The sequence below is a fragment of the Papaver somniferum genome, chromosome 10 (genome assembly GCF_003573695.1).
Source record: "Papaver somniferum cultivar HN1 chromosome 10, ASM357369v1, whole genome shotgun sequence".
Taxonomy (NCBI): domain Eukaryota; kingdom Viridiplantae; phylum Streptophyta; class Magnoliopsida; order Ranunculales; family Papaveraceae; genus Papaver; species Papaver somniferum.
The window spans coordinates 92417057-92488295 of record NC_039367.1 but is presented as its reverse complement, the minus strand read 5'-3'; the positions used below and the strand labels follow the sequence as shown (position 1 = coordinate 92488295).

Genomic DNA, 71239 nt, shown 5'->3' with positions numbered 1-71239 from the left:
CGACTCGGTGCACGTGAGAAAAACGTGCAAGATTTGCTAACGGTCGGAATACACGTGGGATCAATCTAAGAGAAAAAATCGACGATCCATATTTTACCTGGATTTATAACGGTCTTATTCATCATCTTGAAGCTCTATATATACTAATGAAGATCCCAAACTCTTCATTAGTCAATTTCTTCAGAAGTTCAACACATAAAAATGAGCTAAAAGGTTATAAACTCTCCAGGTAGTGACAGTCGCAGTAGTAGTAGCAAGAGCAGCAGCAACAGCAAATTTAGACAGCAAACTACCCCAGATCTATGTCCAACATGTGAACAAGGAAGTCATGAGTCTAAGGTTTGTCCCTGGATGTACTCTAGATGCAAACATATACCTTGCAATGGTATAAGACAACTACTAAGATCCAGCACAAGAGAAACAGATGGAGAAATGTTCTTGAAGTGTTCAAATCCTACCTGCACCTACTTTGAATGGTTTTATTCTGCCAATCATCCACTCAAATCCAAGAATATCAAGTTACCCAAAGAGAATTGTTGTTGTGCTTGTGGAGAAGAGACCCACTGTTACAAAGAATGCCCACTGCATAAGCAAGAATGCTACAAAGAGCAATGCAAGTCAATAATGCAGCTGAGAATATGCAAAAATGAACACAATAGAAACATTGCTTACCTGATCTGCACAGATTGTGAAGCATTTAGATGGGTTTCAGACCACCTTTTCATTGCTGCAAAAAATAGGGTTATCCATTCAAGTTTCAATCTCAATGCCATATGTAAGGAACTTCAAAAGACTATTAACATGTAATTAGTTCTTAACTAATATCATATCATTTCCATTCATAAAGTAAGATTATCCATCAAAATAAAACTGAATTCTGGTACATAAAAAAAAACAGATCTAACACAATGATATCAGTGTCTAAAGCAAAAAAAAAAAAGATCTAACACAACAAGAAGCACACACACACTTCTACTTCTTCTTAGCCTTGCTTTGCTTTCCCTTTGTGACAGGAATATGTTGACTAACAGATCCAATACCAGTAAAGTTCTGACTGAAATTCAGAACATCTTGTGTAGATCCATGGGTGCTAGGTTCTGCTGGTGCTCTTCCAAAGTTTTTAGGTCATGTTGACTCACCAACAAATGAAGATGTACCTCTGGATTTGTTCACCTTTGCTTTACCCCTTGCACTGCTACTTTCAGGATGATCTCTACTAGTGAAGGTGCAGTTTGCAGCATCATACTCGGTGCTTGGCATGAATCCAGTTGGGTTTTTACCAACATCACCACCAGCACAGGTTCTCTTATTATGACCAGCAGTAGATCCACACTTTCCACATTTCCTTTTCTTCACCACAGTTTCAGGTTCATCATAGCTCCTCTTCCTCTTCTTTGCTGGTCTTCCAGTTTTTCTTTGATAAGGAGGAGGCTTTAAGTTGATGTCCATGGATGCCTGCCAATTAAGATAAGAAGAAGAGAAAAGAAATGAGAAAGTTAAAGTAAAGAAATGAAACCCTAACCCTAAAAGAAATGAGAAAGTTAAAGTAGAGAAAAATAAGGATATAATAAAGTAGAGAAAAAAGTAGAGAAAAATAAGGATATAATAAAGTAGAGAAAATGTGAATGTATCACATTCAATAATATATTTAATGCTGAAAAAAGTACCTTATCTTCCCAGTTCCATTCACTTATGTCTTCTAGTGGATTTACAACATCTGCATATATGGTCCTATAATATTCCACAGAGTAGTAAGGAGCACAATAACTGTTCAACCAATCAAACAAATGTGTCAGTTTACAGAAACAAAAGTAATAGCATATTACAACCCAAAAGTAATAGCATATTACAAAATTTCTTACTCTTTCCAGTTTGGCCTGAGCAGTTTCAATGCACATACAGCATGTTGACAAGGGAATCCCCTTAGCTGCCATTGCAAACAAGTGCATTGTTTGTCTACAATGTTCACTGTGAAAATTTTCTTGGTAGACACATTAGTTACCAAATAAACCTGTCCAACCACACTTCCTTCTGTATCAAACTTCCCAACCAAGTCAAGCATCTTATTTATCAACTTAACAGCAGCAGGGACCAAATCATTTTTATTCCACTTAGCAGATTCTTCCCTTCTCTTAAATAACAGACCCATTACTAACTGATCATACATCATGCCTAGTTGGATTATTGGTTTATCTCTTATATTAGAACTCATAGAATTAAATGATTCTGAGAAATTGTTATTCATATGCTCACAACAGCTAAGGGGATCAAAATAAGCCCTAGACCAAGTACTTGGATCTTCTTTCCTAAGATATTCACCAGCAACCAGACTTTCTTTGCATATGTTGTCAAAGTGCTCCTACATTATAGTAACCTGAGTTATTATATAACCTACTAACTATGAATCAAAAAACATAGGGATATTTAAAAAAGAGAGGCACAAACCTGAAAATGCATCACTTTGTAAGCTTTGCATGCATTCCACAATAAGTTGTGCAAGGTTGGTGCCTTGTGGTACTTCTTGAAGTTCTTGTACAAGTGCCTGAAGCAATATCTAACTCTTGCACCAGGGAAAACCTTTGGAACAGATTCCAACAACCCTTTTTGCCTATCAGAAATAAAGGTAATTCTACCAGCATGATGTGCATTGATTGCTGGAGCCAAATCCTTGAGGAACCCAGTCCAGCTCTCCTTGGTTTCACTTTTAGCCACCTTAATGCCTAAAGGCACCAGAGAATTCTTACCATCAATTGCTGTTGCATCCATTAGAACACCACCACGCTTGCTAGTTAGATGGCATGCATCTAAACCTATGACTCCCCTGCAAGCTTTCTGAAATCCTCTCATTGGTGCAGCAAATGAAATAGTCATGCTCATGAATGTCTTATCTGCACATTTAGTAACCAACCATTAAATAACTGAGCACCACTTACAAATAAATGAATCAACCATGAATGTCTTAACATAATGTATACCTCTTTTCCCATAAGTGTATTTAGCAACAGACCCTGGATTAGTATGAGCCACCATTGCACAAAAGATGGGTACATCCTTGTAGCTGTCTTCATAATTACCAAACAGATCTTCTAAAAGAAGATTTCTAGCCTTCCATGCACAAATATAAGGTATATTGATGTTATGAGTTACAAAAAAGTCTCTTGCAATGTGTTTAGGCTTTGGAATTAAGGCCCCAGCTGTCTGCTTTAACTTCTCATGTACCACATCTTTTACGAACTCAGGATCTGTTAAAACTCTTTGGATCCGCAACACAAGTGTGTTCTAGATTAACCTTCCTAACAATAAAAGTAGGCTCATGCCTTTTTATGCTAGCATTTACAAACCAGTTACAGCCATACTCTTCCCTAAACCTACATCTCACTCTTAATATTGTTTTGTCACTCTTATAGACCGTATACTGATAATTATGTTTTACACAGTAACCCCTAAGATGTTTCTTATAAGCACTCTTGTTATTAAAAGCATACTTAACTTCCATCTTAGTAGGATCAACAGGAGTCACCTCTTCTTCTACAGGGAATAATGGTTCTTCTTCTTCATCACTGTGCATATTGAAGATTTCTTTCCACTTTTGGTAATCAAGCTTTGGTTTGGAATATTTATCATCATTTACTTCAGGACCATCATTATCCTTATCATTATTCTTGTCATCATTAGAAACTGCAATCAACATCAAAGTGTTAGTACATGTAAAAAATAAACAAAAAATTATAAACACTAAAGGGTCCATACCTTCTTCATTGTCTTCTTCACTACTGCTTGAATCACTGCTTTCATCTCCAACTTTGTATGGCTTGAAAATATCTTCATAATCAATATCATTCTCTTCATCACTGTCAAAGATTGGTGGAGCATTTGGGTCTTCAATGGGGTGACATTCATCTACAGTAGTGTTCTCTAGCACCACATTGTCCTCATCATCACCATCACTATTGTCCCCTGCATCAGTCTTATCCCCTGTATCAGTCTTATCCCCTGCATCAGCCTTATCCCCTGCATCAGTCTTATCCCCTGCATCAGTGTTATCCCCTGCAGCAGTATTGTTTACTTCATCAACCCAGTAATCATGATTAAAGTTATCAACTGGTGTACTGCTAGAACCAACAACAGTGGCTTGACTTAGGCAAGAAAAACCCTGAGATTCCACTTCATTTAACAAATCCATGAACAACATATTCCTAGATGCTCCTCCATTTGAGTTTTCATTCTTTGATTGAGCATGCAACCTTGGTGATCTCCTTGTAGGTGATATCTTTACTGACTTTTCCTTTGAAACTGGCTTCTTAGCAATCCTCTTAGGTGCCTTCTTAGGAGTCTCATCAATTGTTACTACTGGTTGTTCCATTGCAGCCTTAATGAAGTCATTATCATTCCTAAATTCTGAATTCATTACACTCATTTGTAAACATATGAAGCCTTTATCATCAGGTACATCATGCTCCCAAAACTTAAACAAGTCTTCATTTGTAACCAAATACTCAGGCAGACATGGGTCTATGGTCCAATATAAATTTGGAATTTCTGTTTCATCAAGATGCAACTTAACACGCAACATCTGCTCAAATTCCTTAAGGTCAATTCTATCTCTATCCATGTGAGGGAATAGCAAATTAAGTTTACTATTCACAACAAACACACTGATATCTCTATATGGATAATATGTATGATCACTGTAAATGAACAAACAAAATAAAATTCATCAAATTCCACACTTCACACAGAAAACCCCTAAAATAAAATTCATCAATTCATCAAACACACGAAATTAGGGTTTTAAAAATTCCACACTTCACACAGAAAACTCCTAAAATAAAATTCATCAAACACACGAAATTAGGGTTTGAAATCGTACCATATCTGCTGCTTGTCCTTCCCGTTATTCTTCTTCATCTTCAGCTCCCCAACCCTTTACTCAGACACTAAACCTAAGCAAAATCCCGCTGAAAACTGACCCAAACCCTAATTTCTTCCACTAGAGAACAGAGCGGACATAGAGCAAGAGAAAAAAAGTACAAGAAAGAGAAACAGAAACCTAAGAGAAAACCCCTAATTCAACTCAGAAAAACGAAATTAGGGTTTGCAATCATACCATATCTGCTGCTTGTCCTTCCCCTTCTTTTTCAGAATCTCAATCTTTACTAAAACCCTTTACTCAGACACTAAACCTAAGCAAAATCCCGCTGAAAACTGACCCATACCCTAATTTCTTCCACTAGAGAACAGAGCGGACAGAGAGAACGAGCAAACCCTAGAAGAAAAATGAAACGATACAAAGTTACAAACTGTTTTCAATCCCACGAAGGATAAAATAGTCATTTAGCATGTGCTACGTGTAATAATCTCGTGCACGACATCTTGAGCCGTCCACATAAGACACGTGTAAGTAATCTGGACAAAGTCAAAAAAGTTTGACCAATCATGTGGGTCCAAGACGTTAGTGCTAACGGTTGTGGCATTAAATAAACTCTGAAAAAAACGGTGGCAGTTTCTTGGATCGGGATTTGCAAGTGTGGCAGTTTGTTAAAATTGAAAACCCTGCAGCTATAGCCCCTGCGATTGCCAGACCAAGTGCAGCTGATTTCCCACGACCACGAGCAGCAAGCAGCGCGATAGTGCTCTTCAAAGTCTTATCCAGAATCGAATCAAGGAATGAAAGTACAACTTCCCCTGGTCAAGTGTCTTGCAATTATTTATTATTGGGCCAACAGGGAAATCACCATTAAGCTGTTCCTTTAGATTCTTCAAATCGTGTTGTGTTTCTGAAAGTCCCTCAGCATCCTCAGTCACTGCAACTGGTTCGATAGACCTGATGTGGGATGAAATTGGTAACACATTCAGCTCATCATCCATAACCACCCAGGCCTTGCATGAAGCTAGAGAGGGTAAGAACCGCTCGTTAAAACGAGGCGCAGTTGCTCCGAACTGAGATTCTGTGCGAAATCTTTCATGAACATCCATGACCATGGAATAGAGACTAGTGAGTGACGAAAGCGAACGAATAAGCAGCACTACCAATCCACCACCATCTACTGTTTCAATTGTTCTTGCAAGAAGATTCGGCGTCAGTGCCTCGAAATCCTGGAGAATGCTAATGCTGAATTCACGACCAAGAATCCTTTCCGAGTCTTTGTATTTGCAGTATTCCAGCTTTACACTGTTGATAAAAACTTTAAAAGAATCAGCCTTCTCTGGATCAGTTGATCCACGCCTTTTTGTCTTCGAAATCTGCTTTTGCCGTTTTCTCCTGTGACTGCTAAGTTCAAGCTTATCCTTATAGCACCATAATACTTCAGGAAGAGGCTTAATCACTGATTTAGCATACATGTAATGAAGATCAACAATCTGATCACGATATTTATCACCAACAATCACGAAAAAAGATCTGTGATTGCTTTTAACACCATTTTCTATGAGTGTTCTAATACGATTGTCCACCTTCTTCCTCACTCTGTCTCTCTCTCTTTCTCTAAGCAATCACGATCCAGAACTCACACTTTTAGGGTTCGTGGGAGGGGAAAAAAGAAAGAGATGAAGAATAACTGATAACAGAGCGGCGGTGAATGAAGAGAATTAGGGCTTTTTCAGTAGATAGGCAGTGAGGGCTGCACATTGGGTAGGATATCGCCAATTCCGCAACCCTACTCGCTAAATGGCGGGTAAAAAAACTTTACCCGACCCATTAAATGACGGGTCGGGTAATATGGGTGACGGGTATAACCGTTTTTTTTCACCCTTCTTTACATAAGAGATGATATCGAGGCCCGTTCCGTCTACGATGTGGTAGGGCCACATACAATGAGTATGTGGCCTATCTTTATTTCTTAGACACATGTATAACCTAAAAGTTTGCCTCCTCTAAATCCCCGTAAAGCATTCACTTTTTGAGAAAAAGTATGAAGTTAATTTTTTTTTAAGTTAAACAGTTGTGTAATAAAATAGTTTTTAAACTTTTTTTTCTACTATACAATATGTGTCAAAATATAAAGAGGGTGGCCCGACCACATCGTAGCCGCTCCGATCAAGGCCAGGGAAAATATTCTACAAGTAAGAAATCAAATCATATTTGAATGAATGAAACTCCAAACTATTTCCCTTACCATATCATGTCATAGTGCCATAACATGGTCTCTTTCACAGAAATGTCACCTACAACAATGCAATCTTTTTTGGTTGGTAGGAAATAATGCCTAGCACCTAAATGACCAACGATATTTACAGTAAAATTCATAGGTTCAAGATAATGGGGGTCGAACATAATCAGTTGTTCTCCATCAACCATTGACAAAACTAAATTGACTACGCAGCTACGCTCAACAAAAACATAACATGACGGTACTTAAAAACACTTATGTACACCAATTTGCAAGAACCATGAGAATCAGTTTCAATATTGCAGAGTAGACTTATGGATACGCTTCTTTTTGTTGATGTTCTTCATGTAACCTTCTTCTTCAATCGTCTACGGTGATGGAATAAGCACTAAGATCTCCAAGCAACTCTGCAGCAAGAAAAATGAGAAATTGAACAAACTCATGTGTTGTATAGATATACAGGAAAAGCCGAAAAGACAAGAAACAGGCATTTAGTTTCTTCTACTATTTATCCTGGTACAGACTACAGATGTACTCCAACCAGAATTAAATTACCCTCAACCATATCAGCATCACTCTCATTTCTTTCTGTCTGCCTCTAAAACATAAGTATCAGCAATTCTTTCTTTCTTGTTACTCTACAAGCACATATCAGTGAGTTGGATAAAACAGTGGCAGTTCAAGACAATTTTAGATACTGTCAGTATATTTTCTAAACAGTGACAAACCCAACAAACAATGATCTTGTTGCTCTACAAGAACATGTCAGTAAGATGGAACTGATTTTATGCCTTCACATTGAACTGCTGGCTAGGAACTGAATGATAATTATGATTAGTGATGGATGAATATGCTTTAGGTGGTAGTATTTTTACGCATCCAAATATGGACCTGAACTTGTATTTGCTAACAAATTCAAACATCAAATACATGCAGTAGAAAGTTTGTAAAATATGAAAGACCCAGTCATATTTTTCGTAAACTGAAACCGAAAACCACTATACAAGAACTGTTGCTAGATGAGATTCTTTGTGCAAATCACCATGAGAGGGAGTTATGCTCGGCAATCTTATCTTTTACTAAGTAGTAACTTCTACAGATGAAATATGGACTTTCGAAAAATCTGATGGTTGGGGCGGGAGCTAGACCCGAACCAACACTAGAATCAAGTCTTGGAACCAAACAAGCAGAGAGCCATTCGACTTGCGCTCATTTACAGCACCTAAAATTCATAACAAACATATACTGAAGAGCAGCATTCCAGTATATAACTGAAGAGCAGCACCTAGACAACTGAAGAGCAGCATTCCAGTGTTATATACTCAAAGTTAATCATTGAGATTTAATAAGGCCAATATGTATCCCATAAGGGGGGCACTAGATGTTAATATTGCTAGAAGAACATTAATGAATATGCATAAATATTGGTTCCGTTAAGTTTTTGTAAATGAGTTGAGCATTATGGTTTCCTTCCCTTTACCAGGGACCCGTAGGTAACATCCTAGGCACAAGTCGTACCTCTAGATCCTTGATCTCGGGATCGTAGCTTCTGTCCCTTTTGTCATTTTTTTCAAAGGTTTGGTCTCGGGATCATAACAGAGGTTGGAAAAAAATCTGAAATTGCCAACTAGTTATTCACTGCTTGACTTGCATCATTCCAAACAAGTGTACAAATACTACGGAGTAACAACAAAAATGTAATTACTGTCAATAGTCGTAGGGAAGCAGTGAACTGGTTTCATAAGAACATACATAAGATTGTATTCAAGTTTTAAAATGTTTTGATTATTGGGTAGCACTTCCACTCCAAGAGAGACAAAATAATGTTGCACATTTAATATCCCACCACTCCGTTACTTTGCTTCGGTTAGAGGACTAGAATGCAATCCTACCACACTGGTTAGGGAACTGCATCCAATTGGATATGTTGGATTCTTAAATTCAAGTTCAGATTATCCAAAATGAAAAGCAGCAATAACTTCAGGTGCATTGGTTGGATATCTGTTGCTTTACTGCCAGTTTGAGAAAAATAAAAACGCACTTGTATGCTGTGTTACTTTCGTTTTAAGGCCACACACATACCTTCCTAGAGCACACAAAGCAGAATATGCAGGACAATACCATTTTGTTCAAGTTTCAGTAAATTTTGGATCAAGGGGAAAAGGAGAAAGCAGTACATGACATGATTAGTATTCATATGACAGCAATTGCAATTCCCCCACAGAAACATAAACAATTAACTTATTGGTATAGTTCTCTCCATCAGCAGCAACACTAAAAAGCACTTTCAATTTCATATAATTTCTTCAAATACAAATGAAATCACCAAGCAATACAACATATTTCAGATACAAAAAGAAAAACCCATTCAGATTATTAAAAAACAAATGACAATTATGTGATTATGGGCTAACCTCAAGATTGGAACAATGTCTTTTCCATCAGATTTATTTTGAACGATTTTTTGGGGACCATGGTTTTTTTGGGGGACCATGATTTTATTTTGGGTAAAGGCATTAGAAGTAATTCTAAGTCACCCCATATCTAGTTATTTATTTAATACCTAATCTACCCTCTTAATTAATTTTAGGTTATGATTAGTGAATGATTAGTTAAAAACAATTATTGAGATTAAATTAAAAGATGAGTTTATTATTAGTTGAATAGAATTATTGAGAGAGTAGAATTAGAGAAGATGAAGGAGAAAAACATGGAAAATAATTTTTTTTTCCAATTCACTAAGTTTGAGTATTCAAATGATGAAAACTCATCTGATTCTTCATCTCTATCCTCTCCTAGAATATTTGTTAATCTTCAAAATGATCCGGATTTGAACTGGATTTTGAACAATTCGGTTACTTTATATGAAGAACAAGTAACCGAACTCATCTGAAGCTGTAGTTCGGTTGTCCCGTGAGATGAACAAGCAATCGAACTCATCTGAAACTGTAGTTCGGTTACTTGTTCCAAACACGCAGGTTACCGAACTCTCTAATAATTTCTAGGAGTTACAGCGTTATGTTCGGTTGGTTCTCAACTAACCGAACTTTGGTGTACAAAGTTCGGTTGGTTCGCAAACTGCATGCACTTTTGATCTAACCGAACTTTACGTAATATAAGAGTATATAAGTTTACAAAGTTCGATTCTTTCGCAAACTTGAACCTAACAACTAACCAACCAAACTCTGAGTTTGGTTTTTGCGATAAAATTGTGAAGTTACCGAACTTAATAAACAAACAAAAATGTGAAGTTCCAGCATCTATTGGCTAAGTTCGGTTACTTTGTAGTTTTAAAATTTTTTGCGAACAAACCGAACTCTATTGGCTAAGTTCGGTTATTTTGGAACTCAACATAGTGGCCACAACAACACAGTTCGGTTATACTGGATTTGTTTTTTTTCGGTTCTAAGGGTGGAGTTCGGTTACTTTGTAATTTTAAATTTTTTTGCGAAACAACCGAACAGAGAGTTCGGTGACTTAGTTTTAAATCCAATAGAACCGAACTGTTCTTCGTGTTCTTCATTTTCAAGAAGTTCGGTTAGTAAACTAGGGTGTTTTGGAAAATCGACCTAACCGAACATGGCTCTGTAACTCCTATTAAAACCCTATTTTGATGATTTCTATTCGATTGAAGCAATCAAAATCAAATTAAAGCGAAGGGTTTGTTGGAAAATACCTTCGGAGTGGTCCCATGGCAGAATCAGGTTGCGGTTGGCGTCTTTTATACTCGATAAAATTATTATGTAACCGAATTTAATTGTGATTGCATTGATGTTGTTACATTTCTTAAATAGGCGGTGGTGGTGGTGGTGGGAGGAGGTGGTGGTAATCGGTGGTTTGTGGTGGTGATAATCAGAGGTGGTGGTGGTGGTAATCGGCGGTGGTGGGCGGTGGTGGTGGTGGTGGTAATCGGTGGTTGGTGGTGGTGATAATCGTAGGTGGTGGTGGTGGTAATCGGTGGTGGTGGGTGGTGGTGATGGGAGGAGGTGGTGGTTATATATATATATATATATATATATAGGTGGTTATTAGGTTGGTTTTAAATTAAATTAGGTTAAGGGTAGGTTAGTCATTTCAATGTTTTAGGACACCCCTTATCACTATAGGGAAGGTGGCCTAATAAAATCATGGTCCCCTCAAAAAAACCATGGTCCCTAAAAAAACCTTCTTTATTTTGGTCAAGGAGGGCCTGAATTAGAGTGCCAACGAAGAACCAACCGAGCAAAGGGTTTCAACCGAGACCCTTAAAATGAAAGATGAACATGAGACTGAGAAGAGTAAGGCCGAGGGATAGAACTTAAAACTGGGAAGGAAAGGATTGGGATTTTCTGTGTTTGATCCGGAGAGAAGAAGAAACAAGATATAAAGATAATGAAGTTTGTATTTTACCCCGAAATCCCTGAAATGTTTAAAAATAACGAAAAAATGGACAGGAGTAAAAAACAATGGAAGGGGTAGTTTATTTTTTTAATATATTATAGGCGGGTAGGTGGGTAGGGTGGGATAATATCGAGCTTTACCCGTAACCTTACCCATTTGACGACGGGTAAGAAATCTTTAACCATCATCCTGCCGTGTAGAATAGAATAGGGGTAAAATATTGGAGGTAGGGTGGAAATGGCCGGTACGGGTGGATATGTGCAGTCCTAGGCCGCACTTACACGTGTGCTGGTAATTTTTTAGTGGGTCCCTCAAAACATTTGATCCTTACAACGGAAATGTAAAATTAACTATAGAATAAGTCCATGGATCGGGAGTAGTAAAAGAAAGAGGAAGATCCAAAGGTGTAAAAGTTCTGTTCCGTCATCATGACATAAGCAGTTTTTCTCATCTTTTTTTCACTAAGTTTTGAAGTTCTTCCGGGAATCAGTTTCAGTTGCAGATCGTCCTCTTGTGGATCTATATCCTGTTGAGTTTCTTAGGCAATTACATTTCAATTCGCACATCTAATTTATATCAATCCATCCATTTTTCCAAAAATTCATCCATTTTTTCAAAGATAAGAGCCAAAAGAAAGTAGCTGAAACATTTCCATTACATATTCAAAATAACAAACACCATAAAAAGAGACCCAGTTTATTGCAACCAAGTTCTACACTTGTGTAACCATTACTATTCTTACTAAACTCATTTTTACTAAACGAAGAGAACCTGAAAATTACATATAAACCTTAAACATCCAAAACACAAATAAAACAGAGTATAAACACTAACATTATCACAAAAAAACTTCCCAAGATCACTACCTAGCCATCATGCAAAAAACTTATTATACCATTCGTATGAGAAGCAAAACGATTTCAAGAAAAGCAACAAATAGAGGAATGTAAACAACTATCATCCGAGAGACCCGTTAACAAAACAAAACTTGTTACTCATCATTAGACTATATTCCAAGCTTTCAAACCTTGTTTCTCTTAATGTTCAGGGGGTGATTACCAATCATTCACTTAGCTTATCTCATCCACAACTAAGAGTTGCTACGACCCAAAGTTGAAGACTTGATAGACAAATCTGTCTCACAGAGAAAAGTCTATAGGATTGAATAAATCTGTCTCCCATAGAAATATCCAAGAGTTTTTGTTCTATCTTTTGATAAATTAAGGTGAACATGAACCAATTGATAAACCGGACTTATATTCCCGAAGAACAGCCTAGTATTATCAATCACCTGACAATAAACTTAATTGACTAGCGAAACAAGTTATTGTGGAATCACAAACGATGAGACGAATTTGTTTGTGATTACTTTTCTATCTTTCCTATCGGAGATATAAAATCTCGAGCCAATTATTTCAATTGCACTCAACACGATAGAAACAAAAAGAACAGATCACGCAACTAAAAAGATAATAGTTGGGATTGCCTTCACAATCCCAATGAAGTCTTCAAGTCATTCACCTACAGGGTCTCGAGAAGAAACCTAAGGTTAAAGGAGAATCGACTCTAGTTATGCAACTAGTGACACACATGAGGTGTAGGGATTAGTTTTCCCAGTTGCTATATTTCTCCTTTATATAGTTTTCAAATCAGGGTTTGCAATCCAAGTTACCTTGGTAACAAAGCATTCAATAATCACCGTTAGATGAAAAACCAAATTGAACCAAGCTAATATCTTTCAACCGTTAGATCGATCTTAGCTTGTTACACACAAATGAAATGTACCCTCATTTAGGTTTATGTAACCATACTTAAACGTGTACACCAGGTTGGTTCACAATAGTCAACCGAGGTTAGTCATATGATTACTCTCATATCAACCTTATTCATCTTAATCATAACTAGTTCAAATGAAACTAGTTAAAGAGTTGTTCAATTGTTTAGAAAACACAATTGAAACCAAATCGGTTTGATTCACTTGAATCAATCATAGACATTATAACCACGGTTTGCAAAGATTGCGTTCCTTATGATTTAAATGTTTAAGTCCATCAACTGACCGATTTAACTAAGTAACCAGCTTAAGTATGCGTACGGGTATGCGTACTTAAGCAACCGGATTTTGAGTTTGTTAAGTTTCCGAACTCAGCGGAAGTTTTCAAACCTAAGGTGACTAGTATAGGAGTTTGTAATTCCCAAACTCAGCAGATATTTTCGGTTCGAAAACTTCCGCCAGTATGCGTACGGGTACGCATGCTTAACCTGTCTCCTTCACCAATTTCGTATACACACATATGCATACTCTTGGCTTCCGGTTTATTGATTTATACACTAATGTGCGAACACACTATATATGCTTATATCCAAAGATGGTAATCATCAACTCTTTATTTCAATCATTGAAACATTCTTCCATAAGGACAATAGCCGTTTTCACACACTATTAGCATCAAAGCAATTTTCAAGATATTGAAATAATCATTATCGAAACATTCCAAGCCTACATCAAATGATTGTATCACACAAACCATGTAAAATGTTACTCGGCAATTTTCTCATGATATAAGATGAAATTGGTCGAAGCGAAAGTTTACCAACACATATTTCGAGAAATATGTAAGCGAGACATACTCAGCTCGAAATCTCAAATGTGTATAGAGAAAACTATATCGTAACATGATTTATGTCGCAATATAGGAGATAATAGAAATAGACTTTCCAAGTGACAGATGAGTTCAAGTCTCCACATACCTTTTGTCGAAGAAGTTCCACAAGATCCCCTTAGTAGTTCTTCGTCATCAAGAGATTAACGTCGAGAGATCTAAGCTCAACTACACTATCTATGTTCTAGTCCGAGACATCTATAAATAAGCTAGAAATCAAGACTTATAGTTTTTATCAGTAACATTGACAAACATGCTTGAGATAGCAACGCATGCGAGTTCGACCGAGAAATGCTCTAACAATCTCCCACTTTGTCAATTTTAGTCAAAAAACTATCAATACATATGGATTATAAAAAAGATAAAAAATGTAGCTTCTCATCCACATACTTGATCTCCTTGGCATCTTCAACGTGACTCAAAATCTTCGTCACTTCCAAGTACTCCATGATCCTAAAGGTTGTAAGTTCAGCATCACAGTTGTTGAAGATCTGTAGCTATAACAATGAGAAAACAAAATGCTCTCAATCATTGTTATACAATTTCATAGTATTATTACACAGCATCAAAGTTCAATTGTATCACAATTTTGACAACAATAATATGGTGATATGTATCACTCCCCCTTAGTCAATACATATCTCAACATGAAAACCACTCCCCTTTACATAATGATTTGTAAACCATATATATTTGTAGTGTGAACTACACATTAATTCCCCCCCTTTTTGTCAAAAAATTGGCAAAGGTACGGAAATTAGTGGGATCCTAATGAAATTTCCACGGAGATGCTTCATGACCAAAAGGTGTATTAACATACCACCAAATTTAAATGCAATCATAAAGCCGAAGCTAAATGCATTCATCAAGGAGTTAATAAAGATACAAGATAACCCCTAAAAATTCCACAGCCGCACCCCCACAAATATTTGGCAATTAAACACAAGTTCAAAATGAACTCTCCCCCATAAAATGTCATCCCCGAAGGAACAACAAAGGCGGCCTTACTTTCACAAGAAAAGAAGGATTTCTTTTGGACAAACAAATTACATGAAAAACATGAATTTGAATCCAAAAAAAATATTCAATTGAAATAACCACAAGAGAACCCATGGTTAGTTCAATCGAAAAATACAACCAAATTAATCACAAGAAATCCCATGATTAATTTAATTGAAATACACAACCAAATTAATCACAAAGTGATCAATTTAATTGGTCATGCTCGACATAAGAGAACTTACGGAGCAACAACTAAAATAACCAAAAAAGAACGACTAATTTAGTTGGTTATGCTCGACATAGGGAACCTTACGGAGCAACAACTAAGTTAATCATAAGAGAATGATCAACTCAGTCGGTTGTGCTCAACATAAGAAACCTTATGGAACAATCACAGTATATGCACAAAAATGTGGATCGAAGATCGACCAAATACTGCGGAATAGACAAGGATTCATCCTATTTTCCATTACTATTTGCACAATGACATACAATAGGCTTCATCCTCGTAAACAAAAGTTTTATCCTTTCTTCCATCAAAATATGACATAAAAGGCTTTAACTTTTGTCATGCCAAAAGTTCATTCTATCTTCCATCAATACATTCATATCGACATAATAGAGATAACTTTTCAACAAGTATGGGACAATCACAGGTTCACGGACGTAAACAACATATCCCATAACAATTTGCAATATATAAAATCATAAAGATTAAAAATTGCAAAAAAATCATCTTCCAAAAAACTTAGAATTTAAATAAATAAATCTAAAAACATGAAGATGAAAAATCGTTGGACATAGATATGTGTACTCACAATAATGGCTATTCCAAACCCTAGTTATTCTTCAAAAAACATAACAAAGAAGATTTACTAGACATAATAAACTCAGACGAGATTAGCAACCATGGAACGGATAAGGGGAAGTTCATCAGTTGCTTTCTTTAGCTCCTCCTTCAAAAACACTAGATTCTTTGATGCAATCTCGAGATGTTCACGCACGACCTCAAAATCTTGAAGAAGATTTCCAACCAATTGGACAAACATCTGGACTGGAAGATCTTTTTCATGATCAATTTCTTTATATCAAATAACGAGAATGGGATCATCGTCAAGTTCAAAGGTTAATTCATCAAAGTTGTCTTCCTTTTTGCTTCCTTCCATCGTGCACTTGCTCAATCAATCTCAGAAAAGCTCTTGGCATTATAAAACTAGTATATGCATATCAAGGACTTGATACATATTTAAAACAAAAAATCCCACAAGAGAAACCGGGGTTTCATGTAAACGTTTGGTAACGGGCCAGTGTGCACAGGTACAGGATTAAGACCCAAGCTGAGGTCTATTAACGGATGGACCAAAAAGGTTGAGAAGATGACATGAGTCATTGATATAAGGTGACTCGACTGTTATTCTTGGAAGATAAATTAGTGTATCTTAAGAAGGTAAAAGGTAAATAATTTTAAAAACAAACATTTTGGAGTAAACTACAGGAAAAGAGAACATGTCATCACAATACAACACATACCATTTGTCAAGAAGAAAATCTTCGTTGAGGGTTATGTGTATCTTCTCATTGGTCCATTGAGAGGATACCCATAAAAGAATAGTCAAGTTGTATATTGATGAACATGAAGTTCATCGGTGGTGTCGACACACTCTTTTTTACTCTCCTCCCCTATACTAGAATTATTAGGAGAATGACAAGAGTTACCTGGATCAGCTGCTTTCCTTGCCTTTTTGATCTTGCGCTTGAGACCGTTGATACTGGTCTTGAGTTCCGAGACACGATTATTGATGTGAATGTAGTCAGGAATATCAGCAAGATCATTATTGAGGGAAAGAGAGAAGTTTGAAAAAAATTTCTTTCTTCGGCACCTTTTTCTTCTTACAGGTCTTTCAGAATTATCAATCATCCACACAACATTGTTCCTTTTACAGTTGTAAGTAGAATAAATGTTGTGGTCATAATCAGAAAAAGCCTCTATGCAGCCCTTTTCATGATTGTGGAATGAGTTTTTAACTGAACACTGAGGAACAGGTTTAACGACTTCTTTCGACATCCATATAAGAATGTTGTGAAGTTTTTCATTCCGTATACGAAGCTGACATCTTCTTTCAACATGACCTTTCTTTCCGCAATAATAGCAGTTGACATGAGAGTTTTTATTTTTCCTCAACTGAGTCATTCTTGTAGGCTCATGAACTTTTCTATCAGATACATCTACGGTAGTAGAAGGATTTTTTGCCTTAACAAAACTTATCTTACCTGTACCTGGAGATTCTATACCTTTTATAGCCCAGACCACGTGTATCATGATGTTCTTTGCAAGTTCCAAGCATATAAGATAGTTTTGTAGAGCTAGAATTGAACTTTTTCAAATTATCTTCTAATGCCTTGATCTTTTTAAGAGTGGTACTAAGATCAGTCTCCAATTGTTTTTCCCATGTGAGAGAAGACTTTTCTCTGAAGTTGAAACATTCTTGTTGAGAGACATACATTGCATCAATTTCTGCAAGTCTTTCTTTCAGCACAACGAGATTCTGACGAAGATCATCACATTCATACATTTTTGAACATATATTTTCGTTACGATCTTTAAGAATGGCTTGTAATAGGCTATCATAACTCTTAAAGAGTTTTCTCAATTTTTTGTTTTCAACACAGAGAGGAGTTAGAAATTCATCCAAGCAGGATGTTGACTTCTTTTTCTTTAGAAGACAATCAAAGAGGAGGATGTACTGTGACACTTCTTCTTCAACAACTTGTCCTTCTTCTAAATGGCTCCCATCAGAGAGATTATCTAATTGTTCTTCAAGACGATATTCCCAGTCAAGAGTGGGTTTAGACGATGAAGAAGATGTGACCGATTTCTCAGGCGTATCAAGATTTTTAGCTAAGCTCTCCTGAACTGGTGATGCGTGTTTAGAGGCAATATTTTCCATCATCAGATCGCTACAAACACAGACTTGTAAGGTCTTGAACGTGTTTGCCTGCTCTGATACCAATTCAAAATGCGGGGGGTCTAACAACCACACCCAACAATTCGTTTGGCACTCTGAGAGGACTTACTCCAATGCACTTCTAGAGAATCAACTAGACAGTCAGACTCAATCTAGAATAAAGTATATCAAAGAGTTTAATATCTCCAACTCTTAACTCAATCCGCAATCAGCAAATAGAAATTTGCGAGCCTGATTGAATATAAGAGGAGTTACTTGAACGGTACCAAAGACCAATGTTCATGTATCAATCAATGTAAATCAACAACCAAAGGTTGGATATTATAATTGATTGATCTTAACGCACAACCTGTGATATTTCAATTATATAACAAAATATAATGCGGAAAATAAATAACACAGACACCAGAATTTTGTTAACGAGGAAACCGCAGATGCAGAAAAACCCCGGGACATAGTCCAGATTGAACACCACACTGTATTAAGCCTCTACAGACACTAGCCTACTACCAATTACCTTCGTATTGGACTGTAGTTGAATCCTAATCAATCTCACACTAATTCAAGGTACAGTTGCGCTCCTTACGTCTCTGATCCCAGCAGGATACTACGCACTTGATTCCCTTAGCTGATCTCACCCACAACTAAGAGTTGCTACGACCCAAAGTCGAAGACTTGATAGACAAATATGTCTCACAAAGAAAAGTCTATAGGATTGAATAAATCTGTCTCCTACAGAATTACCAAGATTTTTTGTCCCGTCTTTTGATAAATCAAGGTGAACAGGAACCAATTGATAAATCAGACTTATATTCCTGAAGAACAACCTAGTATTATCAATCACCTCACAATAAAATTAATCGACTAGCGAAACAAGTTATTGTGGAATCACAAACGATGAGACGAAGTTTGTTTGTGATTACTTTTCTATCTTTCCTATCGGAGATATAAAATCTCGAGCCAATTATTTCAATTGCACTCAACACGATAGAAACAACAAGATCAGATCACATAACTACAAAGATAATAGTTGGGTCTGGCTTCACAATCCCAATGAAGTCTTCAATTCGTTAACCTATAGGGCCTCGAGAAGAAAACTAAGGTTAAAGGAGAATCGACTCTAGTTATGAAACTAGTAACACATAGGAGGTGTGGGGATTAGTTTTCCCAGTTGCTATAGTTCTCCTTTATATAGTTTTCAAATCAGGGTTTGCAATCCAAGTTATCTTGGTAAAAAAGCATTCAATAATCACCGTTAGATGAAAAACCAAATTCAACCAAGCTAATATCTTTCAACCGTTAGATCGAACTTAGCTTGTTACACACAAATGAAATGAACCCTCATTTTGGTTTATGTAACCGTAACTAGACGTGTACACCAGGTTGGTTCACAAGTAGTCAACCGAGGTTAGCCATATGATTACTCTCATATCAACCTTATTCATCTTAACCATAAGTAGTTCAAATGAAACTAGTTAAAGAGTTGTTCAATTGTTTAAAAAACACAATTGAAACCAAATCGTTTTGATTCACTTGAATCAATCATGGACATTATAGCCAGGATTTCAAAGATTGCATTCCTTATGATTTAAATGTTTAAGTCCTTGAACTGACCGATTTAACAAAGTAACCAGCTTAAGTATGCGTAAGGGTATGCGTACTTAAGCAACCAGATTTTGAGTTTGTTAAGTTTCCAAACTCAGCAGAAATTTTCGGTTCGAAAACTTCCGCCAGTATGCGTACAGGTACACATACTTAAGGTGACTAGTTTAGGAGTTTGTAATTCCCAAACTCAGCAGATATTTTCGGTTCGAAAACTTCCGCCAGTATGCGTACGGGTACGCATACTTAACCTGTCTCCTTCACCAATTTCGTATACACACATATGCATACTCTTGGCTTCCAGTTTATGGATTTATACACTAATGTGCGAACACACTATATATGCTTATATCCAAAGATGGTTACATCATCAACTCTTTATTTCAATCATTGAAACATTCTTCTATAATGACAATAGGCGTTTTCACACACTATTAGCATCAAAGCAATTTTCAAGATATTGAAATAATCATTATCGAAACATTCCATGGCTACATAAAATGATTGTATCACACAAACCATGTAAGATGTTACTCGGCAATTTTCTCATGATATAAGATGAACTTGGTCGAAGCGAAAGCTTACCAACACATATTTCGAGAAATATGTAAGCGAGATATACTCAGCTCGAAATCTCAAATGTGTATAGAGAAAACTATATTGTAACATGACTTATGTCTCAATATAGGAGATAGTAGAAATAGACTTTCCAAGTGATAGATGAGTTCAAGTCTCCACATACCTTTTGTCGAAAAAGTTCCACAAGCTCCCCTTAGTAGTTCTTTGTCTTCAAGAGATGAACGTCGAGAGATCTAAGCTCAACTACACTATCTATGTCCTAGTCCGAGACATCTATAAATAGGCTAGAAATCAAGACTTATAGTTTTGATCACTAACATTGACAAACATGCTTGAGATAGCAACACATGCGAGTTCGACCGAGCAATGCTCTAACAAAAAAGTTACCTCAAAACCTAGTTACCTTAATGTTTAACTACCCAAGATAAATATCACTTCACCAAATTTTACCACTATAACCCATAATATTTGATGACCTTTGGAAGATCGTATTTCCTACTCATTCCACTTGGACTAAACTACAAGAGTTATTATGGTTCAACAACCATCTCAGCTAAACCTAAGAAGTACTTGATATACGTCAGGTGGCTCTCATGCAATGTCAACATCATCCAAAATTTCCGGCATTATTTAATCACTTGGATTCTTCTTTACCATCTTATTTTCTTTCTAAGATACTCTTACAAATGTCACTCTCACTTCAGTCCTAAATATAACAAAAGAATCTTGGATCACATCGTCTGGCGAGAATCAGAAAATATTTCATCAAACTACCTTACCATCTTGTTCAACAAAACCATTCAACCTGCTCATACTACCCTTTTGACTTGTTCGAATATTCATGGACCATGAAGTACTGACATTCCTAGAAGCAGATTTGCTTGAATGTGATTTCACCTCGAGAGGTTTAGACATCTGAATATCAATTACACCCTTGAGAATAAAATTCAAGGTGTCTTAAAGATGGTCAAATTGATAGTTATTAAACCTCAATTTACACTTTTTTTGAACATGTCCTTCAGTGTTGCGGTAATGACACACTTTATAAGTTTCAAACGAAATCAAAATAGGTAGTTTTATCATACTCGTCTTGTAAAGATCTTTTCCTCCTTGGAGACACAATTTTTTTTTTCCAGAGAATTTTAACTGATCATCTCGTATCAAAGTAATAGTACTTTTTTTTATCAGTTTCTGACTTCGATTTTGTTGGCATATCATGAAAAAAAAGTGTTCTTACTTTTACCAACTCATCGCTTTGTGCAGATACTATATTTACGACATTTTTTTAGATTCGCCATCGCAACGTGGAGTAGTGCTCTTACTCGACCATCGTTCGATCTCTAAGACATTATCATCCTCAAGTGAAAGAATTTTCGATTTCACTTTGGCATGTTCTTCAAGAAAAATTCTTGTTTTGGAATAATGTTGACGAATAATACTGATAAGAGTATTGACTTTGTGTTTCAGCCGAATGACCTCAGAAGACTGAAATACCATACGTTTGAAAATTTCAGAACTTTCTTTGGCTGCTTCCCGTTCTACTTCTGAGTCAAACTCATCAGTAAGATAATAGGATGCCATTTATCGATATCCCACTTTTTTACGGAAACACAATGTTCATCTCTAAGAGAGTTTGAAAAATATGCTCTTCTATAAAATCCCTAAAAACAATTTCTTTTAAACTGGTGTAACTTTTATCAGATATTTTACTCATGTTCATATAGTCAGACTGCTTCAAACACAGACTTGTTAGGTCTTAACGTGTATTCCTGCCCTGATACCAATTGAAAATGCTTGGGTACCACAATACACCACCAACTTTTTCTTAGGAAATTTGTATGGACAAACTCAATACGACTCCGAGAGTTAAACTCAAACAAGGAATATTATCTAGAGTTATATATATATATATATCTTGCAATTAGAACATTTATAGAATTAAATCCGTGAACCTAATCACAAAGAGATTACTTGGACGGTACCAAAGACCAATGTCCAAGAATCAATCAAGTCTTATCCAACAAACTAGGTCGAATGTATCTGATTAACGCACAACCTGTGATATTTTAATTATGAATATAAATAATATAATACGAAAAAAAGAAGTAACAAAGACACCATAAGTTTTGTTAACGAGGAAACCGCAAATGCAAAAAAACCACAGGACCTAGTCCAAATTGAACACCAAACTGTATTAAGCCACTACAGACACTAGCCTACTACCAATTAACTTCAGACTGGAATTTGGTTGAGTCCTAAAAGGCATCCCACCTATTAAGGTACAGTCGCGCTCCTTATGTCTCTTAAATCCCAGCAAGACTCCGCGCAATTGATTCCCTTAGCCGACGTCACACCAACTAAGAGTTGCTTTAACTCAATTGAAAACTATGAACCAATATGCCTTCCACAGATTAATCCTATATATGATTTCCTTTACGATTAAAAAGATTTTGATCAAGGTGATATAAAAATCGATAGCAATAGACAAAGTTTAGCGAACCTTAAACTCCAGACTTATGCAACCCGAAGTGCATTGTAGATTATTATTCACCTCACAAGTATAAAACTTTGGAATCAACAAAGTTTGAGACGAAGAGAACTTTGATGATTTTTATTTATCTTGATCGAGTTAGAAGCTCAACAATCGATCAAGATCAGGATACTCGAGTTATCAAGGAAAGATAACTGGACCTGGATTCACGAATCCCTATGAAGTCTTTATAGTCGCTAAACTTCAAAATATTTAGGAATAGGACGACTCTAGTTACAACTAGGACACACCGAAAATTAGTGTCGGGATTCAAAGATCCCATTTGCTTGAAGTTCCCCTTTTGTAGACATTCAAAGCATATGTTGCTTTAGGTTTAAGCTAAGATAGCTTTGGAACCAAGCAATCAATATCCACCGTTAGATGAATCTTTGAATCTGATTTACATAAACAAGATATACACTCTGGTTAGGTGAAACCGTAACCAAACCATGTATAAGGACTATGTTTAAGGTGGTTAGCCGAAGCTAGCCGATTTGAACTTAAAAGCTTAGTATTCATTTTCATGAACACTTAAGACATTAACCTTGAGTCACAATCATGTGTTCAAATAAGTCTAATTTAATCGCACTTGAAATAATCAACATGGTTAGTAGGTGTACAAAGTACAAATACCATTGTCGTTAATTCGTGAGTCGGTTCAGCCACAGTACGTGTACCGGTTTGTAAGCTAACGATCCAAACCAAGTTCTGGAGTTAACATAACTATTTAGGTATGCTTACCGGTATGGATACATGAAGACTATCACCAGTTCCGGAGTCCACATAGCTATTTTGGTTTGCATACCGGTTTGGATACACAACCGAGTTCGGGAACACAAAACTATCTTGGTGCGTGTACCGGTTTGAATACTAACCCGGCCCGTGACCACAGTTCCTAAATGGTTTGCGGACGAGTATGCGTACCGATCCAGTTCACGAGTTGAACATATTTTTACATGGTGTGCATAAGAATATGCGTACCACAAATCTGTAAGTCGATATATAGCTACTCCTCTACGTGTACGAGTACATGTAATACGAGTTCATACTTATTACAGTTTTCCCAGTTTGGAAGACTGATAACACTGTCTTGTATCTGAATCTATAATAGTTATATATGTCTTTCTAAATCGATTCGAAACATTCCCGAATAACATTAGTGACACATTTCACTGTTCCAGGATATTTCTGAATGATAAAACTTGAATCATGATTTTGATTCCAAACAATTCATCAAGTATGAAAAAATGTTTATAAAGCTTAGTCATTATATTTCGAGAAGGCTTTTAACTTGATAATTAGTTCTCGAATCGAAATTCTTGTATATGCATAATAGTCTAGGTAGTTATGCGATATCATCTCAATGATAGAAAAGTGAATATGACTTGAGAAATAGGTGGTTCAGTCTTCACTTACCGTTGATAAAAGTTCTCCAAAAGTTTCGGTTGATCTTCACCTTCAAACGGTATAACACAATGATGACTGCCGTGATTCACTGTTTCTCAACTACATTTCTATCCTAGTCCGAGACTTAACTAATTGTAGACTAGAAATCAAGATATAATTTTGACAACTAAAAATTTGACAACAATCTTGAGATAGAAACACTTGTGAGTTCGACCGAAAAATGCTCTAACAGATTAGTTTTAAGTGTTACTAAAACCGCTAGTGCTTGTAAATACTTAACTGCTATGAACCATCATTGCACATGGTTCCAAAACCCTGAACCATTATACATATCCTTATGTGTAATTTCAAGGCAGACTTTTCTCACTTACATGAATTCCTAATAAGAATTTCATCTAAACCGAGAAAGTGTTTGCTTGGATCTGAGGCTATCTTAACTGAGAAAGTGTAGATCCATAAAAATCTATAATCCATAAATAGAGAGACTCTTGCAACATGATTTCCTTGTTGAAAAGTAATCTCCTTGACAATGCTTGTCTGTATTATGTTAATGTGCGTCTTATATATATAGGTGGATATCGAAAAATTGTGGTGTACTTGGTACCCTCATCACTTCACCATGAGCATCGTAGTATGCAAATGCTAGAACTAATTGCTAATAGATTAGGAAATGTGCTGAAGATCAATCTTTTCTTTGAATTATCTTCTATTCCCGTTTTACCCAACATTCTTGTCAATATCACCCTTAATTAATCACCTATTAGTAAAAATATGAGCTCTTCTGTACCTGTATTACCCAAAATTCTTGTTAATATCGACATTAAAAGTAGGAGATTTCCGGTTACTAACCTCTATATCAATTACCTCAACTTACTATCTAAATTTTGTGAACATTGCCTATGATTAAAACACAAGAAGGATTGTTATGTTGGTTTGTGCTATAAAGCAGACCCCTAGAAGATATTAATGATATTTCCATGGATTTTCCCTATGCGCAGGGACGTCGTTGAGAATAGGCGAGCTAGGCAACGACCTAGAACCCCCCAAATTTCTAGCTTTTGCGTATTGATATGTAAGTTTTGGTATAAAAAAAGAATATGAAACATCCACTTTAAACAGAAGTCGTTCACGAGCAACAACGAAACTCTTTTTTACGATACCTTGCATTCATATTCAAGCCTTGTACTAGTTTTTTATGTGCAGGTTTTTGTATCTGGTATATGCATGAATAGTTTTATATTTCTGTAAATTCGACTAAGGCCCTTAAATCATCTGTTACGACGCTGTCCTGGTGATGGTTTTTCTTTGTATATGATATAATGTGCAAAGACTATTATCATAAATATCTTGAAGTTGAGAATCACTTTTACTGAAACGAAGATAGTATCACAGATTATCCTCCGACTATAATACCAGTTGACTTAAACCCCTTCCATGAAAGAGGTGAAACCCAATTTTTTTTCCAAAAGTGAAAGCCATGATAGTCCATTGTACCTATACGGCTACCTGGTTCCCGTATATGTTGTTCCTACTAGGCAAGATTTTTTTTTCTCATTTTTTTTTTAAAATAAATGACTTGTAATAATTATTAAATGGAAAACAAAGTATTTACAAGGAACTTATTGGTAACCCCGTAACAAGTTCTATTTCAACAGTTTTTTTTTTCTTCTTTTTGGTTCGCATGGGGTGTGGGGGAGGCAAGATTTATTTTTGTGCAGGGGTGGTATATCATGAAAGCCAGTGAGTATATTTATGGTACAGATAAGTTTAATAATTAGTTGTAAACATGTGTCAAATTGTGAATGGGTTAGAACCCATTAGCTGTAAGAGCCGCCTTCTAAGTCCAATTAAAATCAACAAAATATCTGTAATCCTCTCTCCACCGTCCCCCGTCCATGTTTTTACAATAGAAACGGACTTTTTCTTGGTCCGACGTTCCGTTTAAAGTTGCTCAACTGTCAACTTTTCTTTTTGCTGAAGCCTCCTCTATCAACTATCAAGTCCTCTCCCAGTCTTCTTATTCTTCAAGAAACCGCCCCCTTCTCTCTCCACTGAACCCTAAAACCAAATTCTGAGGCTCTGCAGATTTAATGTCTCTTTAATTAAACCAAATTTTTCTGTGAGATTTTACTTACTACTTAGTTTTGTTGTGATGTTGAAGGCTTGGAAATTGTATCAGAATTGTTTGACTGTTCATCCAGTTAAGACCCAAATTATCAGTTCAGGTATTCTATGGGGAATTGGAGATATTGCTGCTCAGAGAATCACTCATTCTAGAAGGATTAAAGTGGAAGTAGAACCACATCTAAAAACCACCCATGTAAGTATTTCCGCTGATTTTGTTCTTTCAATTGGTCAATTGGGGTTTTTATTTTTTGTGTTTGAATTTGATGTTTGATTGATTTTGTAACAGGATGGTGATAATGAGGATGAACAATTCAAGGTCAATTGGAAAAGAGCAGCTATCACTAGTGGGTTTGGTTTTGGATTTGTTGGTCCAATTGGACATTACTGGTATGTACACTGTTCTTCCCCAATTTCATATACTTAGCTTAACAAGTGTTATTCAGCTTGCTCTAATTTGGGGGATGAATTGAGCTCATATCTGCTTTTGAATTGGTCTTAATTGATACCCTATTATGGAAAATATGATAATGCTTTTGTTTTTCGCAAATTTCGCCTACTTGTTCTTGCCCTCATTGGTCTGTTTCATCAAACTCATACTGAATGTTAGAGTTTCTATGGATATTCTATTTATGAATTGCTCTTAATTGATACTTATCGTGGAAAGAATTAAGAATGATAACGATGTTGTTTTTCGTTGGGGCAAGTTGTACTAGGAGTCCCTAAATGGTAAATCCACAGAGATAAGAGTATCTCTGGTTTCGCAATCCAGTGAAGTGTGGATATCCTTGATGTTGGCGTCCTGTAGGTATTGCCATCTAAGAACAAACAGTTGTCGTAGTAACTTGAATTCGGATCATATCTATAAAGGTGAACATATATCTTACTGCTAGTTATGAATTGTTCTTAATTGATGCTTATTATGAAAAACATGATAACGTATTTGTTTTATCTCGGGGAAAACCGTATCAGGAGATCCTAAATCCAAGCAGTTTCTGTGGTTTATCAACCGGTAGAAAACAATCTTAGTAACTTGAATTTATGAACACACACTTAGTTGTCTTAGTAACTTGAATTTAGGTGAACATATCTTACTGTCATTTATGAGTTGTTCTTACTTGATGCTTATTATGAAAAACTTGATAATGTATTTGTTTTTTCTCGGGGAAAGTCGTATGAGGAGACCCTAAATCCAAACAGTTTCTGCGGTTTTTCAACCGGCAGAAAGCAATCTTTGGAAAGACGTTACTGGATGTTAATGTAGGACTTTCCCGTGAACAACGAACAAAGAGTTATTTCCTTGAATTGTTGCGAACAAATCAGACTTCTCATAGAGCGTAAATATTGAAATAGAAAATGACTTGTGCTTAATTGTTTTCATGTAGGTACGAAGGTCTAGATCGACTGATAAGATCACGACTAAGATTCCCACCAAATTCATTACGATTTGTTGCCAGTAAAATAGCTCTTGATGGTGGTGTTTTCGGGCCAATATACGGAATCTCATTCTTCAGTTACATTGGGTTTGCTTCTGGCAAGAATTTACCTGAAGTGAAAGAAGGAATTAAGAGGGATTTGATACCATCAATGGCAGTAGGAGCTGCATTTGGACCAATAATCCAATTCATAAATTTCCGATACGTGCCGCTTATGTATCAACTCCTGTATGTTAACATGTTCTGTTTGTTAGATAGTGCTTTCATGTCTTGGCTTGAACAACAAGAAGATGCTCCTTGGAAAAAACGGTTCACATCTTTTCTTACTTTTGAAGACCAACAACTAGAGAAGAAGCCAATCAAGGAATGATGATGCGTGATGTTCGGCACGGTGAAAACTTCGAAAGAACCTTGATAATAGGTTCTTGACTTTTGATTCATAAATTTTGATTGTTATCGACTGAAACTTCGAAATTCAATAGCAGTTGAGTGAAATGTGATTTGTGTATTTGTTTTGAATTTAATGAGGAAAATTGAATTTGAACAAAATGAGAACAGGATTCATTCTAGATCCTGCCCAATTTTGCAGAAAGCTTCTTTCACAGATTTTATGAGATAATGCACTAGCATCTTCTAGACCTGGTGGTCTGATTGAGCTAAGTAGAATTCCCACTTTTTAATAGCTCATATAGTGCTAACTTGAACTCAAAGGTGCTAATGGAGATCTTAATGGAGGTAAATGCAAAATTTCCATCAATGTAAACCCATCCTTAGCCTGGCTCTCACTTGTTGGCGCTGCATCCAAACTAACATCTTAGCAGGTGGGGCTAACCAAATATGCTATGCTTGGGTTCGATTCTCGAGGTTAACCTTGAAAAACACAAAGAAGGCAAATGTATATACTACTATATTTCCATTTCTTCTTTGGTTCGATTGAAATTCCTTACTAAACAACACTCTCATCTCATCTGATCTTCCTCAGGGAATCCAAATTAGAGATGGAGGAATTCAACGAGTTTGATTATTCACTTAGATGATGATATCATCATAAAAATGTTTCTGTATTCTCAAGTTGTGTGAAGCATTTGTTTGCTGTGGTTGCTAATCCATATTGTATACTCTTTGAAGTCTGCAACCCAATTATCCATTACTGAAGATTGTGATAAGAAGACTGTGTGATAGATTATTTGAGGTGATTTCTATTCTTTAATTTTCATTTTAATCATGTTTGGAACAGATTCAGTTAGTATCCTAAATGTTTGATAAAATGCAATTCCATCTGTACAGGTTTCTTATCAGTTATCTTGTTGTGTTGGGTTGATATAAAAATTGAATTTCTATTAAAGATAGATAATGAACTTGAATTTATGATGTTTTACAATGATGTGTATGTTTTGCCGTCTCAATGGCTATTTAGGTATCAATCTTGTTCCTATTTGAAGAGCAATTGGAGATAAGCTGGAAAAGAGCAGCTATCACAAACGAGTTCGGTTTCGGATTCGTCGGTCCAAATGGCCTTTTAACTGGTATGTTGTTCTTGCACAACTTCACATATTTGCTCAAAGTTTAATTCATCAAATACACACTGAATCGTACAATTTCTATACACATTCTAAGTATATACAATTTTGGGTCATTTATGGGAGACATGACTCGCACCAGTAGAACCACATCTAACCCATATTCCACGGGGAATTGGAGATAATGCTGCCCAGAGAATCACACATTCTAGAAGGATTAAAGTAGTAGAAGAACCACATCAAAAAACTCATATTGGCCATTACTGGTATGTATGTTGTTCTTCCCCAGTTTTTGCATACTTGCTTAACAATCAGAGAGATGAACTCATATCTGCTTATGAATTTTTCTTAACTTATACCCCATTATGTAAAACATGATATTGCTTTTGTTTTTCGTCAATTGGGGGTTGCATACACAGATGAACATAGTTTGAAGCTGTTTATGAATTGCTCTTAATTGATACTCATTATCAAAATAATGATAATGTTTTTGGTTTTTGTGGGCTAAGTTGTACAGGGAGTCCCTAGATGGTGGTAAATCCAGAGAATTTATCTGGTTTTGCAAGCTAGAGAAGTGTGGATATCCTTGATGTTGGTGTCCTATAGGACTTGCCATTGAAAAACAAACACTTAGTTGTCTTAGTTCATTGAATTTTGGGTTACATATTGAAGGTGAGCATATCTTACTGATATCCATCAATTGCTCTTAATTAAACTTCTTACGAAAAACATGATAATGTATTTTTTTTTATCTCGGGAAAGTCCTATGAGGAGGCCCAAATTATTTCTTCTTCTTTCGTTGTTCAAACCCTGGGCAGACTCGATTGGAACTCCTTACTCATCTGATCTTTCTAAGGAAACCCAAATTAAAGATGGAGGAATTCAAAGAGTTTGGTTATTCACTAAGATGAGATATCATCATAAATTTGTTTCTGAATTCTCATCTTGTGTGAAGCATTTGTTTGCTGTGGCTGCTCATCCATATTGTAGTCTCTTCAAGTCTGCCACATGCATCCATCTCTGAATGGGTATGATCGGATTTTACAGGACTGAACTTGTGATAAGAAGACTGTTTTAATGATTATTTGAGTTTGATGTGGTTTCCGTCAATAATTTTCATTTTAATCAAATTAAAAGTTAGGGCTTGTACAAATCTTTATTGAACTAGAGGTTTTAGAGTTAGGATTTGTGAAATCCACCTACATCTCCTTCTCCCATGTCTACACCACCAAATTCCTCTTCTTCACCATCACCATCTCCAGTTGTTAACTCACCTCCTTCACCAACGGCAAGTCCTCACCACCTTCACCAACAGCAGTTTAAACCCTCCCAAGTCTGTTTCCTGTTCACCAGCACCAATTGAATGGTAATAACTGAGGAATTGAACTTCTATTACTGATTTAGCCTCTTTTCATCTTGTTTTCCCGTAATACGTGTTTTTTCTGAATCCTGTTCTATGGTTTTCTTTCTTTACTTTTCAATACATTTAAGCTTTGACTAAAGGTAATAAAAGACCTCTACCACTTCATGTTGCAGGAGAAAAAACTAAAGGATGAAATTCAGGAGCGTAACTCTGGATTGCAAAATCAAGATGCATACGTCGAGGAGACCGGGTGGAGTATAAGAAGCTGGAATACAGCATTCCCAAGATCCTGGATGATGCTACTTCTGGTGTGAGTAATTGTTTCAGTACTGTGTGTATTTTCCTTCTATAAGTTTTGTGGTTGTGGGAGCAGTAAGTGGTACAACTAAGCTGTGGGACTTGGATGAAGCAAAGAGTATATCTCCACATGTGGTATGAATTTTAGATTCACCCCAGGTGGATGTTGGGCTGTTCCCAGTGAAGGCACAACACTGTCAAGGTTGGTTAAATTCTCGATTCCTCAACTATTGCACTCTGAAGTTTAATTCTTTTTCTTCTCTAAGTGGATAATATGTTGTGTTTTATGAGGTGAACTTGTTCCCTCAAGAGAAATGTGCTAGTAGAACTGTAAAGAATTTGTTCTTCCGAATCTAGTTATTTGTCTATTTGGTCTTCGATATGAATCTTCTTTTGAAAATGTGCTGTCAGTATTTCTTGCAATCACTGTTTCAGTAGTTTTCAACTTCTTATTGTGTTTCCTTTCTATGAATATACTGTCTTATTCTAAACCATCACTCGTACACATGTTCTAAGGGATAAATGTTAATGTCAAGAGTAATATCTCTCTGCTCTTTTTTGTTGGAAACAAAGAGGAGTATATGTAGCGTGTACACGTGGATCGTCCAATTTCTTTTGATTGTTTAGCAAAGTGAATTCAGTGTTCACTTATATCCCCAAATTTTATTTAGAAACCCTGATAGGGTAACACCTGCGCAACCTTCTTCGATGTCTACCTATTAACTTATTTATTGCTTGCCTTGGTGTACTTTTCCAGTTGATTTCCTACACAAACTTCATCCCTGCTTCTTTCTTCAAACTCAGTCTTTTTGACATGCTTTGGGTTGCTCGCACGCTTTAATATTGTGACTTGCTCCTTTCAGACAACATATCGAGTGTGCTTAATTATGTTATGTCTGGCCTGTTTGCTATATCGAGTTAGGCTTTCTTCCCCGCATTTTCATGTACTCTTCTGACCGGAGTTTCTCCTTTTCCAGGTGTTTTTGTAAAGATGCATAACCTCCAAACATGTGATTTTTTGATTGTTTATAGAGAAGAGAATTCTGGAAAAGATGCAAGTTGTCTCTCTCCAAACCTCTTGCTTTATATAACATATCCTAGATGAAAAGCAAGTTCTTTGAGAAAGATCCACTTGGTGAATCAAAACAATCTCATATGCACGTTATTTAGTGGTTTTTAGAATTAAAGTACCCATGTTGAACCAAACAACTGCAAACTTAACCACTAACTACGTATATTCTTGGTTCAAGGATAGTGAAGGTTTTTCGTTGGTCAACAATTGTGTACAAGTAACACAAAACCCTTTCTTTCCAGCTCCTGAACAAAACAAGGTCAAAACATTCAGTCATGTTAATAATAGTCAAAACATTTTAGCAACAACTATTCTGTGATCAAAGAAATTCAGTCATGTTAATAATGTAGCTGATGTGGATATTGTTTGGTTTTATGATTTATATCCAATCACACTTTTTAGTTGTGAATTTGTTGTTGTCTTATACAGGGGAGGATCTGATTGAAACAAGGGAAGAGAAAAGAAGAAATAACGAGCGATGGTTTCCTAGCTCACCGTAGCGTGTTGGTTATGGAACCTATGAAGCTAAAACGCTACAAGGTATGTCTTCCATGTGCAATATTTAGAAGTCTATGCGTGTATTGATTTTGTGTCGCCCAGCTATAGTATTACTTTTGAACTCATCTCTTGCGGTCTTAGCTCAGTTGGTAGAGCATATGGCTTTTTGCCATAAGGTCGTGGGTTCGATTTCCACAGACGGAATACAAATTACTTAAGGTTGCATATATTGCTTAGACTGTACATCTTACTAACCCCGGTAACATCTAACAATTGCTTAGACTGCACATCTTATTGTTAAGTCAGAACTCTGGACACTTTTGGAGCAGTATCAAGCTTAGTAATGTCAGATGCCAAATATGAAATGCCAGTAACGATAGAATTTGGAATCCATGCAGGAGGGGAAGTTGTAGCTAACTTGTTTAGTCCAGGCACCTGGAAGGTGGAAACACATTACTTGTCCCGTGTTTAGCAAGACTAACCAGTCAAAAAATTTCCATTTCATTACAATAGAGGTGTTTTAATGTCTGTTTCTTCATTACGAGGAGTGTATGTTCTAGGGAATAATTTGTGTTTACTGATAATTCTGCTACTATTTCATGGTATTAGATCTCAACCAATCTCTGCAGGGTAGCAAAATGTATGAACCTTAGAGTAAGATGTCTAAATTATCATGGCATGAACTATCTGACAGAAATGCTCAAATTAAAATGGTATTGAATGAAACTTAGAGCAAAATGTATGAGCAGTTTCTTAAATAAAACCCATAATCCAATAAAAGAGAACCCACTACAGGGGCAATAAAAAAAAAAAACTAAAAGAAACATAAAAGATTGAAAATAAGCACTGACAGTAGAGAATGAGGTCACTAACAGTGCAGCAACGACCCAACTGAAGTAAACAATTCTGCTGCCCATCTTGATGAGACCTGGTGGATATGTTGTTGCTCCTTCATCAACACTCAAAGCTTCAGCAAACCAGGTATGTAATTCTTTAAATGTTTCAAGAGACATGAACTACACAGTCAACTGAGCCTCTTGGAAATAATGCTATCTCATTCAAAACTTTCTTTTTATAATTCGACTTCTTTGAGAAATAAGATGACTGACCCGAAATTGTAACTCTTACCGTCTGTAAGACATTTGCATTCTTCAGAAACAATCTTACCAAATCCTTCTCGGCTTGGTTCCAGAAACACCCGTGAAACTCAATGGACTTGAGATGCCGCAGCAAACAGTGAGGAACCAAATCTAGCGACCACTCGTCAGATGGGTAAGCTTCATAGTCACAAAATCCATCAACAAAGATGAGTGACTCCATATTTGGTGAGACATGGAGAAACTTGAATAGTGTTTCAACAGTCCAACACGGTAGAATAACCTCATCATGAAATCCACCTCCAAAATGTGAAGCTGCAGTCGTTACTTCCAAATGAATCAAGTTATAAAACGGAGACAAACTCTTTAGGAAGTGATCTTGATATGTAAGAAACTTTAGACCATACTCGGATATTTTTAGATATTTCACATGAGAAACACTATTGAACAGCTTGGTTACAGAACAACGAAGTTGATCACCTGTTTCCCCATTACCTGCTGAGCGTTGAATGATAATTTCTGCATCAAGCAATGTTGAGAAACTTTGCGAAACAAAATCCCTTGCAAGCATTGAAGAGTATTTGAATGACTGTAAATTTGGTGCATTGATCTGGATATCGAAATACTTATGCATTGCATTTTGAATGAACAACCGCTTCATATTAGAACCAAAAATACTTAGTTGCTGTATCTTCCAAAAAGACACTCTCAAACTCAACTCTTCAAGAATGGGGGAGCTGGAAAGCAACATATGAATGAATTGCTCATTCTCCAACAAGACGCCGAGTCGAAGGATCTTAAGTTTTGGAAAACTTACTGATTTTGGAAGGTGGAGATTGCAGTCCATATGTAGCTGCAGCAATGTGAGCGACTCACAAGTAAATATGAATGGGTGAAACGTGATGGGAATCGGAGCAATAAGAACAAGCTCTTCGACTTTATGTCTAATTAACACATTAGATATCCATCCTTGAACCCGAGATGCATCAAAGAGACCATCAAAATTGAGGGAGAATTTCTTTATACTGTTGTTGTCTTGATGAAAAGAAAGCACTCGATCCACAAAATCCATGTATGCGTTGATCCTTTTGGGACGACGAGCTTCAGAAACATAACGAGACCCCAAACTGTGAAAGTCGATGACGGGAACAGATGTCCATCGGTACCTCCACTGTTTAGCCAGAACACTTGTAGAAACCATACGTTTGATCGGAAGAGATGATAAAATGTGAGTAATAATTTCTTCAGGTAATTCACTGATCCTATCCGGATTATCATTTTCCCATTCTATTTGCCTTGTTCTTTTTGTTTGGCTTCTCAAGGTCACCATCTTCACGTACACATAATAAAGATATGCTTATTGCGACTGCAAAGATAAATCATGGAATTTCTAGAGTTTGATTTGAACGAATAAAACAAAACAAAAATCAATAAAAAGATTACCTTCGCAATTGATCAGAGACCTTCAGAGTTGAGATTTGAGAACCCTAAAACGTGAAAACCCCACTTCCGTACCGTACTGGAAACTTTTAACTGCCATTTGGTATTTTTCTCAATGTATACCATTTCCTCCCACTACTTGCCGTTAGAAAAATTCTTAGTGCTGCCGTAATTTTCTCTCCATGACGTTAAAATATATTTTTGACTCACAAGAATTTGAATTTCATCCTCCTAATTCAAGCGGCAGCAGATATTCCATACCGCGAATAATATCTTCCACAAACTTACTGCTATTCAAAAGAAGGCTATTATTGGGGCGTCACATTCCATTAAAGGGCCGTCACCTAATAAGACAAAAATGAGCCACCACAAGTAATATCAAAAATCCTTTATCTCAAATAATTTTGAAATGACCAAACAACCCTTATGTAGTTAATTTTAATTTAATTAGATAATAATTAAATTAAGGAGATGAATTTTGTTAGATAGTGGAGAGGATTTAACACAAAGTGATGATGAATCTCAACCAATTGAAAAAATAAATCAACAAAGTGAAGAACCAATGGTTGAAAATCAACAGGTACACCTCTAAACTATCTCCCATGGGTTCAATTACGCTCAAAACTAGCTTAAATACGCAAAAAGTTTGAGATTTTTAGACTTTCATGGAAAATTACGGTTGGGTTAGCTTCGTTGCCAACCGTAATTTAGGTTTACGTCTAGGTTTTGGAAGAACTCCAAATCGTAACTGGTTCCAATAGGACAAAATTGAATTACGGTTGGTAATATATCATGCCAAACACTTCAAAAACCCAGACGTGGGAGAATACGCCTGGAAAAAAATTCACGAACCTAGACGTAGAAGATTACGTTTGGAAAGTTTACTTCGCGAACCTAGACGTAGAAGATTACGCCTGGAGAAATTACATCACGAACCTAGACGTAATCCAATTTGAAGCTTCTTCTAAAACATCCAGGAAGAATTACGTCTAGGTTAGCCTATAAGATAAACATGGACGTAAATACATTTTCTACGGTTATAATTAAAAGGAACCTGGACGTGATTTCAATTTCTACGGTTGGAATGAAGAGAAACCTGGACGTAAACCAACATGCAAGCTAATTCTACGGTTTGAATTCATCCAAACCTGGACGTAAGTTCTTCAAAAACTGAAATTACGGTTGGCGAACCTAGACATAATCGCAATGATGAAGTGAATTGAAGTTGAATTGAATTGAAATTACTGAGAAGGAAGAGGAGCAGTTTTTTTGCGAATTAGAATAGAAAAAATTAGGTTTTTAAATTTTTATTTTAGTTAAAGTGTAATCTAGACATTTTGCTTATGTGTTAGGATATCCCATAACCACTTTTTTGGACACTAAGAATCCAAGTGAAGCCCCTTTAATGGAATGTGATGCCCCAATAATAGTCTTCATTCAAAAAGGTGTTGGAGCCCAACTTGTTGCTAGGTTGCCAACCAAAAATTTGTAATTTCCTATCAAAAAGAAAATAAAAGAAATCCGAAAAAAAATAATTACCATCTATAGTATATATGTACCTACTATTGCTATTTTAAAAGGAAAATTTGCTATTTGGTCCTAAGCCCATATAGTTATTTATAGTACGGTCCTACCAGAATTTTCTTTTATCCGAAGGTCCAAAATTAATTAAAATATGGAATAATACCCTCGACTACCAAACATGTGTGTCTACATGCTCATTATATTGAGTACATATCAGCTACACTATTTACAAATTCGAGTACATATTTGCTACACTGCTTACATAATTTGAGTACATATCTACTACACTGCTTACATAATTTGGGTACATATCTGCTACACTGCTTGCAGGTTAAATTTCATTATTTGCGTAAGTTCATCACTTACTTTAGTTGTTTTTTACAGTATAATTCAGCAGTACATATATGATGTACTTAAAAGAAACGGGTTAAAATGAAATTTTTCACTACATATATGTAAAAATTCATATACTACAAAAAACAGGATCTCTCTAGTGCTCCACTCCCATTGGACCACGTCCTCCCAAAGCGCCAACACTCTTCTTAACAGTAGACATATTGAACCTGTAAATGTGACCAAAATGTAACAATTAAAACACAACAACAATCCATATATGAATAATAGATAAAAATGAACAGTACAAGTAATATGACAAACATCAAAATTAATATTACCTAACGATGGTTCAATTTTATTTCGGTATTCCATATATGCATTGCCAAAATCATAAGAATTAACTGACTAAAATCTATGTATAAAACAGATTCAAAAAGCAGTTTTTCAGTATTTAATATATGTACTGCTAATTCACTATATAAAACAACTCCATGGCAAAAAAAATAACAGAATCGGGATAGTCTTATTTCAGTATCGCATATATGTACTTGTGGATGAAACAACAACAAGTGATAAAACTAAGAATAAAACATAATCAAAAGCAGTTCGTATAAGTATGCCACATATGTACTGCTGATTCATGAACTAAAAAACAACTACATGCAATGAATCTATCAAAAAAACAGAATCGAGATAGTCTTATTTGAGTATCGAAGATATGTACTTATGGATCAAACAACAAGTGATAAAACTAAGAATAAAATAGAATCAAAAGTAGTTTGTATTAGTATGCAACATATGCACTGATGGATAATACCCCTGAAACAACAAATAAGTATGATTTTGAGAAAATAAAGAACGGAAATAACAAGAAAATCAAATTGAGAGTTCAAATAATTTAAAACCATCGTAATCTAACCAAAAAATCGAATAATTACGATCAAGATTCATAAAAACAATACGTCATATACATACTGATGTTTAATACACAAGCAAAAGCTGAAACCAAACATATAGAAGCATTGTAAACACAGAAAAATCGGTAAGTCATATACGTACTGATGGTTAATACACAAAACCAAACTGAAACCAAACCAAAAGCCACCAAAATGAAACTAAAATACCAGCTCTACAAACGAAACGAACGTAAAACATGATTTTATAACTAGATATGGACTATTTTCATCAAAAACCACTAGTACATCATATACGTATTGATGATTAATACACAAAAGCAAACTAAAAACAAACCAAAGACCATGACTTTCTATCGAGATCTGAAGGAGTTTTACCAAAATTGAAGTAAAAAATTAACGAATCAAGCATGAAGATCGTAAACACAAAAAAAACGAATTCAATTCCTCTTTTCGGAACCCTAAAATCTGAATTTTGAATTTTCCTCCATGAAATCAAGAGATTTGGATCTCAGATTAAGATAAAATCAAGAAGAAACTTAAAATAATTAAAGATCAATATAGGTAAATCAACTTACAAGATACCTCAGGAGATCTTCATTGCCGGAGCTCTTCACCAAAGCACATATGAGAAAATGAAGAAGAAAAAGAATAGATCGAGAAAATGAAGAAAAAATGGATTTGGTTACTGCTTTTATACACTTAAGGGTGTTTTCGGTATTTAAAAATACGTCCTCATATGTTTCACACGTGTACAGGACCAGGGGATAAAGTTTTAGGTCCAATTTTATTGTTTTCTTTTTATTATGAACCTCCAATTATTGGACTTTAGTGGGTGGACCTGCCACTAACTAAAACCACTGTAATAATACCTATAGGTAATTCCTACTTTTTAAAATCCAAAGATAAATACAACCGATGCTTGGTGTCTTACAGTCTTGTTGAGAAAATATGATCTTTCCGGCCCAACAGTTGAAGTCAAAGAAAGTCAAACCAGATGCTGTAGTTTTATAGTCTTGTTTTTCTTCTTGCGGGTCACTGCTCACTAGTTTTGTGTTCACCTAGAAATTTTTTATAGTACTTCTTCTTTCGTGTCGTTCGAACCCCAGAATACTCTCATCTCTTTTCCTCAGAAACCCAAATTCAAATTAGAGATGGAGGAATTCAATGAGTTTGATTATTCACTTAGATGATTTGCATGAAGCATTCGTTTGCTGTGGCTGCTCATCCATATTGTATTCTCTTTTACTCCCATCACGGGCTGGGTAAGATGGAGTTTAATATTACTGAAGATTGTGATAACAAGACTGTTTGATAGATTATTTGAGCCAGGTGATTTCCAGTCACTTTATTTTCATCTTAATCAAGTTTATAACCTTAAATGTTTGATGAAATGCCTAATAGAGATTGAAGAGCTTATCATTAACAGCTTCAAAGCCAACGTCACTCTGAAGGCTGCTGACAGCTTCAAGAGGTAAGCTTTCATTTATATATGCAAAACCATCTTTAGAAGGTTCTTATCAGTTATTTTGTTGTGTTGGGTTAATGTAAAATTTGAATTTGTTAGAAAGGATATAACTTGAATTATTATGTGTTGTTATAGCTCTAGGGAATGAGGTTCCAAACTGTCAAACAACCTTAAGGTGAACTATTCAGATAGCCATTTACATGTAAGCGTGTTGGTCATTCTGCAGTCAAGTGTTTCTTTAGATACACTACTCCAAAATCGAGTGACAAGTCTTTGTAGCAAGCTTTTTCTGGCCTACACATTTTTGATGCAGGTATACTTCTAGTAATTGGATAGCTGACTCGGTTTCTATCTATATATCAAACTCACTAGTGATTCCACTTTGCAAACTACTTTTTTCTGATTTCCAACTGAAGGATGTGTTTTTTGTTCCTAAGATATCACACTATTTATTATCATTTGGTAAGTTCACTAAAGATATTCTGTGTTATCTTGTGTTATCTCCTTAGGGTTATGAAATCAAGGATCTCAAGACTGACAAGCTTCTTGCTAGGGGTTCCTAGCTCTGTGATACCCAATACTTCTCATACTTCTTTTTCATCGGCACAAAAGATCAGGGCATCTTTCTCATGCTATTCTTCACAAGCTTCAGTTCAAAGAATTAATTCAGTTATCATCTTCTTCTTCTCAGGATGGATTGTGCCACTCATATCAGTTAGGTAAGCACAAACGTGTTACCTTTCTCAATTTCAAATAGAACTACTTCTGCACCTCTGCAATTGGTTCACTGTGATGCACGGGGACCTACTTCTACTTTTCATCTGACTGTAGCTGCTACATTCTCTTTATTGATGATTTTAGTAGGTATAATTGGTTATATCTAGGAAGCTTAAAGCAGATGCTTTAAATTGTTTCGAACATTTAAAGCAACAACTGAAAATTTGTTTAGCTGCACAATTGAGATTGTTTCAGTCAGATGGTGCTTTTGAACTAGTTTAAGTGAAATTTAGAGAGTTCATAGATGAATGTGGCATAGTCATTTCATGCTCTTGCCCATATACTCAGCAACAAAATGGCCTAGCTGAGAAGATTCGTAGGCATGTGACTGAAGTAGGTAATACAATTTTTTTCTTTTCAAACATCTTTACCTAAATCCTTATGGATATAATCATTCCTCACTGCAGCATATATCTCATTAATAGAACTCCTAAATTACTTGGTTATGAATCACCTTTTGAGATTTGTTTAACAAGCAACCAGATTATTCCTTTTTAAAGCCTATGTATGTGCTTGTTACCGAAAGTTAGTTCCTTGCAGAAAGGATACTTTGTGTGTGTTTTTAGAATATAGTTTGTGGCATAAATACAGGTGCTTTGATTTGGTTACCAAGAAGTTCTACGTCTCTATACATGTGGCCTTTGATGAGAATCTTTTTCCTTTTGCAACTGCAGTCTCAATTGATTCAGCTATACTTTCTGTTCCAGAATTCTTTTTACCTGCTACTTTACAATCTCTATCTAATATGCCAGAAGTACTCCTATTCCTCAAGTAGCCAATTTACCTTCACTTCCAGACATTGTTAATCTACTCACCACCGTTGTTACTAGGTCTAGATATGGTACTAGAAAAGCTAAGGCCTTACCTACAATTTTTGTTCCTCATTTTGCTTCTAGATATCATATTCCACTGCCTTCACTTATATTTTGCCGACCCCTGTTGAGCTAAAAACAGATAAAACTGTTTCTAAGGATCTTAGATGGGTAGAGGCTACGTCAAAAGAATTTCAGGATCTACAGACCAATCAGAAATGGATGTTGGCTCCATATTCTTCTTCTATAAATGTACTTGGATGTAAGTGGGTGTATAAGAGGAAGAACTTAAAGCTGATGGGATAGTTGATAGGTTTAAGGCCAGGTCAGTGGCTAAAGGATTCAATCAGGAGGAAGGTGTAGATTGTAGCGAAACTCTCTTGGTGGTAAAACTTTGTATTTTTCTGGTGTCGGTTGAATTTATGCCTGCTCCTAGGGCAAGTCGTATGGTTTTAGTTTACAAAAGTCTGAGGTTTCCTTACGGTTGAATTGGTTGTGGAATCAAACTGGCTGCTGGTGATTTTTCTTTATCTGGATGACTGGATTTTCTAATTTAGTCTGAGCTGGATGCCCTGACACCAGAAAATCCACTGCTGGGTATTGTGTATTTTTGGGTCATTCCTTGGTAGCTTGGAGCTCTAAAAGGTTGCCTACTGTTGCTAAATCTTCCTCAGAAGCGGAGTATAAGGCCTTAGCTTTGCTTGCTTCAGAAGTTCTATGGATGTCCTACTTATAAGATGAGTTGAACATCAGTTATTCAATTCATTTTCAGCTGTTCGTGATAACATCAGTGCAAAATGTCTAGCTGAAAATCCAGTTTTTCATGCAAGTTCCAAACATACTGAGTTGGATTATCACTATGTCGGAAATTTAGTGACTGCTGGTTATGTTGATATCTTTACTAAAGGACTTACTTCACCAGTTCTGTGTGGTCATCAGTCCAAGTACTTGTGCTTAGCTTGAGGGGGAGTATTATTAACTGAAGAATTCTCTTCTTTTGTATTGTTTTAATTCTGTCCATTCAATTGTGTTTTTGCTCAGTTTGTTAAGAAGAGTCTGATTCAACCAGGTGACAAGTCTGTTGAAGCTTGTTATAATGGTCATCTGTTCTCTTGTCCTCTGTTTGTGACTTCCGTCTCCGTCTCCTGTATTTTCTTATCCAATATCATTTTAATAGAAATCTCTGAGCAACTTTTCTCACAACCCCCTGTAACTAAAAAGCTTGTGCAGGACTTAGTAGTATGTCATGCTTTTTGTTATGGTTATATAACGGATTGCAACTGCCTACTCTGAATCTATCAGACTGATGGATGTGGGAACAGTTTACTTGCCGGATAATCTCAATATTGCATTATCTTTCTGAAATAGCTAAAGGCAGGAATTGATAGATATCAAAGGAGTGATCAGACTGAAAAGGAATATATTCATATGAATGAACTACTAAGAAATGTCAGAATCAAAAACATTACACTGCACATATCTAAAATTATGAACGCAAAAGACTGCACTACAAATTCAACATTTAGTGCATCTACATTACATTACATAGATTTTTTAAAAAAAATCAAAAACATTGCAGTCAGCACTAGTCTTTTTCAGCACTTGGTCATATTAGTAAATCAAACCTGCGTGGTAATAATGCAATGGCTGGAAGTCAATAACGTCAGGAAAAGGCGCTAACACTGTATCATCAGCAGCAGTATTAGTATTAGTTAGCCCGGGAAGATTAAGCCACTCATCTTGATCAAACTTGTTATAATTGAAAAAATCCATAGATGATAAAAGTGGAAGAGGGGGGAATTCATTCATCGTAACCATATCATCTTCATTACAACCCTTTGCCATACCAAACTTGGGCTCCAAATTCCTTTCAATGTTTTCAACAGATAGATCACTTAACTCCTGATCGATAGTAGTAGTTACCCCAGGAAGATTAAGCCACTCATCTTGGTTAAAACTATAATCAAACTCGTTATAATTAAAAAAATCCATAGATGATGAGAGTGGAAGAGGCATCATTAGCATATCATCTTCATTACAACCCTTTGCCACTGATTTATTCTCCTCCATTGATTGATTCTCTTCTTTAACATCAACATTGCACAATCTCCTCATCTTGTTGTCATTCACACATTGATCAGAATCAACAACTTCTTCATGATCAGTATCCCTTTTTCTTTTCCCTGCTGTTTTTGGATCAGATGATTCTACCTTTCCCTGATTCAAGAAATCCATATTTTCTTTCATCAATCTTCAATTTCTACTTCTGAAAAAAGAAAAAAAAAAAATTCCACGGAGTATTGTAGAAGAATAGGAAAGAACAAGCAAGGGCGTCGGCTTTAACTGGGACTTAGGAAGTAGAAAGAGGACTTGTAGCTGTATGCAATGGCCATTGAGGGGTTTTGTCTGCCAACACGTTGTATGTGCTCTAAACCCATTGAGACCTGTTTGGGCTGAGTAAGTATTGTACTTTTGTCCTTATAATATTTCTATACTTTTCATAGTGATAATGTACTTTGGACATTTCTTAATTTTAATTGGTTTGTCCTAACTGATTTCTTTTTTACATGTTGGGTATTGTTGCAGGTATTGTGACAAGTATTATTGGGTTGGCAGCTACAAGAGAACATATGCTCCAGAATTCAACCCATTGTTGGGCCCAAAAGACTATGAAAAGGTACATTATCACTATGAAAAGTCTTTGACCCATTCTTGCTTTTGTCATTATCATTTGTTGTGCAATAAATAAAATACCCATTCTTTGTTTTCTTCTTCTTATCCAGACAACATTGAAAGACATGATTAAACCTCCAGTGAACATCAGAAAACCAGGTAGACCAAGGGGAAAGAGAATTAGAGCATATGATGAACCTCCACCACAGGAAAGAAGAGTAGAAGATGCAAGAGATGTGGAGAACCAGGTCACTATGAAAAGACCTGTGCTGGAAGAGCAGTTGGTTCTAATTCAAAGGTACCAAAGGCTAGAACCCGTGTTGATGGTGATACTTTCACAGCTTATGAATCTGGTCCATCAAAGAGGAACAAGAAAGCTGCAAAAGTTGTTCATTGTTCATATACAGGTCAAAGTACCAGTGTAAGGGGTGCAACTAAGACCAAATCCAATAGTCAGAGCTGTGTTGGTGAATCATCTAAGCAAGCTGCTGCAAGATCTGAAAAAGGTGTTAAGGGAAAGACAAAAGCAAAAGTTGGAACTTCTCAAACCTCATGTATGAATCAGAACTTCAAGAAGGTTGGTACAGTTAGCAACAATGTCAACTTCACAGTGTCAGATCCAAAGAGCAAGAAGAAAACAAAGAAGTATATGAAGATCTGAGTTGGTTATGTTGATTGAGTTTCATTTTGTGTAGAAGATACGTATGTTGGAAGTTCCTTTTTCACTTTGGATTGTTGGTGCAGTTTTTTGATAATGAAGTTTGAGACAATGTATGTTGGAAGTTTCTTTTGCATAACATTTTCAGATTACAACTTCTGTTTCATTACATTTTCAGATTTTTCTTAAACTCATTACATACTTCTAGTTCTTTCCCTTTCAATGTCTCTTTTGTTTCAATTACAAGTGCATTTGAAGCCCATCTGAAAGCATCACAGTCTTTTTTCTTACATACCAGATATGCTATATTCAGATTGTGTTGATTCTTACAAACCTTTAGTTCTAACTTTGAATTGCAGTTTTGTTTGAAGCAGGGGTGACTGTTTAATGGACAATTATTGAAACAGTGGTTCTCATCTCCACAGGCAATGCAGCTATGTTGGCTTGGAAGCTTGATTTGAAGTGATGTAGATGGAGAAGAAGCAAGATCAAACCACTCAAAGTAGTTGCAGGTGGCATTCAAACATTTGAAGAAGGCCCTTCCATTTGTTTGATCGGTTTTAGATCTCAATAATGCTCTAACTCCATTACAAGGTACATGTTTGCACCTTGAATATACCCAGGGACAACTCTTGGTTTCATGGTCTTCTTTGTCACACATATCACACTGCACCTTGATGCTGTTAGTGCTGTATTTTGATGAAGGATGAACACCACCAACCATTTTTAGATCTGAATGAAAATGAGACAAAGAAGAAGATATGAACTTCTATTACTGATTTAACCTCTTTAACTATTTATTTGATGCTGCCTAATAATTTGATGCGCCACCTTTTTAGTCGTTTGTAGGTTATATACCAAATGCCGGAAGTCATTTAACTATTTATTTTAGCTAAAAATTAATATTGGATGGTTTCCGTCTGTAGTTCCGTACGCATGCATGGCCATAATAAGAGTTCTCGGCAATGATCTTTTTATAGAATTTGTTTGCAAGGAATCAAAAGAATAAACATTTTCAAATGCTATATTGTTATTTAGTGGCCAGTGCACCATGCATGCATGCAGGAGTTAAATCCACCGCTTGTTATTTAGTGGCCAGTGTATCCTAGGCACCATGCATGCAGGAGATGAATCCACTACGTTAAATAAATTTTCGTAAACATAGTCGGATTCTATTTACAGGAGCAACTCACCCTTGTTAATCAAGAATGTTCTGGAATAAAAAATAAAGCCTTACCGTTTCATAACAGGAAATTGAAATCAGAGTTATACATGGAATTATAACAGAGTTATATATGGAATTATATTACTTCACGTACAAGATGCTGTTATTATAAATAGGTACCACTACCTCTCTTATTTTTCACATTAAATTTTTCGTATTCTTTCTCGATCTCGCTCTCGCTCTCGGTGTTTATTGATTTTCTCTCGCTATAGGTATTGAATTGAAGGTATACTAAGATGACTAATCAAGCTGAATCTTCTGCTTCTTCGAAGGGAACGAAGAAGGATTTCAGTACTGCAATTCTTGAACGAAAGAAAGCAGCAAATCGGCTTATCGTTGATGAATCAATCGAAATCGAAGATGATAATTCCATGGTTTCCATACATCCTGCAACAATGGAAAAGTTGCAGCTTTTCCGTGGCGACACCATCATGCTCAAGGGAAAGAAAATGAAAGATACAATTTGTATCGTTATAACCGATGATACATGTGAGGAACCGAAGATCAGATTAAACAAAGTTGTTCGATCAAATCTTAGGGTTAGATTAGGTGATATTGTTTCAGTTCATCAATGCCCCGATGTGAGATACGGAACGCGCGTTCACGTAATGCCTGTAGAAGACACCACTGAAGGTCTTACCGGGAACCTCTTCGATGCATATCTAAGACCTTATTTCCTGGAAGCATATCGTCCAGTTAGGAAAGGCGACATGTTCCTTGTCAGAGGAGGAATGAGAAGCGTAGAGTTCAAGGTCGTTGAGACTGATCCTCCAGAGTATTGCATAGTTGCTCCTGATACTGAGATTTTCTGTGAAGGGGAGCCCATTAGAAGAGAAGATGAAGATAGATTGGATGAAGTTGGGTATGATGATGTTGGTGGTGTGCGAAAGCAGATGGCTCAGATCAGAGAGTTGGTGGAGCTTCCACTTCGGCATCCACAGCTTTTTAAATCAATTGGTGTTAAGCCGCCAAAAGGGATTTTGCTTTATGGACCTCCTGGAACTGGTAAGACATTGATTGCCAGAGCTGTTGCAAATGAAACCGGTGCTTTTTTCTTCCTTATTAATGGACCAGAAATTATGTCTAAGTTGGCTGGGGAGAGTGAAAGTAACCTTAGGAAGGCATTCGAGGAAGCCGAGAAGAATGCGCCATCGATTATTTTCATTGATGAGATAGATTCAATTGCTCCAAAAAGAGAGAAGACGAATGGTGAAGTTGAGAGGAGGATTGTTTCTCAGCTGCTGACACTTATGGATGGATTAAAGTCTCGTGCTCATGTTATCGTTATGGGGGCAACAAACAGACCAAACAGCATTGATCCAGCTTTGAGGAGGTTCGGAAGGTTTGATAGGGAAATCGATATTGGTGTTCCTGATGAAGTTGGACGTCTTGAGGTTCTTAGAATCCATACAAAGAACATGAAGCTTGCTGAAGATGTAGAATTAGAAAGGATTTCAAAGGATACTCATGGGTATGTTGGTGCTGATCTCGCAGCTCTGTGTACTGAAGCTGCACTTCAATGCATTAGAGAAAAGATGGATGTCATCGACTTGGAAGATGAAACAATTGATGCTGAAATACTCAACTCCATGTTTATTACCAATGAGCACCTCCGCACTTCTTTAGGAGCAAGCAATCCTTCTGCATTGCGTGAAACAACTGTTGAAGTACCCAACGTCACTTGGGAGGATATTGGTGGGCTTGATACTGTTAAGAAGGAGCTTCAAGAGACTGTGCAATACCCGGTGGAGCATCCTGAAAAGTTCGAGAAGTTTGGCATGTCGCCTTCAAAGGGAGTTCTGTTATATGGTCCTCCTGGTGGTGGGAAAACACTTCTGGCAAAGGCCATTGCAAACGAGTGCCAAGCTAATTTCATCAGTGTCAAGGGCCCTGAGTTGCTGACAATGTGGTTTGGAGAGAGTGAAGCTAATGTTAGGGAAATTTTTGACAAAGCCCGGCAATCTTCACCTTGTGTCCTCTTCTTTGATGAACTTGACTCTATAGCAACTCAGAGAGGAAGTAGCGTTGGAGATGCTGGCGGTGCTGCTGATAGGGTTTTGAACCAACTTCTAACTGAAATGGATGGAATGAATGAAAAGAAGAGAGTGTTTATAATCGGTGCCACGAACAGGCCAGATATAATTGATCCTGCATTGCTGAGACCAGGCCGTCTCGATCAGTTGATCTACATCCCATTGCCAGATGAAGCTTCTCGGGTTCAGATCTTCAAGTCCTGCCTTAGGAAATCACCTGTGTCCCAACATGTTGACTTGCAGGTCCTTGCTAAGCACACTGAAGGCTTTAGTGGAGCTGACATTACAGAAATTTGCCAGCGTGCCTGCAAGTACGCAATTAGAGAAGATATCGATAAGGATATTGAGAGGCAGAAGAAGAGCAACGACAATCCAGAGGCAATGGAGGAGGACGGGGTTGAGAATGAAGTCCCCCAAATCACGGCAGCTCACTTCGAGGAGTCGATGAAATATGCAAGGAGGAGCGTGAGCCACAAAGACATACGCAAGTACCAGGCCTTTTCACAGACCTTGCAACAATCAAGGGGCTTCGGAGGTGACTTTAGGTTCGCTAATACATCATCATCTGGAGGCACCACTGCTGCTGAACCATTTGCTGCTGCTCCTCCTGCTGAGGAGGAGGATGACTTATACAGTTAGTTATTACCACAGTTTCTATGGCATTTATTTTACAGTACTAGTTTATTTATTTTATATGGATATAGGGTATAAAATATAGAGATTGGATTCACTGTTGATATTATAAATTCCATTCTCCCAAAGCTGAAATGCCAAAACCCCCTTTTGAGAATTTTAATGTATGTTCTGTTCCTGACAGTTGACACCCACACCAAAATGTCCATGATCATGTAATGAGCTTGTTACTTATGGAGAACATAATTTATGCAGGCAAATCAAAATAATAAGCATACCAGTAAAACGATACCACAGAATTCCCAGTTTTTTAAAGACAGTAGCAGTTGCACTCAAGAATTAACAGAAATAAGCTTAAGGCATTGCCTTGCCTTGCCAAAAGTAAACCACACAGTCTTAAATTAGCGCCTAATGAAGTCTCTAGACAAAGAAAACACCAGTATCTATTTATATGAGGTGGGTACTTTTTGTTGCCGGCCAATGCATAATGATGTGTGGCGAAGCTCTTGGAAGTGCTCTTAGCCGACTCTGAAATTGCTTTCGCACACTATCAGGAGAGTCAATAGCAGAACGAGGATGCAACACCAGTTTCTTCAAAACCTTTGCATTTTTAAGCAAAAAACTCAGAAGTTTGAGCTCAGGATCACATGCTTCCTCTTCTTCAATACTGACATACTGAAATACAATCCTGCGACAAATTATGCCAATTTACTAATGCTAATGAAGTTTTATCAATTACCATAACTCCTGCTCAATCTATAACATGACATTTTAAATTGAGCTTGTACATGTGCGAGAGCAACAAGGACATATTGCAAACCCTGGTAGAGTACCTTACAAGGACCAAGCATGATCAAATCTGGCTGTTATCAGAGCTGCACATTAATTCCAGACATCACGAGAAGCAAAACGGCGGGTAGCAGCATAACTTGTAGCATTATTTGTCAGTGGAATCAAATAAGGCCGTCACTAGTGACAAGAAAAGGAGGGCTACTAACGCATTGACGAGGAACGAGAGACTGCCCTTTTGATGAGGAGAATCATTTTTGTTAGAATAACAATGAACAAGAGCAACAATTTAAAAAAAAAAAAAATTGTTATGAAGTAATATAATTCCATATACCCAGGGACAACTCTTGGTTTCATGGTCTTCTTTGTCACATATATCACACTGCACCTTCATGGTCTTCTTTGTCACATATATCACACTGCATTTTGATGAAGGATGAACACCACCAACAATTTTTAGATCCGAATGAAAATGAGACAGAGAAGAAGATATGAAGAAGATATGCTTTTATTGGAGATAATCCTGTCGTTAGGTACTGTGGGGGCCACATTTTTACTGACACGTGGCAAAATCTATGACGTGTGCAGTGTACAGTTATTCCTTGCTTTGCATCATATATAACAACAATTTGATTTTGCATCTTTTTTATGATCATCTTGGATATTACAAATCAAATCTTAAACTGTAATGCGGCCTAAAATGCAACTGCAAAAGGGAAAAGTGCGTCTCCTGTTCGATTCGAATGCTATAAACTACATCTATAAACTTAGCCTTCTCAATGATCTCCTACACCAAAATCTAAGGAAGCAGCTTCATAGCTTGATCGCAGTTTGCTTCAGCTGCATTAAGAGCTTGTAGATTTGCTTCTCATACACCAAATTTATGTAGCTAAGTAGGCAAGTATATTCCGAGGAGCTGGCATTGACTTCCATCATGGCCAGTTTGCTAGTCCTGCGTAAGATGGGTCCTTAAGCAGAATGTGATTGGATCGCGAAAGGTGCGAAGGAAAGAGATTTTGGTTCTCACTACCAGGAGAGCACCAGGATCGAATACCACTGCCTAAGAGCAAGTCTTATGGTGGAATCCATCCATCTTCCATCTTCCACGCCACCTCAGCACTTGGAACTGTGGATGGAAGTGCAAGTGTAATGGTGGAACACGGAAAATGCTAATAAGAATAGCGTAAAACGCGAATAATAATAGCGTAGGAAAAACGCTATTAAGAATAGCGCTTGACTTTAGTCAACGGTCAAAACGCTATTCTTAGTAGCGCCAAACGCCATTCTTAACAGCGTCCAACGCCATTCTTATTAGCGCCTAACGTTATTCTTATTAGCGCTTTTTGATTCTATATCCAGTAACACCATCGACCCCTTCTTCTTCTTCCTCAGTTCATCTTCTAGTGAAAAAAAAAAAGAAAAACCAAACCTAAAACCCCCTTGTTTAATTCTCAGAGCATGGCTCAAATCAATGAAATTGCTTCAAAGGGTTTGTCCTCTGCTTCATAAGGAATCGAAGCATACTTAAATTTCTCAATTTGATTGAGAATCCAAAGAGAGGTTAGTTGAATTATAATTTGAGTTTATTTTATGGTTTGATGAACTGTTAGGGCTTTAGATGATATTATTGTTGATTGTATGCATGATACTCGATTGTATGATGAATGATAACAATTTTGATTCTAAAAATGACGAATTTGACATGTAACTAGGGTTTCAGATGATGAACATTGTATAATTTAGAATTTTAGATGATGAACATTGTGAAATTGACATGAGATAATGAATTAACATGTTTTAGTTACATTATGTAAACAATTTAAGTGCATTGTGTGACTATATTGTTTTTATTTGATGATTTTGTATAGATTATGGATATGGATGTGTATATGATCTTGAGTTCAAAAGAACCGGATGAGAAACATATTTCTACAAGTATAAACCCACTTCATACACAACATGATATCACGTTTAGAAGTAATCTCATAATCGTGTGGTGGTTCATGAAAGTGCTAGTCAAGTTCTTCAATATTTCGGCCTTGCTAGATTTTTTGAAATTAGAATTAAGAGAGCTGATCAACAACTAGCTTATGCAATAATAGAGAGATGGTGGTATAGCACCAATTCGTTTCATTTCCCAAACTTTGAAATTGGCTTCACTCTGTTAGATTTTGTTCACTTAACCGGAATTCCTATTGGAAATGGTCGTAGAATATTGGAACATGCCGCTACAAGTAGATGGAAAAGTAGAGAAAATCAACAACTAGAGGATACCTACTTTAAACCTTTGCATGGGTATGCACACTACAACAAGCACTCACCGGAATTCCTACCGATGTTTACCCACCAGAAGAACAACTTTAGTCTTTTTTCGTAAGAATTCGAAGAACATCTTTAGTCTTTTTTCGTAAGATTTCGAATGAACTTGGTTGCAATCCTATAATTTCCAGATTTTAAAATTAAGAAAAGCGCAAATAAGAATAGAGTTTAGCGCTATTAAGAATAACGCCAAACGCTATTAAGAAATGCGTTTCATTCCTAACCATTAGATCTGTAACGGCTCCTTCTAATCAACGACTCACAAAAAAACGCCATTAACAATAGCATTTCAACGACTATTTTTTTGAATTCGAAATTTTCCCTATAAATTGATCACTTCTCAGATCAGACCAAAACCTTTCAATCTCTAGATTTTTCTCCATCTTCTTAAAGTTCATTGCAATTCAGACTTTTTTTTTTAACCATGGCAAAATATCTTACACCCGAAGATGTTGCAATCACCAAAGCTTGGATAAGCATTACACTTGATGGTGTTGCCGGAGTTGATCAAAAATCAAACCAGTTTTGGGAGCGGGTATTCGATACCTATGTAAGCATCTTTGGGAAATTGTTTATAAGTTGTAAAATAGATTTGGTACCTTGAAAAAAGATATCAAAAAATGGGTTAGTATCTTAAGAAATTTGCATCGAAACAATGCAAGCGGATGCGGAATTGATGATCTTGTAAGTTTTATTAAGATTTCTTAATGTATATCATTTTATTTTATTGAAGGATTTCTAACTTGGGTTATTGTTTGTTTTTTGTAGGAGAGAAAAGCTAGATTGGAATATAGTAAGGTTCGCAAGGGAAAGCCTTTTCAAAATGAAGAGGTGTACCGACTTTTCAAAGCCCATGTTCTCGGATTCAATCCCGAAGAAATTGATCCTACTCAAAATATGGAAGATGAATCGGATGCTCCTAGTGTTAATGCTTCAACAAGTAGTTCTAAAGCAAGAAGCGACCCAAGATGGCATGAAGAGGATGACCTTCGTCGACCAACGGGAAAAACGGCTCAACAAAGGCAAGCTTCGGAGCTAGCGGCCATCAACGACGGAACCGAGCGTCTTTTGAAACATTTTAGTGAAGAGAATGCAAAGAAGATGGCAAGATTGGATGGACAAGAAGAATATTTATTAAATATTGCAGAGACAAAAAAGAAATCCGTGGATTTGGCTTTGGAGAAACATGAACTCGAAGTGTTGGATGTGGTGGTTGAGACCTTGCCGGAATGGAAGCAACAATTTATGTTGGATAAACAAAATAAGATTTTGGAAAAACATGGTTATCCTCCTAGAACACTTGGTTATCCTAGCACTAGCAATGTTCATCATTTCAATATATGAAACCATGTAGCTTATGGAACTATGTAGCTTCAATTATGTTTTTTTCTTCTTTTTCAATTTGATGTAGTGGAATTAATGTAGTTGAAGTGTTTTTAGTATCAATCAATTTTATCTTCTTTTTGATTTGATTTGGTTCAATATATGAAACCAAAAAACTAGTTTGTTCAAGAGGAAAAAATGAGAGACTAGAAAAAAAAAACTAAGTATAGGATAGGAGAAGTAGAGTGGCTCCTGGATGTTTTTTGTGGTTAGCGCAATTAAGATTGTATTGTGCTTTATATGACTCTGTGTTATATATAATACAGTACTTGGAATCTTGCACAGATAAACACCTAAAAAACACCATGCCAACCATAATTTCCCCCATAAAACGTCTAGCAAACAACACATGATTCTTGTATACTTTTCAAAAACAAATTGAGCAAACCATGCTAAACATCTCAAATTAAATAGGAAAGTACATCTGGGTGTGAAGGGAATTGATAAAGCTCTAAAATATAAGCAACTGCAGAAACCAAACCCAAATATTGGAATATAAACAGATTTAGGCCCGTTTTTCAATCCGATAGACAACCATAGGCCTGTTTTTTTTGAATTTGCAAATCTAGGCCTCCATCCATGTTTCCATCCAAATCCATTTCTTTTGTCAATTTCTCGGTCAAAAAGGTCAATTTCTCATCAGACGAGATGAGTTAATGAAGCGTAATTACCCCTTTTCCCTCTATACACGTGGAGGCTATTAGGTGTAGATTAGACACGTGTTGTAAATTAGCCACGCTTAACGTACCCATTTTCCCTCTAAACACGTGTGATCCAAGATACGTGGTGGTCATCCGAGATGGAAAGAAAAATGGAAATCTAGGATTAACTCACTTCGTAATTAACGACCCCATCATGAGATCTTAGTCGTTTATCTGAATTTCATTGGATCTCGATGTTTTTTGACGGCTGAGATGAAATAAACATGCGGGAAAAGATTAAAGTACAGAGAAAAGTTCTTTCACTTTCTCTATTTTTCCTTCTTCGTCTCTCCATTTCTTCCCTCTCTCCGTTTTTTCCCTCTGCAACTAATTTTTCTTTTTCTCCAATTTTCTTTCTTCTTTGCAATTTTCTTTCTTCTGTTACTGTGTAAGATGGGTATACCTAATAGATCAAAGAAACTACTAAGTAAGATGGATTCAGAGACTGAAGAGAAGATGGATAAAATAAAAAAAAAACAAAGAAACGGCGAGGTAGAACACGAACTGAATGGTAACAACGAGACCCTTATTGTATTTTTAGGGTTTTTGAAAATTTTCGATTTCTAGGGTTTAGGAAATTTTCGATTTATAGGGTTTATGGGTGTTTCGATTTCTTTGGGTTATGGGTATTTTCGATTTCTAGGGTTTATGGGTATTTCGATTTTTCTGGGTTGTGGGTATTTATGATTTCTAGGGTTAGGGTTTATGTGTTTGATTTTTAGATGATTCTGTTGATTTTCGTTTCTCTATGAATTGACCCTTGATTTTTCTAGGGTTTGTTTGTGTTAGATTTCTAGGGTTTATTTGACTCTGTTTATTACTCTGTTTTTCACCTTGTTTATGTAATATGATTTATGTTCATATGTTCATATGTTGATATTTTGATATGTTGATAGTTGCTGAGAATAGCTAATATGATTTATGTTGTAGGAATGAATCTGCAAGTGTGGAATGATGTTGATAATTGTTGTTGAATTGTTGTTGTTGGATGATGCTGATAATTTGAATTATGTTTCTTGTAGGAATGATGTTGATGTTGACAGGATGCCTTTCAGAAGCTTTAAGGTAAATGTGATAGGAACTTGCCATAGTTTGGAGTTTAGGGACTGTGCTAGAGAGGATATGGGACTTAATAGGTTGAAGGACATGATCAGGCCAAAGCTGAGACTGAAGGGTGATGAGAAGATAGACATATTGTGGTCAGATGATCTTTGTACTCCCACGTCACTTGATAAAGAAGAAGAGTTCAAGTCTTTGTGGGATACTACTAAGTTTGATGAGAATGGTTGGATTCAGGTTTATTTGCAAGTGTTGGATGGTGAGGTTGGTACAATTCCTCCACACAAGTACTTTACACCAGTAAAGAAGACACCCCCAAAGAAGGCTGTATCCAAAATAAATAGCACACCAAATCAAGCAGCAATATCTGAAGAAACTCAAGCAGCAATATCTAATCATGATTGTAGTACACCTAGAAGTTCAAGAAGAAGCCAAAGGCTAGCAGCATTTTTTAAGAAGCAAATTGGAGGAAAAACTAAGAAGAAGTTGTTTGTTGAAATCTTAGATGATGAAGTATGTGAAGAAACTCAAGTAGCAGAGTCAAATGTGGATAATGACATGCCTATTCCAGAAGCTTATGTTCCTCAATTCTGTGAATAACCAACAAAGACAAGTTTAGCTGAAAACATGCCTTATCCAGATGAATTTGTTCCTCAAAGCACAACACAAGCAACTATGGTAGAAGAAGAAGAAGAGTTTAATCATGATTTCTGGGTTGAAGCTACTACACAAGCAAGTGTTCTTGAAGATATTTACAGATTGAGTGAAGAATATAAGAAGAGTGATGAGTTTGGAGTTCAACTTCCAAATATTGAAGAAGATGAGTGCCATCCTGATGAGGATATCAACAATGTCCCTGGATATGAACAAGAGCTTAAAGATGATATGGAGTACAAGAAGTTTTTGAAGAAGGTTGAGAATGGGTATTTATCTGACAAGGGAAGTGACAGTGAGAGTGAAGGTGAAGGTGATTCTGATAGTGTTGATGGGGATCTAGACTTGGTGAAGTTGAGGTGGAAAATGAAAAAGAAGGTAATGATGTTTCTTTACATTTGTTGTTTGTCATTTTTGTTGATTGTTATATTTGTTGTTTATTGCAAATGGGTACTAATGTTTTTGTTTTCTTACTTTAATTGCAGAAGACCATAATGGGGACTTATTGGATTATGAGTCTGAAAAGGAACAAGAAGGTGAAGATGATGTTGTTGGGGTGGAGAAGGCTTCGGTTGAGTGTAGTGGCGTTACACATGACAATTCAGAGTTTGAGAAGGAATATGCAGATCACCTTACGGAAGAAGATAATCAGGATATGTTCCCAGCTGAAGATCAAGAGTCATTGAATCCAAATGACCTCATAGTTGGAAGTAAGTTTATGAGTAAAGAATCCTTTTATGCACATGTGAATAACTACTGTATCTGAACAAACATCAGACTTATGCTACTAAGAGTTCCACAACCAAGCTGAGGGTCAAGTGCATTCATTGGAGGACTCAAGAATGTCCAATGTTCATTTATGGCATGGTCAATAAAGGTGAAGGTAAAACTTTTACACTTAGAGGCTTTATTGTCACTCACACCTGCAATGGTGACAAAGATGACTTGAACAAGCTTGCAACACCAAAGTATGTAGCTGACTGGTACTATGAGAAGATGAAGACTGAGCTTGAAAATAATGAACCAGTACCATGTCCATATGACTTAGCAACACAATTCAATAAATCCAGGAAAGTTAATATAAGGTATCATATTGCATGGAGAGCAAGGGTGAAGGTGTTGGAGAAACTACATGGCAGTTATGAGAAGAGCTACTCACTGGTGCTTGCATTCTATGAAATGGTCAAGGTATAACATTTTCTTTAAGTTTTTGTATTTTTGTAATTATCTCAATGTCTTTGTTTGACAACACTTTCTTTAAGTTGTTTGTATTTTTGTAATTATCTCCTAAAAATATTGGTTCATGTCATTCTGTTTGTAGAGGACAAATCCAGGCAGTATAGCAACTTTTTCTTATGGAACTACAGACAACACTTTCTTGTCCATGAAAATTTGCTTCAAACCCACTATAGTTGGATTCTTGTCTGGTTGTAGAAAGATCATTGGCCTTGATGGATGTCATTTGAATGGGAAGTTTGGTGGTGTGATGTTACATGCAACTGGATTGGATGCTCAAAATGGATTAGTTCCATTAGGTATGATGGTATGCAGGAATGAGACAATAGAGAATTGGAAGACATTCTTGGAGGATTTGAAGAAGCTGCTGGGTGATGATCATGAGTTTACCTTCATCTCTAACAAGCATAAGGGGATTTTAGAAGCTGTTGATTATCACTTTCCCTTGTTTGAGCACTTTTTTTTTTTTACTCGGTCAATAAAATAGAATAAAAAGCGAAACTGTACAGGGATCAGGCTAATTTTGCGCTAAGCCAAAAGGCCGCACGCAAAAATAACCTAAAAACGATAGTAAACCTCTCCAGGCCATTCAACAGATTGAATAAAACCTGGCCTACCCTCATAAAACTCATAATGATCCTCAGCCAACAAACATGCTTGTTTAGCCGAGGCATCTGCTGAAAAATTAGCCTCTCTGAAGCTATGAACATAGCTAATATTGTTGTAAAAAGACTTCGCTATTTTCCATCTCTGCATTATTTGCCACGGTAACTCTCCTTTTTGAAGAGAAAATATGCAACTCATCGAGTCCGATCGGATACACAAGTTCTTCACATTCCATCTTTGAGCAACCACAGCACCATAGATGACCGCACAAACTTCAGCATAGAAATTAGTCTGCCAACCCAAGCCCACGCATAAAACACCCAAAACTGACGAGCTGGAATCACGAAAAACAACACCAGAACCAGCTTGGCCCGGGTTGCCAAGTGATGCACCATCACAACAGATCATAAGTTCACCAGGATTTGGAGGCGACCAAGTAACTTCAATTGGATCAGAGTGATCGCAAGATCTATGCTTCACTCTAAAGAAATTAACAATACGCAAATCATCCAAAGTATTATGCATATGGCCCTTCATTTTAATAGAGTTATCACGAATTACCTGATGAACTCTACCTTTAAATTCCAGCCAACGAACCCGCATGTTCTCAAAATAAGCTTTGTTACGCAACTTCCATAACTCCGTGACTATTGCCAGATTAGTAACAAGCCAAAGGTCTTTTATCATTCTACTCCGGCCCTTTTCCACCTTGTAAGATGTCACGAGATCCTCATTTGGTTGAATCTTAAAAATAGCAGCTGCCCAATTCCAAATCCTCTTAGCAATTTTGCAATGCCAAGTGATATGGCTAACATCCTCGCAATCATCCCTGCATAAACGACACATAGAAGGCATCTCCCTACCTGTCTTCTTCATAACATTATCATCGGAAGCACAACATTGTTTATGAAATAACTTCCAGTATTGAACACTCAAAGTAGGATGCACAACACTTCTAGAGAAAAGAGCTGCAGTTGGCGACACTTCAATAGGCCCACGGATGGCGTCCTTGGCAGACTTGACAGAAAAAACACCTTTACTGTCCAAGTCCCAAATCTTATAATCATCACCACCACCAATAAGAGGCAAATTATCAACATCAATATTGCAACGTATCATCAAATCTTTAGTCTTTGGAGGAATAACCCAAGAGCCATCAACAATAATGTCACTAACTTTGGCCCTAAAGTCATTAGGCCCCTTTGTTGTAATGCCAAGGCGGCTTGCAATTGAAAAATCAGCACACCAATTATCAAAGAATAAGGAAGTATTAACACCGTTACCTATAATTGAGCGTGTATGGCGTTGCAGAAAGGAATGAACCAATCTGATTCCTGGAAAAACCGAAGAACCCAACTTATAATCAATCAAGTTGCCACTAACCTTGAAATATTTTGCTTTCAAGAATCTGGCCCAAGTCTTATTAGAGTCACGAATCGAAACCCACAACTTCATAAGCATGGCCCTATTAACATCATTCAACTTCTTTAGCCCAAGCCCACCTTCATGCCTAGGCCGGCATAAATCATCATAAAGGACCGTGAAATGTTTGCGTTTCTCAGTATCACCAGACCACAAAAAATTGCGGATGGCCCTCTCCACCGTCTTGATGGCCGTGCAAGGCCATTTATACACAGCCATGGAATGAAGCAAATAACTAGAGATAACTGATTTTATCAAAACTAACCTGGCTTGAAAAGACAAAAGCTTACCCTTCCAACCTGCCAGCTTATCCATAATCTTTTCCATGACCTGACGAACATGAATATGACGCACAATACCAGGTTTCAATTGGATTCCCAAATACTTATCCGGGAATAGCGCCCTCTCCATGCCCATAAAGTTTGCAATAGCAACAGCACGAGAATGTCTATCTCCGCCATAATAAAATTTGCTTTTGGCATAACTAACATACTGCCCTGAAGCACGCTGATACATGCCAAGCATCTCCTTCAAATTCTGCAGACTATGAAGATTACCTTTACAGAAAATAAGAATATCATCCGCAAAGAGTAAATGAGTTGGGGCCACACCTTTCTTACTCACCATGTGATGCATACTTCTAGCAGCAAACAACTTTGAGAGATTGCGGCTCAAAACATCTTCAATAAGAACAAAAATCAGTGGGGAAAGAGGATCACCTTGACGAAGACCTCTTGTGATACTGAAAAAACCTTCAGGGCTACCATTAATCATAATAGATATACGGGCAGAGTTAAGAATGTTAAGCAACCACGAACACCAAGCCTCAGAAAAGCCATATTGACGAAAAACTTCAACAACAAACTCCCAACTAACCGTGTCAAAAGCTTGGGCTATATCCAATTTAAGGCCAACATTACCATGCTTCCGTTCAACACTAATCTCATTGATCAGTTCCGAGGCCAAAGCTATATTCTCATGAATATTTCTTCCTTTCATGAACGCAACTTGTTCTTCAGAAATCAACTTATTCAACACCGTGCCAAGCCTGGTCGCCATAATCTTTGTAATGATTTTGAAGAAGAAGTTGCTTAGACCGATTGGCCTATAGTCCTTAATAGCATCAAACTTATTATTTTTTGGAATTAGAACAATAAAACTAGAGTTAATGCCATTAGGAATTTTCTTCATCGCCCAACAGTTAGCAATAGCATTAAAAAGATCTCTAGAAATAATGTTCCAACAGATTCGAAAGAAAGAACCTGTAAAACCATCAGGGCCAGGTGCAGAATCCGCTCCCAGATCAAAAACCGCTTCTTTAACTTCGTCCAAGGATGGGATAGCATCCATAAAAGTACTCTCATCAGCTGGGATGCTCTCATGCTCATAATCAAACAAGCTCGGATCGATATTAACAGCTCCACCATTGAACTTTGCACGATAGTGATCAACAATTTAATCTTTTATTTCATCCTGCAAAAACAAAGTAGAGTTAGTAGAAATCTTCAGCTCGGAAATTGTGTTTTGGCTCATCCTCATTCGAATGGCATTGTGAAAAAAACGAGTGTTTTGATCACCATCCTCCAACCAACTAGTTCGCGATTTGTGTTTGAGCATAGTGGCCAGTTCGGAACGCACATCATCAACAGCTTTCCTGGCATCAGCAACCTTCAAAAATTGGGAGCTCATTTATTTCCATTTATTTTAAGTTTTGTTCTGTTATGTTTTAATCATTTATTACCCCTTGTAGTACATCATTTATTTTGTACAAGTGTATCCTAGGCACCATGCATGCAGGAGTTAAATCCACCGCTTGTTATTTAGTGGCCAGTGTATCCTAGGCACCATGCATGCTGGAGTTGAATCCACTACGTTAAATAAATTTTCGTAAACATAGTCGGATTCTATTTACAGGAGCAACTCACCCTTGTTAATCAAGAATGTTTTGGAATAAAAAATAAAGCCTTACCGTTTCATAACAGGAAATTGAAATCAGAGTTATACATGGAATTATATATATGGAATTATATTACTTCACGTACAAGATGCTGTTATTATAAATAGGTACCACTACCTCTCTTATTTTTCACATTAAATTTTTCGTATTCTTTCTCGATCTCGCTCTCGGTGTTTATTGATTTTCTCTAGCTATAGGTATTGAATTGAAGGTATACTAAGATGACTAATCAATCTGAATCTTCTTCTTCTTCGGAAGGAACGAAGAAGGATTTCAGTACTGCAATTCTTGAACGAAAGAAAGCAGCAAATCGGCTTATCGTTGATGAATCAATCGAAATCGAAGATGATAATTCCATGGTTTCCATACATCCTGCAACAATGGAAAAGTTGCAGCTTTTCCGTGGCGGCATCCACAACTTTTTAAATCAATTGGTGTTAAGCCGCCAAAAGGGATTTTGCTTTATGGACCTCCTGGAACTGGTAAGACATTGATTGCCAGAGCTGTTGCAAATGAAACCGGTGCTTTTTTCTTCCTTATTAATGGACCAGAAATTATGTCTAAGTTGGCTTGGGAGAGTGAAAGTAACCTTAGGAAGGCATTCGAGGAAGCCGAGAAGAATGCGCCATCGATTATTTTCATTGATGCGATAGATTCAATTGCTCCAAAAAGAGAGAAGACGAATGGTGAAGTTGAGAGGAGGATTGTTTCTCAGCTTCTGACACTTATGGATGGATTAAAGTCTCGTGCTCATGTTATCGTTATGGGGGCAACAAACAGACCAAACAGCATTGATCCAGCTTTGAGGAGGTTCGGAAGGTTTCATAGGGAAATCGATATTGGTGTTCCTGATAAAGTTGGACGTCTTGAGGTTCTTAGAATCCATACAAAGAACATGAAGCTTGCTGAAGATGTGTAATTAGAAAGGATTTCAAAGGATACTCATAGGTATGTTGGTGATGATCGCGCAACTCTGTGTACTGAAGCTGCACTTCAATGCATTAGAGAAAAGATGGATGTCATCGACTTGGAAGATGAAACAATTGATGCTGAAATACTCAACTCCATGTTTATAACCAATGAGCACCTCCGCACTTCTTTAGGAGCAAGCAATCCTTCTGCATTGCGTGAAACAACTGTTGAAGTACCCAACGTCACTTGGGAGGATATTGGTGGGCTTGATACTGTTAAGAAGGAGCTTCAAGAGACTGTGACATACCCGGTGGAGCATCCTGAAAAGTTCGAGAAGTTTGGCATGTCGCCTTCAAAGGGAGTTCTGTTATATGGTCCTCCTGGTGGTGGGAAAACACTTCTGGCAAAGGACATTGCAAACGAGTGCCAAGCTAATTTCATCAGTGTCAAGGGCCCTGAGTTGCTGACAATGTGGTTTGGAGAGAGTGAAGCTAATGTTAGGGAAATTTTTGACAAAGCCCGACAATCTTCACCTTGTGTCCTCTTCTTTGATGAACTTGACTCTATAGCAACTCATAGAGGAAGTAGCGTTGGAGATGCTGGCGGTGCTGCTGATAGGGTTTTGGACCAACTTCTAACTGAAATGGATGGAATGAATGAAAAGAAGGGATTGTTTATAATCGATGCCACGAACAGGACAGATATAATTGATCCTGCATTGCTGAGACCAGGCCGTCTCGATCAGTTGATTTACATCCCATTGCCAGATGAAGCTTCTCGGGTTCAGAACTTCAAGTCCTGCCTTAGGAAATCACCTGTGTCCCAACATGTTGACTTGAAGGTCCTTGCTAAGCACACTGAAGGCTTTAGTGGAGCTGACATTGTGTACACATATATCTCACTATCGGACACGTGTATACAGAAAGGTACGTGGAAAGCATGCAAGCCAAAACATCAAAACATGATGCGTCACGAAGCACCAAATAAACCCCGAGGAGTTGCTTTATCTCATCCCCAGAAGAGGGGCTAAGATCAACGGTGGAGAGAAAGTTAGCTGACACGGACTGACAGGGGCAGAAGACACTTGTCTGACACGAGCAGACCCCTCAACTACCCGCATTAAACACTCTGAGCAGTGCACGTGTCGACCAACCTATGGAACGAGCGAAGATGCCTCCGCGGGATCGAGGGGGAAACGCAGACCTCCGCGTGATGGACGCAAGGACACGAGAAGATAAGGTTCCAACGGTCTTCAGAGATGGGTCCCACGTTCCAACCTTATAAATACCCAATCTCCACAAAGAGGAGGGGGGATCGAAAAACATCAGGAGAGAAGGAGAGAGAGAGAGAGAGAGAGAGAGAGAATAGTAAGGGTAAGTTAATCCCTTAGTGGAGAGAAACATGTAAACCCAAAGTCATTCAACTATTCGTGTAACCGTGAATAATATAGTAGAACAACAAACCCCGTGGATGTAGGCCTTAGTGGTGAACCACGTAAACCTTGGTCTTATTTATATTTCAGTACTTTACATTCATTTAGCTCCGCACGTATTTGCTTATATGTTTTGTTTTCCTTAAATACTTGTATCCCATGCATGATCGCCACGCACGGGGAAGTTGGAGGAGGCCATGATAAACCCGAAGGTTTTGAGCCAATGAATCCACATCAGGGTATCATCATCGTAATCTCTTTAGACGTTAATAATTGATTGTGTGCATTCGGACCCCCACGTAGTTCGTGTGTCCACAGACATTACAGTAATTTGCCAGCGTGCCTGCAAGTACGCAATTAGAGAAGATATCGAGAAGGATATTGAGAGGCAGAAGAAGAGCAACGACAATCCAGAGGCAATGGAGGAGGACGGGGTTGAGAATGAAGTCCCCTAAATCACGGCAGCTCACTTCGAGGAGTCGATGAAATATGCAAGGAGGAGCGTGAGCCACGGAGACATACGCAAGTACCAGGCCTTTTCACAGACCTTGCAACAATCAAGGGGCTTCAGAGGTTAATTTAGGTTCGCTAATACATCATCATCTGGAGGCACCACTGCTGCTGAACCATTTGCTGCTGCTCCTCCTGCTGAGGAGGAGGATGACTTATACAGTTAGTTATTACCACAGTTTCTATGGCATTTATTTTACAGTACTAGTTTATTTATTTTATATGGATATATGGTATAAGTTTAGTGAATGCTGGGGTTATTGTCCTAATCCGTCGGATTTACAATTTTCGTAGTTTTTTATACTAAGGATCGCCTTTAATAAAACTTTAACCCGTATTTTATAGCCTGCGGGTATTAATTCCCTCTTGAAAAATTGTATTTCGCCAACTAACCCGCTTCACGCGGATATTCCCGTTTCTGTTTGAAATAATTTGTACAGAGAGAACGTGTTGTGAGTAAAGAAGGCAAGTTTACGCGAGATTTCGTTATCAACAAAAGGGCACGTGATGGAGAAGACGCAGGAAGCAGGAAAATCCAAAGCTTTGTCAAAAGAAACACCCAGGACAACCCCGATCATCACCCGAAGCAAGCAGAAAGGAGATAAAACTAAAATGACCAATCGAAGGCAGGATACCGCAGAAATCACTTCACCCATGAACGCTAATTCTGTTGCAGTGGCGGCTCTCAGAGCAGCAACGATAAAATACGGGGAAGCTGCGGTAGTCCCGAAGGCTGCGGAGGCTAGCAATACCTTCGCCATGAGTCAACTTAACCAACCAAGGGAAAGGGTGGATGAATCCAGAACATTCCAACCCGCGCATCTGCTAACCTTTGGAATGCCGCTAACAAATAACCAGAATCAAACCATACCGGCGGCTCTGACATCGCAGAGGAGCGCTCACTCCAATTTGGAAACACCAGCAACAGAAGCCGAACCCCTGCCACCTTTAGTACAGACCATGGAGGAGGGCGGCGCCACGGCTGTAGCGGCACGCGCGGGGACTCCCAATCAAGGGTCCAACCAATCACACCAACTAATGGCTGAGCTCGAGGAACTGAGGAGGAACCAACAGGTTTACGCAGAAGCTGTAGCTCTGTTGGCCAGAGAAAATCAAGATTTAAAGGAGCGGATTGCTCTAAGCACGAAGACCAGCCAACAACTTGATGAAGCAAGCTCCAAAGCACCAGAGCCAAACCAAGACTATAGAGTCGTCCTAGCGAATAATGAAGACGCGACAAGGAGACATAGCGTATCCGACCCGGATTATGACGATGGAGAGTCAGACGGAAATGAGCTGAATAATTTAGAGCACCAACGCGCAATGGAGGAACTGCGAGATGAGATGATGGCAGAGATCAGGCAATTGAAAAATAAACAAGGTGGGGGAAGGTTAGAAGAGGTCATGAGAGAAGCTAACTCCACGCCCCTAACGCATCGCTTGGCCAACACCCCTATTCCCCTGAAATGCCCTGTCCCGACGTTCGAATGCTATGATGGGTCCAGCGACCCTGCTGCACATGTTCGGTACTACAACCGTGTCTTAGCTAGATGGGGACAGAACGACGCCGTACTCTGTAGATACTTCCCGTCAAGCTTGAAGGGATCGGCGTTATCATGGTTTGATAATCTGCCACCAAACTCCATACACTCATACGACCAACTCGCAGAGAAATTCTTAAGAACATACATGTACAACAAGACTGTAAACACCGGGATGGATAAGCTCTTTTCACTAGCAATTGGCTACAAGGAAACCACGAGGGAATACACAAACAGATGGCATAGGATCTGCCAAGCCATAGGAAGCGTGGACCCAGTGGTAAGCATCAATTGCTATAAATGGGGCTTAGACCGAATGAGTCCCCTATTTGTGGAAATTCACGGGAGCGTGCCCAAGACAGAAGGCGATCTCCGAATAATTATCGAGAAGCACGCTCGACTTGAAGAAATTCAACGGGAAAACCCGAGGGCATATCCGCAGAGGTCTCACCGCACCAATTCAGCAGAACAAACCAATGGGGCCAAAAGGGGATGCTCAGATGAGAGACCTCACGAAGATAGAAAGGAACGGAGGGATGAACGAAGAACAGGCGACCGAAAATTCGAAGATCAAGTTTACACGAAACTCAACGCTAGCTATGCTCGTATCCTACGAGAGATCAAAGGGAGGGAAAACTTAGAATGGCCATGGTCTAAGGGAAAGCAGCCCCCGAGATCCGAGAAGTCTAAAGATTACTGTGAGTATCACTGTTTCAACGGACACCAGACCGAAAAATGCAAGAACCTTAAAATAATGATCCAAAAATTAATTGATGCGGGAGAGCTCAAACATTACATACGGAAGGAGGTTACCGAGGACAGATCCAAACGAACCAAACCAGTCCAACTTCCGGAAGAAAACCGAACAATCAACACCATCTCGTGTTCCGAAGCCACAGGACCCTCACTCACAACACAGATTGGAAAAAGGTTACGGAAGCAATTCGAAGATCGCTGCGAGTTATATAAGGTCGATGGGATAACGGTGGACGAACATGAAAAATGGATGGAATTTCCTGTCATCTTCGATGCCGAGGATATCGAAGAAGATATGGAAGACCATAACGATCCCTTGGTCCTAACATTACCAATAGCTGGATGTAACCTCAAAAAGATCCTCATAGACGGGGGAAGCTCTGTGAATGTCCTATTCTATGATGCATTCAAGCGGATGAAGCTCCATGATGAACAATTGATGACCTCTTATCACACCATATACGGATTCAATGGAGCGGCCACGAAGCCCTTGGGAGACATTGTGTTACAGGTTAACGCAGGGCCCATGAAACTGGATACCCGATTCAGTGTGGTGGATACCCCTTCCCCCTACAATGCCATTATTGGACGACAATGGGTACACAAGCTCAAAGGAGTTGCGGCAACATACCACCAGTACCTCAGATTTCCAACACCTGAGGGAATAATGGAGATCAAGGGAGATCGAATCGCTACGCGAGAATGCCAGGCCACTCAGGATCATATCAACAATGAGCAAGAAGAACAGCGAAAAATCCGAAGAGTAAGAAATCAAGAAACCACGAAAGAGAAAGCCGTAGACCTATTCCTTAAGGAAACTACAGGAAAAGGCATGACGAAAGAGGGTAATGTCCGAGGCTCGGAAACAAGTACCTCAACAATCAACAAAGAGCAGAAACACGCTAAATAGTAATTAAAGAGCGCCCCAGTCCTCGGAAACCCAAAGCCTATGTTCACACCAGTGGAACCCACAAAGGAAATCAACATAGGAACGGAAGAAGACCCGAAGATGGTCAAAATTGGGACCGTCATGGGCGAAGGGAGAGAACATTCCTTAACCAAATTACTTAAGGAATATGCGTATGTGTTCGCCTGAAAGTTAGGAGATATGCCGGGGATTGACCCAAAAGTAATCCAACATGAACTACGCATCAAACAGGGCACGCCCCCGTTCAGGCAGAAAATACGAAAAGTGGCTCCAGAATATCATGAGGCGGTAGAAACAGAACTTCGGAAGCTACTAGATGCAGGATTTATCAAGGAAGTCAAGTACCCTACCTGGATATCCAACATGGTCATTGTTCCTAAGAAAAATGGAGGGGTTAGAATATGCATCGACTTTACTAATCTCAACAAGGCATGTCCAAAGGACAGCTATCCCCTGCCGAGCATAGATCGACTGGTTGAAGCAGTTGAAGGATACGAGGAGCTGTCGTTTATGGACGGATACTCTGGTTACAACCAAGTAGCCCTGGCAGAAGAAGATCAGCCACACACAGCATTCTATACACCACATGGCCTTTATTGCTATACCAGAATGCCTTTCGGGCTCCGAAACGCAGGGGCAACATACCAAAGGATGGTCGATGCTATCTTCAAACCATGGATTGGAGGAACCCTAGAAGTCTACGTGGACGACATGCTCGTCAAAATTAAGCTGCGTAAAAATCACCACCAGGACCTGAGGAATATCTTCAATGCAATGAGACAGCATCACATGAAAGTAAATCCGGAGAAATGTACTTTCGGTGTCACCTCGGGGAAGTTCCTCGGTTATCTGGTGACGAAAAGGGGCATCGAGGTAGACCCAGCTAAGATTCAAGCCATAGTAGAGATGCCGTCACCAAAGAATCTGAAGGAAGTGCAGAAGCTCAATGGGTCCATAGCAGCGTTGGGCAGATTTATTGCACGGTCTTCGGACAAGTGCAAACATTTCTTCAATATTCTTAAAAAAGGGAGCAGGTTCGAATGGACCGCCGAATGCGAGGAAGCATTCCAAAGGATCAAAGAACATCTAGCTTCAATCCCTATCCTGCAGAAGCCAGACCCTGATGAAGTTTTGGCACTGTACATAGCAGCAACGGAGGACGCAGTCAGCGCGGTATTAGTCAAAACCAATACAAAGATAGAACAGCCTATCTATTACGTCAGCAAGACACTCAATTCCGCGGAAAGAAATTATAATAAGATTGAACAACTCATCCTCGCACTGGTATGGGCTACCCAAAAACTGAGAACCTACTTCCTAACTCACTTCGTCAGGGTACCATGCAAAGCACCATTGGAAGCAGTCCTCAAAAGCATGGGAAAAGTGGGCCGAATAGCCAAATGGAACACCCATCTGGACCAATTCAACATCATTCATGAAATTCAACATTCTCAGAAGTCCCAAGTTCTGGCAGATTTCTTAGCAGACCTCCCTCTAGACAACGACGAAGAGATTAAGGGAATACCGGAAGCCGAGGAAGCAATCAAGGATCCAATGGATATCCTCGAACCTACGAGTCATAGACAATGGGAAGTCTTCGTCGACGGATCTAAAAATAAGGAAGGAGCAGGAATAGGTATTGTCATTATCACCCCAACTGGAGAAAGGATCATACAGGCACTTATATTGGAATTCAAAGAGCATACCAATAACATTGTTGAATACGAAGCTGTCGTACATGCCCTACGTATAATAATAGAGATGGGGGTAACCGATGTAAGGCTGACAAGTGATTCGCAGCTGGTCATACGGCAAATTGGGCTCGAATATAATGTGTACGATGACACCCTTTCAGCTTACATGGCATTGGTCCAAACATTGGCATCACAAATCCCGAACATTAAGTTCCGGCACTTATGCAGAAGGGACCTCAGGCACGCGGATGCCCTAGCATATATATCATCCATGCTGAGGGATAAAAATGCCGAAGGTATTAAAATAGCAAGGGTATACGAGCCTTCGATTGCATCTCAATTCTCCTTCGCTACCAATCAAGATACGATGGAAGAATATATCGAAGACCAGGTAGGAGAAGACATCCATAACGACTTTGATGAAGAAGACATCTTGTCAAAAGCAAATCAAGACGAAGATTTCAGCAACGAAGATGACTGGAGGGTGACAATACATGCCTTCCTCGACAAAGGAAGCCTACCTGCGGATCGGAAGCAAGCTAGAAAGATGCTCTCCAAAGTGGGAAGATACGATCTTCGGGAGGGGGTCCTGTATAGAAAATCCTTCCTCGGACCATTACTACGCTGCTTGTCCCGGAAAGAAGGGCATAGAATTCTAAATGATATCCATTATGGTGACGCATGGAATCATAGCGGCATGAGATCACTAGCTGACAAGGCAAAAACGCAAGGATATTACTGGCCGACCATGATACAAGATGCTGCGAGGATGTCCCGACGATGCGAAGAATGTCAGCGCTTCGCGAAAAAAATCCACGCGCCGGCAACAATGTTAAACTCTGTCGATAGCCCGTGGCCATTTGCAAAATGGGGAGTAGACATCGTCGGGCCTTTCATCGAAGGATCAAGGAAGAGAAGATTTTTGATAGTAGCCACGGACTACTTCAGTAAATGGGTGGAGGCTAAGGCCTTGGCCAGGATCAGAGACGCGGATGTGTTCACTTTCATATTCCAGAACATCATTTGCAGATTTGGTATACCTGCTGAAATTGTATCTGATAACGGCAAGCAATTACAGGGAAAAAATATAGACATGCTCTTCGACACCTTCAAAATAAGAAAGAACAAGTCCACCCCCTTATACCCTCAAAGCAACGGACAAGCGGAAGCTACCAACAAGACCCTCGCCCTTATACTCAAAAAACAATTAGACGAGCATAAGGGAAGATGGTGCGAACAACTGCACAATGTCTTATGGGCATACAGGACAACACGAAGATCCGCTACCGGGGAATCCCCGTTTCTTCTTACTTATGGAGCTGAAGCAGTCATACCTACGGAAATCCTCATGCCAACCACGAAGACCGAAGCCTGGGAGAAAAACCTCACAACAGATATGATGTTAGAAAGGTTGGACGACTTGGAAGGAAGAAGGGAAGTAGCATTGCAAAAGATGGAAAATTATCAACGAAGACTATCAAGGGAGTACAACAAAAAGGTAAAGCTACGAAATTTTGTAGAGGGACAGTATGTGTTGAGAACAATCCCACGATATCAGCAAGAAAAGAAATGGGGAAAGTTAGCACCTACATGGGGAGGACCGTTTATGATCCACGACATTGCGGGTAATGGTTCCTACTACCTTCGTAATCTAAAAGGTGAGGTCCTCCGGCATCCTTGGAATGCTAAATGGCTCAAACCATACTTCCCATAGAAGCAACGCAGATTTGAATCTGCTGGGAGTGTACCAGAAGAAGAAAGGAGCCTAACCGCCCAACATGTTTCTATCTCTGGAAGAGGAATTGCAGACCTCAACTTATCAATCAAACAAGCTTTCAAATTATCAAGTCAGTGGAATCTACCTACAATATTGGGGAAAGTAGTTAATCTACAATCTCTCAGGGCTCCCCCATCAGTGTCCATAAGTGTAGGACCAGGGGGAAGGCACCCAGCAGAAAGAGATACCCAACCAATCTTAAGGCAACGGGTCGACGGAATGGGTGCGTACATATTTTACACCCTATATCCTAGAACGTTGCCCCGGCCCCCACCGTCTGGGAATCCTCTGGCCCAGGATTTGCCAGCGGGGTGACAGGTCTCAAGACGATCACGAAGGTACCTTCCTTCAGTATCGCACTCAAAAACACTTAACAACTTTTGTTTTGATTTTTCACAAACTTAAAATACAAACACTTAAAACAACATTGTAGGTATATCAAGAAGAGGATTCATTTCATAAAGGGTGATTACAAGAAGTGAACGGCCAAAGTCAAGGATACACAATCAAAAAAACATTCCTTTTACAGGATCACCAGCAAAAAAACATCCTTGTTACATGGTTACAAAAAGTATAATTATGCCGCGGACCCTACAGAACGCTGCGATCTCTACCTAGGTGGCGGTCCCGTCGTCAGGATTATTCCGAAGACTTGATGGGACGCTCCCACCAGAAGAGGGGCCCGAGGAGCTGGGCAATGCAGCAGGAACGGGACGACGAGGATAGTTCTTCACGAGACCATGTTCATTCCTTAGGCCAAGTTCTATCCTCTCCAGCATCTTGTTCGTCTCCTCAGCCAATTGACAACGAGCCTTATGTTTAATAACTGTTGTCCGCTGTTGGGCTTGGGATAATAACGAAGATAGCCGATTCACTTCTCTGGAAGCAGCACCAACGGCCTCCTCGCGGGTGGCTGCTAAATTCTTGAAGTGATTGGTTTGTTCCTCTTGCTGTGCTAAGGAAGATTGAGCCTTTTCAATTTTTTCATTTGTGACGCGAAGGCGTCCCTCGAGCTCTGAAAAAGACAACACCACAGAGTTAGCGTAGAAAAAAACAAGATCACACTCGATGAATTGGGATTATACCTTCGACACAAGCCGAAGCCTCTTCATACTCATTAACAACCGCATCTCGCGCTTCATCAAGATGATCATATTCCGCGGATAATTTCTTATAGTCTAGTTGAAGGTTGGTGAGAGTAAATTGACAGGCATCTAATTCTACCTGCTTCATCGAGTCCATATGACGAAGGTGGTCGACCTCTTTATTTATCTCTGAGACCCCTTTGCTGAGTCTGTACATGCACACTTCAAGATTCCTCTCAGACTCAGCAAGACGAGCTACATCGGCACGAGACACGGAAAGAGCATTGCTGAGAGCGTAGACTTCAGCACGAGCATCATCTCGTTCCCTGGCAAGACCGAG

At 38.0% G+C, this 71239-nt stretch overlaps 6 protein-coding genes, 1 long non-coding RNA gene, 1 other non-coding gene and 1 pseudogene across 13 annotated transcripts; 6 read left to right on the top strand and 3 right to left on the bottom strand.

Moving 5' to 3' along the window:
* Positions 1 to 1112: 1112 nt before the first annotated feature.
* On the bottom strand, positions 1113 to 2095 carry LOC113315015. Its single transcript, XM_026563328.1, has 3 exons — positions 1863 to 2095; positions 1668 to 1767; positions 1113 to 1455 (listed from the first exon to the last, which is right to left on the bottom strand). Exons 1-3 carry the CDS (start codon positions 2060 to 2062, stop codon positions 1126 to 1128), a joined length of 630 nt encoding a protein of 209 aa, XP_026419113.1. The 5' UTR covers positions 2063 to 2095; the 3' UTR covers positions 1113 to 1125.
* A 329-nt stretch (positions 2096 to 2424) lies between these two features.
* Positions 2425 to 3568, bottom strand: LOC113315947. The gene is made up of 3 exons (XM_026564187.1): positions 3349 to 3568; positions 2976 to 3242; positions 2425 to 2888 (listed from the first exon to the last, which is right to left on the bottom strand). The coding sequence occupies exons 1-3, from the start codon at positions 3566 to 3568 to the stop codon at positions 2425 to 2427; spliced, it is 951 nt and encodes a 316-aa protein (XP_026419972.1).
* Positions 3569 to 26118: 22550 nt separating this feature from the next.
* On the top strand, positions 26119 to 28347 carry LOC113316903 (protein Mpv17-like). The gene is made up of 3 exons (XM_026565058.1): positions 26119 to 26558; positions 26652 to 26752; positions 27748 to 28347. The coding sequence occupies exons 1-3, from the start codon at positions 26391 to 26393 to the stop codon at positions 28166 to 28168; spliced, it is 690 nt and encodes a 229-aa protein (XP_026420843.1). The 5' UTR covers positions 26119 to 26390; the 3' UTR covers positions 28169 to 28347.
* Positions 28348 to 28742: 395 nt separating this feature from the next.
* On the top strand, positions 28743 to 33877 carry LOC113317432. Of its 2 annotated transcripts, XR_003343526.1 has the most exons (6): positions 28743 to 28990; positions 29216 to 29584; positions 29828 to 29990; positions 30855 to 31180; positions 32480 to 33529; positions 33741 to 33877. It is a non-coding gene; the product is annotated as an uncharacterized LOC113317432 (long non-coding RNA). The 2 variants fall into 2 exon arrangements; XR_003343527.1 differs by lacking the exon at positions 29828 to 29990.
* On the top strand, positions 32680 to 32752 carry TRNAK-UUU. Its single transcript has one exon. It is a non-coding gene; the product is annotated as a tRNA-Lys (tRNA).
* On the bottom strand, positions 33518 to 35261 carry LOC113317431 (F-box/FBD/LRR-repeat protein At1g51370-like). Of its 2 annotated transcripts, none has more exons than XM_026565552.1 (2): positions 35089 to 35261; positions 33518 to 35011 (listed from the first exon to the last, which is right to left on the bottom strand). In XM_026565552.1, exon 2 carries the CDS (start codon positions 34973 to 34975, stop codon positions 33551 to 33553), a length of 1425 nt encoding a protein of 474 aa, XP_026421337.1. In that variant the 5' UTR covers positions 34976 to 35011; positions 35089 to 35261; the 3' UTR covers positions 33518 to 33550. The 2 variants fall into 2 exon arrangements, with proteins under 2 accessions (XP_026421337.1, XP_026421338.1); XM_026565553.1 differs by having other exon boundaries at positions 33518 to 34975; positions 35089 to 35158.
* Positions 35262 to 38910: 3649 nt separating this feature from the next.
* Positions 38911 to 42085, top strand: LOC113317702. Of its 4 annotated transcripts, none has more exons than XR_003343872.1 (4): positions 38911 to 39124; positions 39264 to 39333; positions 39463 to 39640; positions 39837 to 42085. XR_003343872.1 is itself a non-coding variant. In XM_026565848.1 (4 exons), exons 1-4 carry the CDS (start codon positions 39049 to 39051, stop codon positions 40786 to 40788), a joined length of 366 nt encoding a protein of 121 aa, XP_026421633.1. In that variant the 5' UTR covers positions 38911 to 39048; the 3' UTR covers positions 40789 to 42085. The 4 variants fall into 4 exon arrangements, 1 of the variants encoding a protein (XP_026421633.1); XR_003343871.1 differs by having other exon boundaries at positions 38911 to 39191; positions 39289 to 39333; XM_026565848.1 differs by lacking the exon at positions 39463 to 39640 and having other exon boundaries at positions 39837 to 40046; positions 40779 to 42085.
* Positions 42086 to 45451: 3366 nt separating this feature from the next.
* Positions 45452 to 48144, top strand: LOC113319647 (cell division control protein 48 homolog E-like). The gene is made up of 2 exons (XM_026567892.1): positions 45452 to 45588; positions 45685 to 48144. The coding sequence occupies exon 2, from the start codon at positions 45709 to 45711 to the stop codon at positions 48142 to 48144; it is 2436 nt and encodes an 811-aa protein (XP_026423677.1). The 5' UTR covers positions 45452 to 45588; positions 45685 to 45708.
* Positions 48145 to 60485: 12341 nt separating this feature from the next.
* LOC113315945 lies at positions 60486 to 63285 on the top strand (annotated as a pseudogene).
* The last annotated feature ends 7954 nt before the right edge of the window (positions 63286 to 71239 follow it).

Excerpts from the sequence above, each read along its gene's own strand:
- LOC113315015 (XM_026563328.1), bottom strand. The coding sequence starts at position 2,062 with ATGCTTGACTTGGTTGGGAAGTTTGATACAGAAGGAAGTGTGGTTGGA. Across the intron at positions 1,768-1,862 it reads CTCAGGCCAAACTGGAAAGA|TTATTGTGCTCCTTACTACT; the intron begins GTAAGAAATTTT and ends TTGGTTGAACAG. Across the intron at positions 1,456-1,667 it reads AATGGAACTGGGAAGATAAG|GCATCCATGGACATCAACTT; the intron begins GTACTTTTTTCA and ends CTTAATTGGCAG.
- LOC113315947 (XM_026564187.1), bottom strand. The coding sequence starts at position 3,568 with ATGCACAGTGATGAAGAAGAAGAACCATTATTCCCTGTAGAAGAAGAG. Across the intron at positions 3,243-3,348 it reads GTTTAGGGAAGAGTATGGCT|ATCCTGAGTTCGTAAAAGAT; the intron begins GTAACTGGTTTG and ends GAGTTTTAACAG. Across the intron at positions 2,889-2,975 it reads ATACACTTATGGGAAAAGAG|ATAAGACATTCATGAGCATG; the intron begins GTATACATTATG and ends CTAAATGTGCAG.
- LOC113316903 (XM_026565058.1), top strand. The coding sequence starts at position 26,391 with ATGTTGAAGGCTTGGAAATTGTATCAGAATTGTTTGACTGTTCATCCA. Across the intron at positions 26,559-26,651 it reads CACATCTAAAAACCACCCAT|GATGGTGATAATGAGGATGA; the intron begins GTAAGTATTTCC and ends ATTTTGTAACAG. Across the intron at positions 26,753-27,747 it reads GGTCCAATTGGACATTACTG|GTACGAAGGTCTAGATCGAC; the intron begins GTATGTACACTG and ends GTTTTCATGTAG.
- LOC113317431 (XM_026565552.1), bottom strand. The coding sequence starts at position 34,975 with ATGGTGACCTTGAGAAGCCAAACAAAAAGAACAAGGCAAATAGAATGG.
- LOC113317702 (XM_026565848.1), top strand. The coding sequence starts at position 39,049 with ATGATTTGCATGAAGCATTCGTTTGCTGTGGCTGCTCATCCATATTGT. Across the intron at positions 39,125-39,263 it reads TTACTCCCATCACGGGCTGG|AGATTGAAGAGCTTATCATT; the intron begins GTAAGATGGAGT and ends AATGCCTAATAG. Across the intron at positions 39,334-39,836 it reads GCTGCTGACAGCTTCAAGAG|GGTTATGAAATCAAGGATCT; the intron begins GTAAGCTTTCAT and ends TTATCTCCTTAG.
- LOC113319647 (XM_026567892.1), top strand. The coding sequence starts at position 45,709 with ATGACTAATCAAGCTGAATCTTCTGCTTCTTCGAAGGGAACGAAGAAG.